Source organism: Drosophila tropicalis, unplaced genomic scaffold (genome assembly GCF_018151085.1).
Source record: "Drosophila tropicalis isolate 14030-0801.00 unplaced genomic scaffold, ASM1815108v1 contig_694, whole genome shotgun sequence".
Lineage (NCBI taxonomy): Eukaryota > Metazoa > Arthropoda > Insecta > Diptera > Drosophilidae > Drosophila > Drosophila tropicalis.
The window spans coordinates 3,251,215-3,312,162 of NW_027173176.1; the positions used below are offsets into that span (position 1 = coordinate 3,251,215).

Sequence of the window (60,948 nt, forward strand, 5' to 3'; positions counted from 1 at the left end):
GACAATCAAATGAGGAATACTTGTATATATTTTAAATTTACCATTAAGCCTTCTTCTTGCCTCGAACTATATAAGATCGCTTATCCTTCAATCCTGACACGCACACAGAGAAAGAAAAAAGAAAGGCAAGGAAATGTCAATGCTTCCCATGGCATTGACTGGCTTGTCCGGTTCTCCTTCACCTAATTTGCATATACCAAAGTGCACTTAGTCAAAGCAGCTTCTACAATTTCCTTTAGTTAGCCCATAAACTCAAATGCCAATTAGTTTCCATTTAGCCAGCCAGCCAGTTACCGGGCCAGCCAGTTATCGAGCAAAGCCAGTTGGCCATTTGGCCATTCAATGCCGTACTGGAAATCGAAGTTACTCATTAACATTGGCAATTTGGGAGGGAGGGGGACGGTAAAGCCAATCGGAGGCTACAATGACGCGTCTAATTAGTCAGGGTTGGAGAACCCAAATCCCAGGCACGATTTGTTTCGCTCCAAAATTGACGCCTTATAAAATATTTCTTGGGTTTGCTGCTTTTCCATCCGTTGCCGCCGACATTAACAACAACAGCAACAACAAACAGGCAAAACCATCGACATCACCACCCACCGCAACGCCCCACGACAATTGAAGCCGAATGGGAATTAAACAAATTTATTTGCAAATCGAACGGGCGACGTGGCGGTAACTTAATTTGGACTGAGTCACAGAGTACAAATTCAACTCCAGCTCTAATAACGAATCCAAGTCCAAGAGAGTCTAGGGCTCTGGTTAAATTTATTAACACTTTTCTCACTGTATTTCTGGTGCTCTATGTGTTCCCCAGACGCGACGGTTGTCTGCGTGATTGTTGCTCTGTTGCTGTGTTGCTTTTGGTGTTGGTCTGCCTCCAGTTTGACCCTTCGCCTATAGACACTAGATAGCAATTCTCTTCCGCACACAAAATCCTTTTGCAAATTTTTAGCATGCGAATTGCGGCACGAAAGTGTTCAGTACTCAGTGTGGGAGAGAGAGGAGGTCAATGGGAGAGGAGGAAATACCTCATACCCCCCAAAACTTTTGCTCTGTTGTCTAGGTTTTTAATTAAAAAGGTCACTCTCGAGTTCAATTTATGCTGATGTTGCAATAGAGGGCAAATTTAAGCTAATTCAGCATTGGCCACAGTTAGCCAGAGACAGGGTGCGGATAAAAACTTTTGGGCCCAACAACAACACCAGCAACACAAGGGAATGTGCATCAAATCTGTACTGCAAATCGTGTTGTTGTTGTTGATGCGAATAAATCTGTTTTCCTTGGATTGCAACTCTGATTTTGATCCTAAATTCAACTTCGACTGAATCTGAGATTAGCTCAGTTGTCACTTAGCTGCTTTTAGGATAAAGGCTGAAAGGAAATAAGGATTGAAAATCAATAAGCTTTTTAGTAACACAAATTATAGTAATCTGTAAAGGTTGGATCCTTAAAAATCTGAAATATCTTCTGATTAGAAACCTTAGATTAAAAAGCATTGAGGACAAAAAACATTCACCACATTTGGTTTACAAAAGGCATAAATGTTCGCTCCATTGCATTAAGTGAATCAAGTAGATGTACGTGTGTGCGTGTGTGATTGTGTTTGCGTTTCCACTCCAATTGTGAAATTCCATGTTCGAGTTTATTTTTGTGACACTTTGACAAATGCTCTTTACACGCCACAAATCGTTAATAACCACATAGGAAATGGCATGCCAATTAAACGCCTGACATGGCCAATGCCTGCACCGTTTCAGCTCCTTTAACCAAAATTCCCTTTGTTTTTGGTGGCATTGCCACATACACACACACACATGGCACACACTAACACATAACCTTTGTCTATCTCTTTTACTCATTGGTTTTGACATGATGATTTTTGGGGTACAAATTTTCTGGTCCGTTGTTGCGGTCAACTTCAGCAACATATAAGCCAGCAGCTACCAGCTACCTATCAACTTCTTCTCCTGCTTCTGCTCCAGTGTTCATGTTTTGTTAACGTAATTGACAACAACAATTGACAATCGCCCCAAAATCCAGGAATGGCCATTTGCATCTCCTTTCAGCATTTACTCCTACTCCAATGTCTGCAGCTACATCTACATCTACATCTACTCTTGCTCCTGCTCCTGTTTCTGCACGCTTTGCACTTGTTCGCTGTCATTATCCTGCAATAGCAGCAGCATCAACCGGTAAAAATTTTTGCCGTGGCTACCTGCGGTGCTAAAACTCTAAACATTTTCATTGTAAGGCCCCCGGCTCCAACCATTTGGATCTCAATTGCTGCTGCTGCTCATCTGCAAATTGTGTTTGGCCTCCATGTTCTTGTTGGTGGTGGTGCTGCTGCTGCTGTTGTTTGTTGTTGTTGTCATTCTCCTGCCTTTACCTCATTGACCATGGCCAATTGTCGACAATCCCAATTGCATTATTTATGCATTTTTCATGCTGTTGACGCTGGTTTAATGGCTTGTAAAACAGTTGAACAACGAAAAGAAAACTAAAGAGAAAAACAACTAAAAGCAAAAAAATATTGAATTCATAAACTCTTTAAATTGTTTCCGAAAATCTATAAATATATATGTGGTATATACATATATATAAAAAAAAAATGCTTTTCTTTTTGTTTGTCGGCCAATAAAGTATACCAAGATTGAAATTCAATATCAAAACAAAGAGGCAGACAAAGAGAAATAAAATCCAAATGCAAGTCAACTATAATAGAATAATGTCCAACTGAGATGCCATTTCCATAGCCCATTCTCCCTTGCCCATTCTCAATCCCATTGCTTCCAATAGACTTGTCTACATTTTTATGTGTGCACAAGACCGAAACTAAAAGAAAAAACACAAAAAGAAAGGGTCAAGGCGTTAAAATCTCAGTGAGAATAAAATTTCAACACTTTACAAAACAAAAAACAAAGCCAAATATACAGGAAAAACTCTTAGGTATGCGAAAAGAAAGTAACAACCATTTAAATACCCTGGAAACCTTTTTAAAAATCTTTCAATTTTACTTTTGAAAAGGCTTTTGAGTTACATCCTGGTTTATTTTTTTAGGCCTTTTGGTTAGAAAAAGACTTTTTAATGCCTTTGGATACCGCCCAATCGAGCCTAATTCACAGCATTTATGAATGCAGGGTATTAAAGAAAAAAATTTAAAATCATAAATTCCAAATGCAAACGGAGTAAAGTGGACAATGGGAAAGAGCACGAGCGCATTTCCAACTGTCAATATCGTTTATCAAAAGATTTTATTGCTGATTTTTCATAAACTCTAACCGAACAACGAACTCGAAGGGTGTAAATGTATGTGTGTGTATGTATATGTGAATGTATAAGGAGAAGAGTATAAATCATCACCAGATCTCGTCATTTCGGTTGTGTTGTTATTGACATTATTTGTTGTGGTTCGTCATGCTGTGACCGTTTTGAAGACCGCCCCAGACCCCAGACCCCAATCCCAAAACCGACCCCATGTGGGTTAAAAAGAATAACTTAATGTGGACCAGAGAGGGGGCACGGACGGGAATTGAGTGGATTGCAGTTGTGTGCCATAAAGCGATGGCGTTGTGGTGTGTCTTGGTATGCATCCAGGAGCAGCAGCAGCAGCAGCATGTGAGTATGCAAAATTCACTGAGAACCGCAGACTAATTAAATTAATTGAGGTGATTTTTGTCGCAGATATGTACGTTATATATCCATCCATCCATCCATCCATCCATATATACATACATACATACATATGTATACACAAAACCCGTTACCCCCCATTTGTAAAAATCTGCATAAAGAGCTTCAAAGTGTAAGCGAGTGGTATAAGGCAAACGGGTGGAGAATTTTTTAAAATATTGTTGAACGTTTCATGTTTTTTAAAGGCCCTCCAATATCATATCGTAAAAATGCTGAATGCCATGTAATCCATCGATATTAATGACTACCCATATAGAGATATGTAAAAATATATGTTGTTTTTCTTTTTTTTTTTTTTTTGTTCGTCTTATTGTTGTTAACCCCTCATTTGTTGCTGTTTGTGCTGGTCGTTGTTTCAGCTTGATTGAATGGTTATTCATATTTTTTGCGGCGAATTTGCTTTTTGTTGTCCTCAAAGTCAGGAAAGATTCTTCCTTCTTATTGGAATTTTTACATGCATATGTATATGATTCTCACAATTGGAATGCATAAGGGATTTGTGCAAATTTTTAATGAACTTAAGCTGAAAAGTATTTTTTAATCATGAATTAAGAGTAAATGTATGTCAAAATGATTAAATATTGGAGGGGGGTCACCTGTTGCACAGAATCCTAAGAGTGCAGAGGGAGAGAAAATGAAAACCATCAAGGGTGCATTAACCCTTTGAAGACTACATTTGCTCTAACCGCAATCATAAAACCGTTAGATAAACCACAAAACTCATGCAGCAACTAAATCACTTTCAATATCCATTTCTATACCCTACCCAAATGTGGGGTATTCCAATTTTAACAAGTACTTGAAGGGAAGATTTTTGATTGGCACTTCTCTATTTATCTCGAGATCTCTTCATTACCTAGAATCTAGGTCCTACATGGATCGTAAACAACTTAATTCACAATTTCACTAAGTTTTGTAACATTCTTTTCCAACTCTGACAGCAGTTTTATTATCGTAGGGATCCATTAGATGAATTCAGAAAAATCCAAAAATCCATTGACGAAAAGATTCTATAAGCAATCCTATAGACTAAATTTAGTTGTGTTGTAAGCCGCTCTACTATCGATATGTAACCAAAAGTCAGCTATCAATATCAACGAACGGCCCTAAGCTTTTCCCCTTTCCACATTTTGCTCTTCTTTTCAGATATTGCATTGCATTCCACTGAATGTCTGTGTGTTTGTGTTTGTGTGTTACTCAATGAAGGCTACTGGCAATGCTAATCAATGAGGAGAAATGGAAACGAATGTGTGGGGACAAGGTGTGAGGGCAACCAACAACAACAACAACAAAACCTCAAAGACCCCGAGGCCCATATTTTTGGTTTCTTTCATAGGCTTCAGATCACATTTCATAACTCACTTTGCCGATAGACTCTCACTTTTTGATTTTCTCACACATTAACATTGAAAAACCATTACGCCCGCTTCGTCGTTTTAGCCCGCAAAAGTGCTTCGAGCCACATAAATGTTAATATAAAATAGAAGAAGCAATGAAAAAAAAAAAGTAAACGGAGATGGATAGAAGAGAAAAGATACAACAACAAAAAACAAGCAAAAAACGCTGAAAGTTGTAATTTATTACAAATTAAAATAAATCAAATATTGAAATCGAATTGCCAAGAGCCAGAAACACACTTTAACACACACATAGGCACACAAACATTCACACACGCACACACACTGCATAGAAAAACGAGAAAACAATTTAATTTATAGATTCACCTGAATTCATAGCAAATGTCTCTATAAGTTATAGAGAATATCATAACATTTGCATTTAAAGTACATAAAAATGATAAACGTTAATTTCTTTTACTATCATGGGACAAACCGGAGAGGAAATTGGATCTGGAAATGATTTGTCAAACTGGAAAAACAAACAAACAAAAACAAAAGCAAACAAAGAAGATAACCTAACAAAGAATAAAATGTCCACCGGAAGAGAAAACAAATTGAAAATTCATTTTCAAAATATATATACAATATATATACATATATATGTACATATCAACCAAGTATAAAGATCAAAAAGCGAATAAAAAACAGAACGCGAGCGACAAGAAAGAGAGATATTTTATGGATGGTAAATTTGTTACTGCTGCTCAATAAATGTCAGATCGGTTATGCCGATTATATTGATTTCTGAAACTGTACTCTTAATGCAGATGCATTTTCCCTATACACCAAATGCTTACTTAATTTCTTTAGATAGGTAGTTAGTCTACATAAGTCTAGTAGTCTAACTAACTACTTTTAGGATATCTAAAATTTGGAAAATATGACCCGATCAAACTTGTGCCCTTTCACTGGCCAACATAATTTGGTAATTAAAAGAACACAAAATTCAAATACGCAATGACAAATTGTGACATACTCATGACCTCAACTATAAATAGTTCAGTAAAGGATTACTGCATTGAGTGTGTCTGTAGTGGAATTGCGATTGCATTTGTTTCTATTTTCTAAAAATCAAATCCAATAAATTCAACTAAATGATTTCCACTACAAACATCCGTTTGTCTATCAAAAATTAGTCAATTTGACTGCCACAAATTGCATTTATCATTGCGATAAACCTACTAGCATTTAAAATGCTTCAAATCAGGACAAAGGCATAAACATAATGTACATATCCATGGGCCTATATCCATTTCCGATTTCCCCCGATGCACTCTTAAAAATTGATTGTTTGTCGATTTATTTCGACAGTTTTGCATCATTAGGAATGCAAATATATATGCATGCATACATTCAAACATGCAGAGGCCAAAACAGTTGAATTTATTGCCCCAAAAAATATCTGTTCAACCCCAACCCTCCCCACCCCCCCTCGTGCCGAAAAACAACTCATCCATTGCGATTTATCTCTAGCTCGGTGGTTTTACCCCAAAAACTGTCAAAATTCATCAAAGCCCATCAAATACAATGTGGTCGAATCCGCCCATAAGAAAAAAAACCAAAATGAGAGGGCCAAAATTGTTGCCCCGCGGATGCGTAAATTATGACCAAAAACTGGCAACACCAACAACAAAAACAGCACCAATACCAAGAGTGAAAGCTAGCGATAAGGTCCAACAACCAAAATTCCACTTCCTCCCGCCTCAACTCTACATATTACTTGTCATGGGTCCCTGCATGTAAATAATTGCCGCTGCAAAAATCATAAAAAAATGGTGTGTGTGTGTGTCTACATAAATATTTCGACTGGATAAAAACAAAAACTAAATTAGTTAATTAATGCAGCCATTCGAAATGAGAATGAGAATATGCCTTGCATTCATGGTGGAGGGCCAAGTGGGCGTAGGGTATGGGGGTCGACATCAATCATGGACCAAGTTGGGTCGGGTCAGAAATTGTTTTCATGCGTGTCAAAGAAAAGTTGATAAAAAAAAAAAATCAAAAATTTTGTTTGGTTTTGGTTTTGGCCTTTCCCTTTCACTCACTCACTCACTCACTCACTCGGTTGACGTTTTAAATTGCCCAGGGAAGAAATATTCACAAATTGCTTGCCCACATACATAGACACACATATGTATATATGTATATTGGTTGTCTTTGCCGCATAGGTAAAGTGATTAAGTGGTCTCGAAACATTCAGAAATTATCTATAAATACCAAAGAAGCCACCACAAACTCGAACGAAAAAAGGTCAAATAAATTATGCAAAGAAACCTTAGCCAACCGAGAAATCACTGGCCACCGACAATGTATCACATTTCGCGCTTTGTGGTTATTGTCTAACGAAAGAAAGAAAAAACACACACACGCCCCTAAGCCAAAAGGTAAACACCAGATTTCCATTAGCCAACAAGGGATAGCCAAAATTGATAAATGCGTATAGAGAGTTTTTTTCGTTTCACCCGTGACAACATTTTAAATACTCTGGCAAAAAATTATATTCTAAAAGTTTTTAAGCTATGCCCATTGACCAGACGAGAGATGAAATGGAGATGCTCACTAATTGAGACACTATTTCATAGCTATTGACATAACTAATCTGATTATCCTTTCTAAATGAACTAGAAACTAAACTATGTGTATACATATATGGCAATTTGTTTGTCAGCTTGATCAAAATATAAATAACAAAAGAATAAGTCTGGCAAATGTTTTCTTTACAATTGGATTTTAAATATGAGAATTCTTTTGAACTTATGAACCTTTATAATATAGCTAATATGCCCATTCGCCTAATTAGTCTAATCAAATATTCTTGATGCTGATTGACATTTTTTCAGTGTGTTTTTATTTTTTTATTTTTGTGTTCTCTGTTTGCTTTTTTTCTGTTTTGTGGTCTAAACGGTTGTTGTCCCTTGCGGCTGGCATTTAACAAAAAAACGAAAGGAACCCCCTTATTATAGTGATTTGGAAGGGGGGGTCATATATAGGGGTGGGGAGAGCGAGTCCTAAGCATATTTGTTCAGGTTGGGGGCGTTCATTTTGCAGGTGTTTGGTTTGGTTTGGACGTTCTGGGTACGCTCTTTATGCGGCTGCTGTTCTCTCTCTCTCTTTCCCTCTCTCTCTCTCTTTATCTCTATCTTTGTAGCTGTCTCTGTTTTGGCTTGGTGTTGGTTTTTGTCATGTGAGAAGCCATTTGAAAATTTGCATAAAAGTCTGCATTTTTAATTAATTAATTAAGGCGAGGAGACGGCGAATAACGAGGCTATCAACGGCAACGTCATCATCCCTAATCAAACCTCATCATGCAAATATTTGTCTATAGCCATCTCATTCCACTGTATATCCCTCCCTCTCTATGGCTATCTCACTTTGACTTGCTGCATAGTTATGCATGAACATAATTTTAATTAATATTTTATTATCTTAATTATGCATCGCACCTTTTGCCTGTGCGCTGGGCCCTTTTGTCCGTTTGTAGTTTTCGACCTTTTGCTTAACAAATTATGGCCATAAATAAAGTAAACGAGTTAAAAGTGGTTTTGCGTGTTATTTTTTGGTGGGTTACCCATTGGCTTCCTTCCTGTTTAGCTGTAGCTTTTGTTGTTTGAGGCCACTTTAGCCGTCGTCTGGTCGTGGTCTAGACTTTGCTCCGGTTTTTGGCTAATGTCATTTTGATATTGGCTGACTGCATTCCTGCCTCAGTTTGGCTGCTTTTTATGCTCTTTGTTGGTTCAAAGGGTTCCATTTTTTTGTTTGACAAATGTGGCAAGTGCAATTCTGCCCAATGGAATAAGCCAGTGAGAAGAATGAAAGGGTAACTAGTTAATGTGGGGGTTGATTTATGGTTTTTATTAGCACCTTCTAATTGGCCTAATGGGTTAATAAAGGGTAGACAGGTGGTATATATGGCTAAGGCGATATTTTCATTTGGGTTAAGTAAATATTGAGTTTACGTAGATCACATCAGATAGTTTGACCAATTACCTTAATTTATTCGGAGATCACAGGAATAGGTTGGGTTAGACAGAATGTCATATTGTATAAAACTGTATACAAGACATTGTCGAAATAATCTCAAAACAATCGTTTAGAGGCACAATTCTGAAAAGATATGTACATATGTATTTAATTAATAATAATATGGATACAGATATTAAAAAATTGAATTGAAATTATGATAAATGGGTTTAGACTAGTAAAACTTTCATTTCATAATTATTAGGTTTAGGAAAATGATTACAAATTGATTTGAAATTAAAAATTTAATAAAGTGATCAAAGGCAACTCAACTATCAGTGAATCGATTCGATAACCAAGCGGTTTTTTAAACATTAAAATGAACTTTAAATAACATTTAATTGTCAGTATTTGGTTCATTTTTAATGAGTTATTGATGATGCTGTTCTCAGTGCTCTTTGAAATCGGCTGCCAATTCAATAAACATAAATTTTATGTCTCTTCACGGAGAGACTAATTGAAATTGCGGTTGCTTCCTCTGGACATGGCCATGGTTGTATGAGTGTGTGTGTGTGTGTGTCTGTGTCTTTGCCAACATTGGTGCAAACACTTGAAACTTGAAACAGTTTAAGCTCAAGGTTAACTGCGGATTAACACAAAGAGCAAGAGCTCGACTATTGAGGCGGGAGGGTTAAAAGTAAGCTTACAATCGCAGCAGCAGCTGCATTTTAAGCACACAAACTGCCTCACTTTTAACCGTTTTATAGTGGCTCTACCCCTTTTTCTTTTTGTTTTGCTCTTCTCCTATCTATATGTACGTATCTGAGAATTCCTGCCACACGCACTCTGTGTGTGTGTGTGTGTGTGTGTCTGTGTGTGCTCAGGGTCCCTCTCTGTCATTTAAGAGCCGCCTGGCCCCAGTCCCAGCAGAGACTGTAAATGATTGCAGCAGCAGCGGCAGCAGCTCCCAGACGACGCTCGTTAAAAATGCTGCCAGAGTACCAGACCAAGTCCAGTCATCATCAGCCTCTGTCTCAGTTCCAGCTCCAACTCCTAGCAGAAGCAGCAGCAGCAGCTCTCAGACACGAGGAGATGCGCGAACATTCAGTTTAATGTACGCAATGTACGACGAACCGGGTAATCCAATTATAATAGAGCAACATATAGCCACCAGACCAGGCAGAAAGGGGGAAAATGAACCAAGTAGAGTCATGAGGAGGATGAGCAAGAGAATGGAGAATGAAGAAGTTGGAGGCGGCGGCGGCGGCAAAGGAGGAGGAGGAGAAGTAGCATCAGAAGAATCAACTTTTGCACCTGCCCGCCCGGGGATTCTAAAATAAAAATTGATTACATGCGTGCGTGTGTGTGTGTGCGAGTGTGTGTGTGTTGTCTCCTTTTTGGCTTGGCAATGAATAAATTTTCGGTTTTTCCTCCCGCTGTTTGTTTGGCGAACGTTTAAAAATTTATGAACTGCAGCCGATGATAAAAGATGGATGGATCCACAAACACACACACACACACACACACAGATAGAATCCAGACTGGAATGGGAATGGAAAAAGGTGGCCGTGCGGGGTGGGGTATGAATGGCTGGTTATATGGGCGGGCAGCTATACCAAATTGGTGCAGTTTGCTTGTCGTCGCGCTTGGCAGTGTCACTTGCTGCATATTAAACAGGCGAACCTCTCCTCTCCTCTTCTCTCCCCAAAACTCCTCACCTCGCCTTTCGTTCTATCCACCCCGTCTGTCCGCCTGTCGGTTCCTCCTTCAATCCGGCGGTACTTCATTTCGCAGTTCTCAAGAGTTGGGCTAAAAAAATTGATTGATCCTTGAAGTGCAACTGAAGTGGGTTTGCTTGCTCTTCTGCTCCTCTTCTGCCTGTTGTTTGCCGGTGTCGGTGTCTGTCGGTGCTTGGCAATGGAACTTGAAACTGGGCAACTTTGACGACATTATTGGGCGGACGGGGTGTGGCACTTGGACTCCCAGTGTTCATTCTTTCTTTCTTCTCCGTCCGTCCGTCCGTCCGTCCAACTGAATGTCTGAGTGTCTTGATGCTCAACGCACGCATTAAAACAATTTAAAATTCCAAAAGGCCAACACTACGTATATAGCCTAGTGGCCTAGGCCAAACAGAGGGACAGTGGAATGCATGGCAAGGAATATGAATTAGTATTGATAATATTAGCATTTGTCTACGACTATGTAAAGGCTAATACTAATTGCCTCTTCCACTTCAATCAATTAAAAGCCTCTGCCAAAAAGCAAGCTTCCCCTGTTGTTTTAACACATTTTTAAGGGTTTTCGATTCGACCCACTGTATTTGAGTTAGTTCTAGTTGTAGGCGTGGCTAGGCAAGAACAAAATGCCATCCACCCAGCAAGTTAGTGGTTACTGGGCCTGTTCTTGTTTAGCTTTAAATGCATTAAATTGTCAAAGCCCGTTGTTGTTGGTCGTGGTATCTATGCTAAAAGTTTGTCGGCCATAAAATTGCATGGCCCGGCCCAGCTCAGCCCAGCCCAGTCCAGTCCAGTCGAGTCCCGTTCAGACAAAAAAGGAGTCGACGAGACTCTCAGTCATCCATCCCATCGCATCCAGTTGGCTTCCACCTCCACCCAATGGTCAGTCAAGTCTAAAACCGAATGAATGATGAATTGCCTGTCACTTGCAATTTTTGCAGCAGACAAAACACAGCTCTTGCAATGTCGTTGCCCGCCTTGTTTAAATTTTTCATGTTTTTCTAAGTCCAGGGAAGGCTTCTTTTTCATCGTCTTCATTGTTTTTTTTGCAGTCTTCTGTTTTGGGGTATTTTTTTTTGTTGCTGTTCTGTTACCAAAACGTTGACATGCTGACTGCTTTCATGGAATTTGCGTTTAAAAAGGCGGCAACCGTTGACATTGTTGTCATCATCGTCATCGTCATTGCCATCCCCGTCATCATCATCATCATCATAATAATCGTTGTCGGCCACTTTTGGCAAAATATTTGTGGTTTTTTTTTAAGTTCAAAATTTAATTGGATGGCAAAGCAAGCAAAAGCAGAAAATTATGAAATATCTTTTGTCTCGCATATCAACAAATTTCTTAAACAAAAATTCAGTTGTTTAATGAAATTCATTAACTTCGAGTGTCCAAAAGTCCATAAGAAATGTTTAGTCATGGTTTGAATTCAAAAACGATTGACAAAATAATTGCCAAGACGTGTTTGAGGCAAAGAAAAATGAACGCAAATCTCAAAACTTAAACTGGGACTATATATAAATAGGATGATACTATATTTCTACATTCTACTAATCTCTTTTGTGTGTTTTTGTTCTAGATATATCTGGAACTAAATCTAAGTTAAAGTCTCTTCAGATAGCAACAATCAGTCTTGCATTTACATTTTTATTTTATCATTCAGTTTTGCCTGCATAAACAACTCAACTAAGTTTATCCATTGCATTTATCATTTACATTTACTAGTTGAAGGTACACTTAAGCAAGTTCTCTCTATACATTTACTTTGCATATTTCAACTTTTCTCCCTTTTGAATTTTACAAAGATTTCTTGTAATAAAAGGTACTATGTAGAAATATTCATCCTAGGGCCGACAAACTGACCTTTGAATACAATAATATGAATTTATAGTAGAAAGAAAGAATCAAATAGAGAGAGAGAGATAGAGATAAAGATAAAGAGAAAAAGGTAATCTCATCTTCCAACACCTTCTCGCTGCTTACAAATCAATTACTTTAATCAATTTTTAACACGTTTACTAACCAAAGGCGCCTTCATTCAAAGCCTTTTTTTTCTCATGGTTACACAAGCTTTTTTTTTTGCTGTTTTTTTGTTAAAATTTTAATTATAAAGATTAAATGCGGGCAGAACGAAAGAAAATGTAGAATACGAAGCAAAAAACTAACCTGCCATAACAAACTCAAAATAATATTAAAGAATTTTTATTGAAATAATAGCAGTAGACAGAGATAGTCAGAGAAAAGCAGAGGGAGAGTGCCATGCAGGTAGAGGAACCAGAGACAGAGACAGAGAACGAGACACTGGGCAGAAGCAGCGCAGAATTCGCGGTTCGTCAGTGTCAGAGGCACATCAAAGGCGGTCTACTAGTCGCTAAAGTCTGCGGTGTGGAGGACCCGCGAGGGCGAGGGCGGTAGACTGCTGCTGGGAGCGACCCTCCGACGACGACGACGGGGCCTGTCGTTTCGTGGTTTCTTTTGACTACTCTAACCCAACCAGGGTATCCGATAAACTGCAAGATCTATTTCTTAATACATATATCAAAAGATGTTATTATCAAAATACTTAGTTTAACTTTGAACTACATATAGAACTTATAAGAATAAGTAATAGAACTTTTGCTTAAGTCTTTAATGAGAACACTCTTTATTGTGGTGTTTACAGAGAAATAAGTTTGACTGTGCAGCTTAGCTAATGATTGCCAGTTTAGCCTCTTCCTAGACACTATCCTATTCAAAAAGCCTTGTCAATAACTACTGAAAGTTATAGGGCATTCAGCTGTCGACTTTTATTGTTCTATGTAAGATGTGAGATTTTTTGTTTCTCTTCCTCCTTTTTTTTTTTTTTGTCTGCTTTTTTCTAATTGAAATGTTCCGCACCATATTTCTCTACGCTTTACCACCTGCTGCTGCTCAGGCTGATGGTGCTTTGGAGATTCCTTTGGCTCCCTTTTTCGCTAAATGGTTCACTCTCTCGGCTCTGGGTCTAGGGTGAATTGCAAGTAAACTGCAGACCACAAAAAAAAAAAAAAACGAGGAAACAATGCACCGCACATTGACCATCCTCAAGGCATTCATCGTGGCTGTTGCTGTTATTGTTGTCGTCATTATCAACGCCGAGTTGAGCTCATGATAAAAAGCAGTTGAGCGACTCAACGCGATTATTTTTCAACACTTTTCACATTCTTTTTCTATTTCAATTTTGCCTTCTTTTCCGCAACTACATGGAAAATATTGTCCATTATATATGTATGTATATTCAAATACCTATCCCTTAGGATAACTGACTGACATGATAACTAAGGGGTAACCAACTAAGGAAGTTGACAAAATCTTGAATGAGTAATTTTCAACTTAATTTTGGGAATATTTTTAATGATTTTTCGTCCCCTAGTCCTAATAGAAACTTTTGTTCCTCATTTAACTAATGTAAAATAAAACGAACCAATTAAATTGAATTCAATTTTGGGATTATAAATAACTTGAATCGAAAAAGAGCCTCAAAAGTGCAGTTCATATTAAGTTCAATGGTTCCATGGTTCCATTTAGACTATTTTTAAAGAGTATTCATTAGTTTATCAAATGAATGCAATTGTGGTTATTGTTATACATATATACGAGTATATAATTTTTCTCAAAGTATTTTTGGCCCCTAAATTGCTCGTTCGTCCATCGTTTGCTTGATTCCAGGAAATAATTTTCTTTTCAACATTTTAATTTTTCGTTTCTTTTTTTTTTTTTTTTTTTTTTTTTTTTTTGCGCCTCAACATTGTCTCGTCTCGTCTAGTTGCATCTTCATAGAGGTTCGAGAACTGAACTGAACTGAAGCGAACTGAACTGGTTGCTAGCTGCTCTCCTTTGGCCGCTGCTTTCCCTGCTCGTTCCTTAGTCGCTGTCAGAGCAGTGTCACACCTGTCACTTTTGTGGCTGATCACAACAACCGCCGACTACAACGACGACGATGACTTCAACTCCAACTCCAGCAAACTTGGGCCTCGCCCAAAAGATAGGGCTTGAGAGAAAGGAAGTGGAGGTGGAGGGGAGGTAAAAACTGCAACAGCCATAGCTATGGCAATAGCAACAAGGTGTGAACGTCAAATAATCACCTTTACACACGGCATGCCGACTCAGACGCAGATACAGTGAATGAGAGAGAGGGATAGAGAGAAAGAGATGTGCTGAATGAGATTGAGAAGAGGGAGGAGGAAAGCAGGGAATAGGATTGAAGTGATTCAAGGCGGAGGGGAGAGTGTGAGAGTAACTCCACCCACTGGCACACGAAACGCTTTTGGTATTTGCTTTTCGTAAGAAAATTTTGCAGACAAGAAATGTGTGAAATTTCTTTGGAAAGATGTCTGCGGTTCAGACTTTTCCTTTTGCTACATGTATGTATATGTACATACGTAGTATAGCATAGTAGTCTATGTGTCTCTATTTCTCTATTTTCTGGTTTACTTTGCCTTTCTTTCATTTCATCTTTTTTCACTCTCTGTCTTGCTTTGTTTGCATAATTATTTTATTGTATGCCAAAGCGAAGAAAACTATATGAATATTAAAACAAAAGACAGCAGGCGGTGAGATTTTGTCGTTTGTTGCCAAAGTGCCCCAAAAGCATTTCCTGCTGACGACAACCTTCAGCGAAAAACTTCATCCTCAAACCCAAAGTCTAGACATTTTATGAAAACTTTTTGTTCTTCTACTGGAGATGAAGCTGTTGCTGCTGTTGTTGTTGTTGGAAAAAAAGAGTTTTTCCCTTTTTCACTGTAGGCATTTCTTCAATTAGCGTTTTTATTATTTTTAATTAACAATTTTGTAACTTAATCCTTGCAAAGGATAAACGGGTATGCTATATTGTTATTATGGCAGCTGGATCCAAAGACTAAGAACTACGGTGGGGATAGAAACGAAGGCCAAGACATAATCGAATCAGGGGCATAAGGAAGCGCACACACAAACTCCTCTCTTAGCTTAACTAAAGTTTGTCTAAAGTATGGAGAAGTTTTCGACTATCCCAGACATGTGCATAATTATATTAGGGCAAAAAGGAGAAACTTTCTCACACACACACACACACACATAAACAACAAGAAAAAGGATACCAAAATACAGGAAAAAGTAAGAAAAGAAAAAAAAAGGGTGGACAACAACATACTAATTGAGCAATGGTTGAAGAGAAAACATTTGCCAGACAAATGACAGACAATGCCTGCCTGAGGGCAGAACTTAAGAGCTACAAGAAATTAAGTTTCGACAGACTGGAAAAAATATGCAATTATAATAGCATAAAGCGAAACAGAATTTCATTTCTTTTTTCTATAGTTATGAATCTCATCACTGCTAGTCTCATCACCGCTGGTATCCCTTCCTCCTCTTCGATCGGCAGTAAATGCCATTATCTGATCACATAATATGCAACGCGACTTCAACTCCAAACAGCAATCTCGGCAATAGGGTAAACCACAATTGGGGCATATCACAAATTTGACATTTTCGAGTAAGTCACAAATCAAACAATTACGTTTCGCACAAGAGAAACGACTCAGACAGCCAAATACTTCGGGAAAACTTAAACGTAAACGCAGACAAATATTGACATTATCCTGGACACGTCGTGAGGCTAAATTCTCTTCGGCATTGAGTCGTAAGATTTCGAAATTTGATTGACGATCGCGTAGCATGCGATTATATAGAAAGAGTATACGTTGCTTTTCCCTTTTATAAAAGAAATAACTGCAAATGACGCGACGCAAACGCAAAAAGGTCGTACTCTGATAGATAAGCAATATGATGGCCAAATAGAGTAGCAATAGCTTGTAATAGAAACTATTGGGCAAAACATGTGCCTTGGGCAGGCAATCCTCATTGCTCAGCGATGTGGAGACTCGTTCATGGATATTGAAATTCTTCATAGTAGTGCGCAGGAGGCGGGCCATCAGCCCAGTGCCATTAATCTAATAAACAAAATGATCATCATCAATATATAAAATAACTGGAGCTTTGTGTAAATGCACTCACATGAAAACGCACTTCATGTTTACCCTCTTGATGATATTCGATTAGCGATCGTTTATTGATAATTCTCAATAGATTTACAACCATGCGATCTATTAGCAGAAACAGACCCACTGTGATCACCTCCAATGAGAGTTGCAATAGATGATAGATCACAGTGCGCGATTCCTCTGCCGTGCGACTGCACACATGATCGACATCCACATAGTTTGGTTTCTCATAGCTCTTCAGGGGTAGAATCGAACGTTTCGATGTGTCTTTGCGTCGCTTATCCACATGCTTGAAATAATCGGTTATATAGAAATTGTCGAATTCCACATTGCGACGATAGCGCAGGAAATACTGTATTGATGCGAATATGACACGCAGAATGAATAAACATAAAAACTTTTCAATGAATAGCATGATGGCATTGAAAATTTTCTTTCGACGATTGAAATCCTCGGTGAAGGCCTCCGAAGTTTGCTGAGCTGAACGCATTGTGCCCTGCACAGCACTCGAGTTTTGTAGCTCATAACTGATCTCAATATTAGTACTATTATCGAAGAGCTCTCGCTCTGTATTCAACATTTTGACATAGGTTTCGCCAAAATTGCGTGGCACCACTTGCGAGGCATCGCATATCTTATCCGGATTGCCAAAGATATTGATTTTGCATATGATATCAACACGATATGGCCAACAAATGGCCGGGGCAATAAAATCGGGAAAATTTGTTTTGCACTTGCGATAACCCTGACGAAAGAGTTGCTGGCACACATGATGGCCACTACGCAATTGATGTTTGCAGCGATTTCGCATGTTGCGTAGAAATTCTTCTTGCACTTCATCAGAACTGGGCAATTTAGGATGACCAGCAGGTGTAGGTGCAGTGGTTGAATTAACTTCTGGTTGCTTTGTGGCATTGCCCTTCACTGCCGCCCGACTATTGCGGTTATAGTGGTTGGTGGTGCCAAATTTATCATCCTCTATATCTGAATGCTCTACACCATATTTAAGATCAGCCAGCACACCTTGGAGTTCTCCGAAAGTCGTTTGTATCTCCACAATGTCTTCTTTCATATGTTGCAGGGTATTTGTGAATGGTTTTGCCATCAAATCGAAACGAGTTTTCGTTAAATTATATGTCAAAACTGTGGTGCAGGCAAACACCCGAGCCACTTCACCCGCATTATTGGCCAGATTATCAATTGGTCCCGATATAACGAAAGCAAATGCAACTGCTCGCAGATAACTACGTCCTGATTTGCCCACCAATGCCACAAAGATCAATAGAGTAACTGCCCTCACATTACGATTGACAACAAAGGCCAGGGTATAGGCCAGCACAAACATCGAGAAGACTGGCACATGCACCGGCGCCTTGTCGAATAGACGATTCAAATTGAAATTTAACGCCACAAGCTGCCACAACAGATAGGCCAACACAAAGCCCAATATCACTCTAAACAAGCAGCGTAATGACTTTGTCCAAGGGCCGCCTTCCTGCCGATGACCATAGACCAGGCAATAGATTGGTTTACCCAAGCGGGCAAGCAATTGTCTAATAGCTTTTGTTAGAAAATGAAACATACTTTTCAAAAAAAAAAAAGTCAGACGAAAATCTTTAAATGATTATTTCTAAATGTCTATGAATGGAGACTCTTAAAATATCTGATTTAAATATTTTTATTAAAAAGAAAGAAAGAAAAAAAGAAGAAAAATCTCTCATTCGAAATATTCTTACTTGAACGAAAGAGAGAGAAAGACAATAGACCGTCCATAAGAAAAATAATGGATTGATGGGTTAAAAGTCTTTTAACTTTTTAGTTAAGGCAGATTCACAAATACATTTTAAAACATTATTAGTTGACCTTTTATTTATATACATATATTAACTTTAACTCGGATGACTTTAGCTTATGGGAATTATAAGAGTTATAAGTTTTTTTTTAGCTTTCCCTTTTTGGAATTAAGAATTTTTGCATTTTTCTCTGATGTTCTCAATTCTAATTGTAAGCGTGTTATGAAACCAATGAAAATTCACTTGTTAATTAGTTAAGAAACAAAAACCGAGATACATATACATATAAAAAAAACAATGTTGTGCATTTTTTTTTTCACTTCAATCATAGAGGGAAAACCGCATGAAAATCTCAGCTTTTGTTTTATTTGTTTGCATGTGATTTTTGCAAGTCAAACATCAAACAGTTGCCGGAAAGCAGCAGACCCAATTTTCACACACACACACACACACTAACAGAGAGGCAAAGCAATTGCAGCACAAATCTTTCACTTTTTTGTTATCCATAGAGCAAAAGAAAAAAGAGTTTTCTATGCGTGCCAGGCAAACCAACAGCTTTTGACTCGCCAAAACCACGCGAAGTTGGGAGTTGGTTGCAAACGCCTTTTCTGGTCTTTCACAGCCAAAGCGCGAAAGAGTTAACACACACATACATAGCACACACAAAATGGGAAAAAGAAAAAACGGCAGCAGCATTTTCACCCTATTATTTCAAGCAATTTGATCAAAAAAGAGAGAAAGAAATGAGGAAAAAGAAAAACAAAAACGTCTAGGTAGACCAGGGCAACATCGTTGGCCGACAGTGCTCCAAATTGTAACCACGAAAGCTCTCCAATTCCATAGTTAACCTCGAAAACCTTTTTGGCTAGAGATGGCCCAAACGGAAATCGGTGAATTTGATGAATTATATAATTCATGCTCCTCTTGGCCAACTCACGTTGCCATCACCAACAAGAGACCGCCTGTTTGCTAACTCTGAGTAAGAATATACAATGGCGGCCAATAAATCAAGCACTTTTGGCCTTTTCTGAAAGATTTTGAAATTTCGGGCCATATTCATGTTGACACACAAAAGTCTATTAACATTACCAGGTTCACCAATGTCCTTCAGAAGGGTAAACAAGAAGGTCCCTTTCAAAGGACTTCCAAAGGACCACATTTTTCAATACAGATCGTCAAAAACTTTCTTGGAATAACGCTCTTTTATCCTGCAGCTAGGATTTACGGAATTTTGAATTTAACGTAAACGACGATTATATATTATAGAATTTTAACAGTTTTCTGCCCAAATATTTAACCAATAAAAATGAAAAATGTTTTCTCTTACAATGACATGAGAGAGTTGAGAAAATCAGAATCAACGTTTCAACTATAGGCGAAACGCCACATCGTATTATTTTCGTGCCTCCCACTGTATATGTACATGTGTATGTGTTTTTGCTTTCAATGGCAGGTTCCTAGTCCATTCTACCAAAACCCCTCGCCTTGGCCACAGCTTCATTTCTCTTCTTTTCATTCATTTCATTCAATAGCCAGGCTCTGTACACTCTCTGTTGTCGACTCTATGTTTTTCCTATTTGGTTTCCACTTTTATGTAGATTGGTATTTATTTTCTGCGCTCTTGCAAAAAACAACAAAAACAACAACACACAAAAAGCAACAAAAACAAAAAAAAAAAAAAACGTTCTCACACTATGGCTATGGTTAGTGGAGCGGCCGTAGTTCCTTAACTATCCTCATTGCTCTTATTATCGCGTCAAGCGGCTGCAAAACGAATAGGAGAAAAAAAAACATAAAAAACAAAAAAGTAAAGTAACGTTGCTGTTGCTGTTGCTGCCTGTGCAACTATTTTGCGGTCTACTGGCTGACAAATGGCAGCCAACGCCATTGGAGCATTTAGCCAAAGTCCGAAGCAAAAGTCCCCAGCAAATCGTCATCGTTATATGTAGTTGTTGTTGTTGTTGTCCGCCACTGACCGCCACTGCCTGTGATGGCCCGCAGGCTCGACATCGCAGAACGTAGGCTCTTCTGTCTTTGAGGCTTACATCACCGTTTTTATTTTTGTTCGGTTTTTCTTTTTCGAAATACACTCACCCAAAGTAGGCAAATAACAAGTCGGTTCTTAGATTTTAAATTTCTCTAATATGAAATTCTTTGAGAACTGCTCTTTCAAATCCAGTTTATATTCCAGTTTCGTTTTTTCAGCTTTAAAGATGGTAAAATGGGAAAACAAATCACTGTTAAAGTCATTTTTCTATTGTGTTCTAAGCTATTCCCAATTGAAAATCAAATAAAATATATGTAGAAAGTATCAAAGTCAAAGGGTATAGCCAATTCATTATATTTTCCCTTACAGAAAGCTTCTTTAGTTTTTTTTTTTTTTTGGTTCGCTTGTTCTTTCGTGCTGAGCAGTTCTTCGTAATTAGATTTAGTTTAGTTAGTTTTTGATACGTTAATTGTAAATTGTGCAAATATATATAATTGTATGTTGCCCGCCTAGAGACAGATATCTTTTTGGTCTCGGGTCTCAGTGCTCGGTTCTCGGTTTTGGTCTTGGATTTGGATATGCCTGGTGGCCTCTCTCTCTCTTTTCAGTTTTGGCATTCTGCTTTAGTTTCACTCAATTAGCAACCTCGTTGCATTTGTGGCGTGAAGAAGACAAATGCCTGGCATTCTTTTCTCAAGCCATTTGGTCATGCCATTGGTAATGTGACCGAGTCGGGCAAAACAAAAAAAAAGATTGTTCTGAAGAGCAGCAGCAGAAGCAAGTAGACTCTGCTTGGTTTCCCACGTCGATTCTAAGCTGGATTCTTGTAAATTAGCATTATTAAAAGCTAATCGGAGAGCAGCATAATTGGCATTCAATTCATTTTTGCCCTGTGTGTTTTGGTATCCATCCTTTAGCCCAATATATGTATGTATAATACAATAATCATAATGATCATCATTATCCATTTTGGTTTTGGTAGCTTTAGCTTCTCTCATTTTGCCCTCTCGTATATTTAATGAAGGCAAATTAAATTAGAGTCGACTGGGGGCCCTTTTTCATGTCTGGAATATATCGTAATACATACAAATATATACGTATGTTTCTGTTGGAGCAAAATGTTGAAATATTTCTCGACAGAAAGGCAAAATCGATGATGAAACATGGTCGAAGCCCAAAATCAAATTGATTTCTCTTGCAATTTTGACATGTACGAGGTGTGATTAAACACTTTATTCCCTTAATGCCCAAACACAAGATAACTTTCAAATACATTTGATTTGTTAAACATAAAACTTAATAAAATTTTTACTTTTTAGCTAAAAAAAGTTAAAATATTTTATATAATAAGCAAGTAAAGCATTTGCTTAAGACTTACTTAGATTTTGTGCTAACATTAGAATATAATTTATTTATTAAATAGAAAGAAAAATAAGGATTTATAATTATCATAAGAATGAAGAGATTTTACGATTTTAAACATTAGTGAACTGATTTTATGGGATGACATATTTTTGAAAACGATTGAAGCTCACCTCGTCTTCGATGACAAATCGATTTAGTCGAACCAGCCACAATCCAATTTGATGAAGATAAAACAAAAGTTGCGCATTTGAAAATCCACTTGATTGTTGCACTTTTTTTTTTGTTTCTCAACGGCTTTTGTGATGCTTTTAATAGGGTCTAAAAGTAAGGTCCAATTTCCAAGAACTTTGCCCAAATTATGCGTTTCACGAATTTATTAAAGTTTCTGGATCAGCAAAATGCAGTAAAAATAAAAAGGAAAGGAAACAACAATTTCAACGGAATACAATCAGAAAATTATCATTGTTGTCTCCTACATCATCCGCTTAATGTGGATCCATCAATCTGTGTAAAATGATGACAGCGGTGGTCAGAGGGAACCGTGGTGGAGGTGGTTGGCGGTGGTGGCTGCTGTTGCTGTCAAACACCGATGTGGACGACGACGACGACGGGAACCTACCATCAATCGCATTAAAACCATAAAAGGATTGCTCATATGTATATAGAGCCAAGCGGGAACCAGGGCCAGCCGCGACGAATGTGAGTTGATCCATTGTTGCTGTTTCTGTATTCTCGGACTTCTCTTTTTTGCATGTTTAGCGCGCGGCAATGGCAGCAGATGAAAAAGAATTTTTAAGTCCATTGTATGGTATCGCTAAAAGTGCCCGAAAAAAAACAACCACACAAACACACACAACCCAAAGTCTTGAGTGGTAAAAAGGACAAAATGTCACAAAAGCGTGACGATGTGTCGTAAAGTACCCCAAAAGGGTTTGACTTTTTACCGAAGAGAGGCGCTGTACATGTGTGTAAAGAGAGAGTAGGGCGGGGGCGATGTGAGATGACGTGGAGGATGATGCGAGGATGTTGGCAGAGTCTTTCGCTTTTTACTACTTTGTGCTTGGTTCGTTTCGTTCTTTTATGATTTTCATGTGCCACAGTCAGTCAACAGCTGTCAGCAGTCAGTCAGTCAGTCAAGTCAAGTCAAAGCCTTAGTCCAAAACCCCAAACCCAAAACTGAGACTCAGACCCGGGCCAAGACCTCTTTGAAGACCTCGTGTTCGCTTCACTGAGGCTTAATCAGTTCAGTTCAGAAAGGTTGGCAGAGAGAAAAGCTTTTGTTGTTCATGTCGTTGTTTCTTTTTTCTTTTCTTTGTAAAATCTTTATCGAGACCAGAGGCATTCATCTGCGACATTCCAAGGTAGAATGTCAGTTTAGTTTTGCGAGAATAACAATGACATTGGAGAGGAATGATCGGGGAATAGTAAAAGGATTTAGATTCTACATAAAATTAGACATATTTGCCATTAATTTCAGATATACCGATGCTCAAGTCAACGAAGCTTGAATGCATCATAAAATTTGTCCCAATGTCTGAAAATAAATAAGAGAGAATGTAATACTCTTAGCTTTAGCAAACTGATGACATCAAAACAATATAATTTCGAAAACCGGACGCTTTGAAATAGTATTTATCTAACAACAATTTATTTGAATCATGCAAAAATGTTATTTCATTACTTTCCTATACAAACGTGATATTGAGCTATTTTCTTTTGAAATTTTCGTCACGCTCTCATCTCTAACTCTTTATAATTCACTTTTATTTCCTTAATTGTATGTTTTTTTTTTTTTTTTTGTTGAGTTTATACTTTACAGCATCATTTCGCATATCTGGTTTAAAGCATTTGTTTTGTTGATATTTCCATCTGTCCAATTAGTCATTTTCATCGGCTTAAAAAACAAGAAATATGTATCTCTTTTATGCGATTTTAACTGCCACTGACTGTGGCCATAAAAAATCATAAATGCCTCCCACTCTATCTCTTTCTCTCTCTATCTCTTACTTTCTTGCTTTTTTACCCATATCACCCCACACTCTGAAAAATAAAAAGGAGAAACAACAACAACAAAATCACAATGGATGGATAATGGTATGGGATAACATTTAATGGATCCAATATACTTGTATAAATAGTTTTTTAATGTCCAAGTTCGAGGGTCTGATTCGAGTCGAGTCGAGTCCTGGTGATGCTCCAGTTTTATGGTAGTGCCGTCTAGACGGGGATTTTGTGCAATGATTTTTTAATTTTTTTAATTGCTTGTTTAGTGTGGCCCAAAAGGTAGCGAATGGATTCGGCCATTGGATTGGGTGGCAATGGCTGATGGTGTCGGTTGAGGATGGAGTCACGTATGGATTTGGAACTTAAACTTTTATGCTATGCATTATGAGAGATACGTTTTAGTGTGTGGGGGATTTTTTCAGTTATGTGTTGCCCAAAACTACTAAAAACCAAATTCATATTTTCAGTGGCTTTTACATCCCGCCACCTTCGTCTTGTGTTTTCTGAAAACTCTTACTTACAGCTTGTTGTGAAATTCACAAGAAAATTAACACAATTAACACTTTAATTGCAAACTTCCGTTTGAGCTACTTTTTTTTTTTTTGCCTCTTTTTATATATATATATTTTTTCTTTGGCAAAAAGTTCCGCCACTGGGACAAAACAGAAGGCGTGGAAAAGGAAGAGATGAAGCCATCGAGTGTCGCCTTCATTCTTCTCATTCTCTGTCAGAGTCTCATTTGTTGGGGTCTGGGCTCTTCGCGGCGGGGATTGCATCCTTTCTTGTCTGCTATATGTGTATATATATGTATGTGTGTGTGAGTGTGTGTGTGTGTGTGCTAAAAACACATGTGAAGCTCCGGGGAGAGCACAAAGTGTGTTCGCCTCAAATGAAAGCAATTAACACTTTAATGACACTTTGAAGTGCTTGTGTGCTGCAAAGTTTTGTACCCAAAGCCTGGACTACTCCATTGAGATGTGAGAATGACGCCTCTTTGCTGCAGTGTGTCATTACTTCGACTCGGCAGCTGGCGGTTTCTGCAATCAAAAAGCAATACATTTTCCATTGGATCTAACGCGATTGCTCAAAGCTGCAATAGAACAAAAACGCAACGTAAACTAAAGCAAAGCAATCAAATAATTATAATTGTGCGTCTTTTTTATATCCTTGCAAAATGGGTATGTTAATTATGGCCAGAAGTATGCAAAAAAGTTGAGGTAATCTAAGGATAAAGGACATGCAATCTTGTGTAAAGCTCCCCTTCTGCCGCATTATTTGGGGATTTTAGAACCAAATCATCTAAAAGGAGTAACTTTTAAATGTAGGCAGGACAACGATGGATCTCGCCAAATCATCCCTTTTTGAATTCTCCAAAATCCCGACTAACTATCTGAATTCAAGAATTTTCCCTTAAAAAATATTGTTGCTCCAATTTGTATTTAAAGAAAAACGGCAAATATCACGGAAATCTATGATCATGGATCAGGACGAAAGTGGTCATTATACTTCAATCATGCAGGACTATCCTTGGCTTCTTAATAGTCTTGCGGAGAGCTCTGATATCGGCTGTCTTCCGTTTTTTGACCTCTTGGATTAATTTAGAACTTGGAGAAAATTGCAAGTCCAACAAAACCAGAAAAGAGCTCATTACTTGGCCTTCCTTTGGCGAGCTTGAAGTCGTGTAATTGGGTTAATTGAAACATTCTAGTCGACTTAGTCAAAAGCTTTTCAATAATCGGTTCGTGTAAGATATTCTTCTTTAGTCATTCAAACTGTGTATGAATTTTGAGGTTACTGTTTGATTTTATACAAAGTTACATGTATTATGCAATGCGTTAATAACATTTGCTCATTTACAAACAACAGGAATCCTGTCCATAAAACAAGGAGAAGTATTTGTCCTGTTCATTGTGAAATTATCTACTAGGTAGTTTAACACTCATTTTTCCTCCTTTCTGAAAATCGAAAATTGGAAAACAGTAAAATGGTTAAGGATTCTGTGCAGATTTTGATTGGGAATATCCTCTGTTCTACCTGCCACACGGCTCAACTCGACTCGAGTTTGTTCTTTTTGGTCTGTAGTTAGCCTGTTTTGCTATTAGGTGGAATAGGGGACAAAACTGAATGCATTGTGTATTCTCCTGTCGAGGAGTTATTATGCGTTTTCCTAATTACAAGTAGAAAAATGTGAAATACTGGACGAGAGAGGGAGAGAACGAGAATAGGCCAGAGCAATGATGAGAGAAGGAAAAGGAAAGCCAATGCAGTAGATGAAAATTCTACAATTTTCTCTTGGGTTCTGTTTTATGTGTGTGTGTGCGCTTGTAGGAAATTGGCAAAAATGGTTTTCTGCTGTGTACATTCTCTGGTCTGGTTTTTATTTTTTCTTTTTTTTTTTTTGATGATAGGTTAGGTTAGGCCTTCTAACTGGTCTACTTTGGTTGATTGCCTTAAAAGTTGACACCTTTACCAGTTTCCTCTACTCTACACTACACCATACTCTATATATGTATGTATGGACTATAGAAATGGGAGAGAGAGGAAATTGACGCCCGAGGTTAATTTAGAGTGTAGCAGGTCTTTGATAATTTTCAAGCTTTTTGCATGGCCAGTTCATTTAAATTAGTTGTGAAAAGTGCAGGAAATGATGGCTAACTGCAAATGCCACAAAGACGTGGCCAGCCATTGGCATAGGAAGAGCTACAGCTACAACCACTGCCATAGCCCGGTGAGAGAGTTTGAGGAATTATGAGTTTAAGAATTGGGTCACAACTTTATATAAATATACCAATGTACGGAAGAAAAACTAGTAAAATTATAAAAAATATTACCATTCCATTTTCTCATTCTGTCCCCTTTTTTTTTTGGTTTTTTGTTTAACCTATTATGGTCGCAATATATCTCAGACCCTTGGTACCTATTGTAAAAGTAATTCAACTGGACCAAACAATAAAAACCAGGGAAAAAGGCTCAATCGGCGTGGCGTAATCACTTTGCCTCAATCCACCTTTCACCACCAGCCAGCCAACCAGCCAACCAGCCAGCCGACCATCCACCGAGCCAAAGAGACCAATGGCAAAAAAAGAAAACTGAAATAAAATAAAAAGAAGGCAAACTCTGACCTAAAACTGTCAAGGAAATAGAAATGGAGTGAGTAAGTAAGTGAGCGAGAACGAGAATGCTGAGAATCCAAAGTGTGCAAAATTGATTTAACCACGAATTGCTAAACGATACGTAAAGGAAACGACAGTTCAAGAAATGGTCTAGGAAATTGCTGCCCAAAATAGCGAAAAAGGGAGTATAAATTTCCGCGTGTATAATTAAGCTGTCAGATTATTTTGACATGCCACACCAAAGCGATACAGAGACACACACACTGAAACACACACACGCATTATGTGGTAAGAAGGGTAAAGTAGGAGAAAAGTAAATTATATTGTCGCATTGCAAGAGCAAGAATAAAGCGACAAAAAGGGTAACCAGAATAAATAGAAATGCGAATAGTCAGCTGCGGATACGAAGGGCGTTACGTCAAAAACGTACGCGCGCAAAAAAAAAAGAGACAAAAGAAACCAAAAGGATATGAGTGTGTATTTCTGTACTTTTTTTGACACCCCATGCATTAATAACTGTAATTTTCTACCGGCTGCGTGTGATACATACAACAAATACATACATAAATATATGGCCTTATAAGAATGTACACTTGAAAAAAACAAGAACTGGCCCTTTAAAGTAGGCAATGCATATTGTGAGCAATCTTTAAAAAGAATCTGTAACATAGCGTTCTTTAAGTAAGGTTTACACCCACTCATGGATTTTTAGATTCTAATAGTGGAGAATCTTATTGTATATCTTGCAATATCTAACAAACTAGGTGCCCCTTTAAGTAGGCTGTGATCATTTCAACAATCTATTTCATCAACTTTCTTTCTCTCCTAGCAATCTATGTAAATACTTATAAATAAAGAATAAATCGTAAGAGTTTAGGCCTAGATCCGACTATTAAAAGCTAGGAAATTAATAATTTTTTTTAAACAAATTATTACTGCCTACTTTAGGGGTAAAGATCCTGCCAAAGTCTAGAAAAATTGCTGCTGAACGACTTTTGGTTTAAGATTCTTGTATTTTTTTCATTTTTACAAGTGTACCATGAGGGGGTACCTTCAACTTCCTGTCGTGTGTTGCACAAAAGGGTTGCAATTTATAGCCGATTAAAATGCTTGGCAACCCCCCACTCCTCTAACTCTAACTTCCTGCTTTGTGCAAAATCAAAAAAAAAAGAAAAAAAAAAAAAAATAGAAATGGAATTTTTCGCGTATTCTTCGCCCCCTTTTTCTTAAATTTGGTCGTTAGTTGGTGGCCCACCCATGGTTATTTCTTCATTGCCAAACTCGTAAATTGTTGAAATGAAAAAATACAAAAACGAAAAAGAGAAACTGCACTCACTCACATTCGTTATTTCATTCATTCATTCATTCTTTCGTTCATTTATTCGTGCGTTCAGTCAAAAGTTAGCAGCTTTACTGCAAAAATTTCATCCGAGTTTTGTCCTGCTGTGCGTTAAATCGAAATATGGTCCTTAGATTTTAATACTTCTCTCCTCGCGTCATAGTGTATTTGTGCGTGTGTGTGTGGGTTGTGTGGGTTTGTGGGTATGTATGGGTTGTCTTGTCTGCTGCGCTGGTATCACTTAAGTGCCGCAAAAATAATTCGCCCGCAGTGCTGGCTGCTGGGTGGGACTTGGACAGATGGAAAGATGGCGACGAAGATGGATAATAAATGTTTTGTTGTACTCTGCTTGGCGAGGCAGCTAGGGGGGAAGGGGGGTCACAAATATTAATAAACATTGACAAGAGCATGTCAAACAGTGACAGGAAGAAGAAGCATTAGCTCAAACAAAATTTGAACAGAATAAACAGAGAAAGAGGCAAAAGAAGAGAAAGAAAATGGGAGAGAGATCTGGTTGACACAAATAAATGAGGTTAGAATTCAATTTGCAGCCAAAAAGCAATTGCGAAATTTGTCAATTTGGATAAATATTGAGAACAAACATTCATTGAGGCCAAACTGTATGGAATATCTATTAAAAACTTTTTGTTTTCATTATTAAACATGGCAAATGGCGAACATTTCTTTGCCCCGTTTATTGACCTTGCAGAAACTTTTGACCGAAACGATTAGTACCTACCAATGTTGACCCTTTTAGACTATAACTGATACGACAGGCAACATCAAAACACACAAAACAATTTATACATTACTGAGATAGCTCATGGATTTATATTTTTTGTTCGAGTGATATTAAGTGCCTTATGGCTCGAATTTTTAGTCAGTAATCTCATGTAAGCAATGATAATAAAACGTTTGAAATTAATTGCTTATAGCTGATAATAAATCTGTGTGAAAATTTGTTGGAGATTGCAGAAGAATTCAGTTTAATTGAAAGTTGCATGGATTCATGCATATCTGATATCCTTATCTGTTGCAAGGTTTTTTCCGAAATGAAATGTAAAGTGTGGTTTATATACATATATTTTTTTACTTTTATTTTTATTCCATTCGACCAGCAAAATTTTCTTTGCCCTTTCGCATAGTTGCATCTCCTTTTCATGCAACTTTTTGCGCCTTTGTTGTGAGAAAGTAAACATCAGGAGCAGCAGCAACTCCAGATGCAGATCCAACTCCAGTGTTTCTTTTCACCATTAAAACTCGGTGCTTTCCTTTCATCTCTTGCTATGTCTCGCTCTCTCTCTCTCTCTCTATCTTTCTCTCTTGTATTTGTATTTCATTTTTTCTTTGCACCCATTTGTTGTGGGCATTTTTGTAAGGCGGTAAAGGCTAAAGGCCTTTGTGGGGATCCTGCTCCTGTCCCAGCAACAACTCTTCAGGCATTTGCTCGCTGGCCTGTCAATGCAATAAAGGAGCAACCAGTAGATGTTGTAAGGAGCACAACTATCCAAGAGCATCCTGGGGTGTCTGCAATTCCAACTCCTTTTCCATGTTTATTGCGATTCGAGTTTTTCCTGTTCAGTTTTGGAGCCGATGCTGAAGCTGGAGCTGTAGCTAGACCTCGAACATACGTATTCCTCACGAAAAGATGCTGTTACCCAAAAAACTGGACAAGCAACCAAAAAAAAAAAAAAAAAAATACGAAAGAAGCCAGCTATAAAGAGCGAAAAAAATAGGAAGAGAAAAAAAATTATACTGCTATCCAGCTGAGTTTCCGACTTTTTTGCATACATTTCTTTTCATATGTTGTTGTTGTGTTGTTGTTATTCACTCGCTATTTTTGTTTTTTTTGGTTTTTTTAGGGTATGGAGGGGATGGGCCACGCCCACTAGACGGCTTGCTGTGCTGTAAGTAATTTGTGGTTTCAGGCAAATACTGAGATGATGTTTTTCTTAAATGTTTTTCGCTCGCTTGCTCCGCTGGCTCGCACGCTCACTCGCTCCTGTTTCGTACTTTCCTTCCTTCCTTCCGTTTTTAACGGTGTTTTCTATACTCTACGCTCCTCGCCTCGCCACGTCCTTCGTTCCACCGTGCGTTGTATCGTTAAAAAATGCCTTTAAGGCATTTAATTTCTTTTGTTCATTGGTCTTCTCTTCTCTCCTTTTGCCTTTTATGGTTTTCTAAAAAACACAAAATGAAATAAAAAAAAAAGGCAAACCACATAGACCCTTAGTAGACCCCACCCAAGCAAACAAATCGCCGCTCTATGTCCTGTCCGTGTCCCTGCCTTGTCTTGCCCTCTCTCCCCCTATTTAGCCGGCTTCTTTTTAACAAAATTTCAATAGAAAATTAAAACGCAGCCGAAAGAAAAATTGTTGTTCTGTCTCTCTGTGTGTGTGTGTGTGTGTGTGAGTTGGCACTTTTCTGTAGGTTTTTTTGATGGTGAATAAGGTGAGGGAAGTGGGGGTGGCCGAGGAAGCAGTTGGGAGGCTATGTAAATAGGCACATTGCCTCGGCCTCGGCCTCGACCGCTGCCGCTGCCTCTGCTACTGGTTTCTTTTCTTTTGTTTGTTGGCCAGAAGGGAGTTTGGGATATATACAAATTGCATAATGTTGTTTGCAATTCAGGGCGCCAACATCTTTTGAAAGAAAAGAAGAAATATTGTGTTTGTAAGCAGCATATTGTTTGCAGTTTGTTGAACTGAGCTACGAATAGTCTGAGTGGTTGTATATTTGGTGGCTAAAGCACTCTCCAGTCCATGGGCACACGGAATAGGCCCAATTACAGATCATTGATTATTTTGTGTTTGTGTGTGTGTGTAAAGGTAAGTCATCTTTTTTTTGTCGGGTAATTCAATTTGATTTTAAATTGGCACAGATCTCCAAGGAGCACATTTTCTTACTTTCGACCATAATTGAAAGATTTCTAGATAACTTTTCAACTAGTTGATAGGGACAAGCTTTTCTATTTGAATTAGTCCTTTGCATCAATCGACAATCAACTCCTGATTCAAATTCTTGAATTTTTATTAGTCAAAGTTGTCGTGATTTTATCTCATCTTTAATGAGTTTGCCAAATTCGGTTAATATTGCTAAAGATTGACAAAGTTTCAGACATTTTCATTTCATTCCTTTAACTTAACCTATTAATTACAAAGCGTTCTTACATAGTTTCCATTTGATATACCTTGTCTAATATCAGCAAAAAAGCAATATATTTTTCTTTGTCACTTTTGAAGCAGTTTTTACTGCAAATTTTATTGCGCCCATTCACTGCAAAAGGTTTTTGGTTTTTTCCCGTTTTGGTCCTGTAATCAATCGAATAGATGACTCATCCGGAATTCAAAATGTTATCAAAGTTGTTGGAAACTTTTTCGGGGGCAAGACTTCAGCACAATGTAAGCTGCATTTTGCGCTGCGCCTGAACTAACCAAAAGAAATGAAATCAAAGTCAATGTAGTCTTAGTGTCCCCTTTGGACACTCCCCCAGAAGCAAGCGCTATCAAAAAATTTGTTCGTCGCAAGCCAATTAAATTGTTTTCCCCATAAAAATGTGCAAAGAACAGGAAGAAGATTCTGAATTCTGAGAAGGGGAGGGAAGGTGGATGGGCAGTGGAGGCAAAAGGATGAGGATAGTAAAACTAAAGCACGATCTGAGCCATGTGATAGTAAAAAGTCTTCAACTAGGATGGCCCGAAGATGGAATAGATGGGTGGGTGGGTGTAGCGAGGAGGGAGGACAGAAAGGCAGCCAGCCAGCCGTCAAGTGAATGAAATTTTATCACACACAGAGAGTGGTACAGGCAGGCAATGGGAAAGCTGTTTTCCATCGCCAACCACCCACCTATTGGGATGATTTTTTTTTTTTTTTTTTTTTGAGTACGAAGGACGCATGACATTGCACGTTTTGAGCATTCGTCTCGATTGCAGTTTAGTGCAATCAAAGAGGATTCATCAGCAGCAGCAGCGGCGAACTCGGCAAATGTCCAGCGAAGCGTTTATAATACCAGACAACGTTGGAGCGACGAATCGAGGAAGAAACCAGCCAGCCAACCAGCCATTCAGAGAAAAAGAGAGAGAGAGAGAGAGCCACGAGTCTTAAACCAAAGAAATTAGTGTAAAACTAAAATCCGATTTGGGAAAACAATGTGATCAAACAGGGTGGTGGTCCTGGTGCTCGTCCTGGTGCTGCTCCTGATATTAGTACCCTGCCTTGGTTCTGGTCTTTGTCTTGTTACTAGCATTGGAGCTGGTGCTGGTTTTGGTGGTTGCTCTGGTTAGTCCTGTGGGAAACTTCAAGCTCATTTAGGGGTATGTTTCATTACCAATAGAAGACCATCGGAATATACACTGACAATCAAAATGTAGCAAAAACTATGCATAGATCACAAGCAAACAAAGTGCTTTTACATTATTTTCTTTCAGTGTTGCGTTCATCTTCTGCCTCTTTGGCTAATCTGCCTCTCATGGGTTTTGTAGTGAATCGTTGGATTCTTTTTTTTTTTATCAATTGTTAAATATCTGATGGCAGCAGCTAAATTTTTATGACTTTCCACTACCGCAGATTTCTATTAAATTACCACGAATAGAGGGGAAATGCTGAAATGGCGCATATGTACTCGAGTCCGAGTCCAAAATAGATGAGAGGATTCTATTCTCTTTTTTTTTTATCTTGCACACACTCAGAAATTAGTTTCTTACGCTTGAATTTGCCTTAACGTGAAGTGCTCATGGGATTTGCAAGTAATTCGATTAGAAGGGGATTATAGATACCAAAAACTCTCTCTCTCTGTTTCAACTCTCAACTCACAAGCCATGTGAATGAATGCGGTGCATGTCCTTTCAAAATTGGGTGATGGTGCCGCCACGCGTTTTGATGAATGATGTATCGAATTTTCAGAGCAAATGCTAACGGAAGGAAGTTCGGGGGGTCGAACACACTCACTCAAAACACACAGATGTGTCCGAGGAAGTGCCGAGAAACAACAGCGTAAAGCTTTTAAATGGCCATATGGGGACTATGTTAGGATTAGATATGCCTCGGAATTATAAAGGACACACTGGGTATGGGGATTTGGGTGTGGGTGTGCTTGGGGTGAAAGTTTTTTTTGAAATCCCCGAGACGATTCCCTGAAATTGCTGACCTGTTAAGTGAATGATAGAGGAATCAAAAAGAAACCATGTCCAACTATTTAGCCTTTCTTTTAAGCTAAATGCTTAAAAAAAAAGTATAAAGAAATGTTGTTAATGTAGCTATAGAATCTAACCATAATTGCAATCGTAAGTCTCTCATTATTAAATAGTTCAAGTCTTTTAAGCTTCATGGCTGGTGATCTCCAAAAATAAAAAAACAAAAAAGCTTATGCGAAATAGTCACTAGCATTTCAGATGAGTCAACTTGAAGTCTCACTTTCCACTCGACCCCACACCCCACCTCCACCTCCAACCCCAACCCTGCTCTCAATTTTCTGAAAATTCCCCCATTTAAGTGGCCCAGCTGTTTTTTTTTTTTTCTTGCCTTCGTTCGTTCGTTGCTTTCTTTTCTTTGCGTCTTCTCCAACAGCAGCATCTTGACTTTGGTGCTCCTCCTTGTCGTTGTCTGCTCCAATGGCACTTAAAATGCCAGAACTTATTTCCATTTGGTTGGGCAATTATAATATTTTGTGTGTCCTCCTCCCGTTCCTGCAGCCACAAGCCATAAGGCTGCCCTCTTCAGATGCAAAAATGCGTTTACCTTTTTACTGCTGATTTGTGTGTTTTACTTCATGAATTTTTCCGTAACGGGTTGACGATGATGGCAACCAAAACCAACGACGTCTTAAACATAATATTGACATTTCTTTTGGCGCACATTTTTTTTTTTTTTTTTTTTTGCTTTCTTCATTTTTCTGCAAACATTTTTTTCCCATCTCATCACGGCAAGGGCTGCTGGCCCATCACTTAGCTCAGGTTGCAGTGGGCGTTTGGTCGTCGGTCTACAAACTTTGACTTACGCAGTGCAAATAATTATAGACGGGGGCAACCAGAAAAAAAAATAAGGATGCAAAAAAAAGGGTTAAGTGCTTGCCCAACCGTGGAGTGGTTTTAACATTTTAATACCCTGTAGCTGAACAAAAAAAAAGGTAAGGAGTTAAGATAGATGCTAAACTCTGGCATAGAAAGGTTTAGCTAACTAATTTTCAATAAATACAAAGAAGCATTTAGAAATACGAGATAGATATGAAGTAAAAGAATATGTCAAAACTTACCTTAATCTTTCTCTAGATTCAGTTAATGACTTCAAAGACCTTGATCCTAAGCAGATCACATAAACGTCCATTTAAATCTCAGCCACAAGGTATCTCAACGTCGTTCAATTAACAAATTGTGCAAATGTTTTGCGGGTGCTGTCGCATAATTTGCTTTGAATTATTTAAGAGCTCTCTCTTTCGGCTTTGTGAAGAAAAGATTTGCAGCCAGGCATGCCTAATTAAAAATGGCAAGCGGCATTTTTCGTTGGTTTTGAGCTGCTTTGCCTTGTTTTTCTTTTTTTTTTTTTTTTTTTGTTAACTCTTTATTTTGACTCATAAAGCAGTTGCAATCAATCAATTAGCAGCTTCTCTTTCTTTTAGTGAGAAAACCGAACATGGAACAGGAATCCATGACTCACTGGCCTGTCAATAAGTCGTCGTCGTCGTCGTCGTCGTCGTCGTCTTCGTCGTCTGTCAAAAGATCCGCTACATTATCTGGCAATTGTTGGCAGTCAGTTTTTGGCCTTTCTCCTCTCGATAAGTGTCTTGAATATAACTCAACACTCACTGGTCCGTTCTTCTTAAGCCCCTTTGGCCCCTTCGTTTGGTTTCATTTCCCTTTGCTTTGTTATAGTTTATTCAATCGATAATTAGCTTTGGAGGCCTCTTCAAAAATTTATGCCTGAAATTCAAAATGATTATATTGTTTCGTTGGAAAACGAAAGAAAAGAAAACGAAGAAGTTGTTGCCGGTTTCTCCGCACGCAACAAGCAAAAACCAAACGAACCATTCAAACCAACACCCAAAGATGTCTCGTAATTTTTGCACTCAGATCTTGAATTATTGTTATGATAATTGCGGTTCGAGTATTGCTTTCAGAGCCAGTCTCAGTCTCAGTCTCTGCCTCTGACTGTGACTCTGACTCTGTGTTAATTTAATAAACACATTCAAGTGGTTTATTTATTTAATATTGTCTTTTTCTGTTTGCAAACGGAAATGCCAGTGACATAGATAAAGTGCCTGGTTGACTCATGGTCTGAGCTTTATTTAGTCAGGTGGCTTAGTAATGGCAATAGATATACATATATGTATGTAGATACTCTGAAATTTAAAGGAAAAGTTTTTAGATAATTATTTTTTTAAGGAAAAAATTAAATGAAAGGGAATGAAAGTTCAAAATTCAAAATGAGAAAAAAAGAAAGGATGTCAGCCATAAGACTCCTAGTTATGTTCAGGTCGATAGACTCAACTTTTGGGGCTACAAATGACAATTTCCTTGCAAAAGAAGTGCCCAAGGTAATAAGCAACGCCTTTTGCCGAGTATACATATATCGCCTTGCCAAGTATCTCAAGTGAATAGTCCAAAAAGACTTTCAAAGTAATGCTTAATGCTTACTTAGTTACTGATCAATAAGCGTTTAGTGAAAGATCTCAACAATTCATCTTATTAGACTATACCTGCCGACAAATGGAATATCCCAGAGGCTTTAGAAATTTCATCATATACCACACCTAAATCTGTGGCTCTCTCTCTATTTCTCTTCTTTAATAAGGATTCGTTTTGGTTTTGCCGACTTACCAATTACAGTGAATGCCCTTGCATTATGGCTTGCCCTATTCTGTATCCCCTTTCCTTTACACACGGTTCTAGCTCGTTCAATGGCAGACAGACCCTGTCTAACGTCTGCGGTACAGACATCATTTATCAACTAACCAAACAAATCAAAACCTAGCCGCGTTCCACAAAACTAAAACCATGGTAAATAGAACTCAGCAGAAAGCAGCAGCAGCAGCAACAACTCGGGCAGGCAAATACAAAAGTGAAAAATGATTTGAAATTTGGGGATTACAAGCTGCTTTCAGCATTCAGGACAAAAATCTATTTACGAAAACTTTGGGTGGTAAATGCAAAAACTGCTGCTGTTGCTGCTACTGCTGTGTGTTGTGTTGTGCTGATGCAGGGACGACATTTTCTGCACAATCACTTAACATCATTAAAATGAAGCGTAAATGAAAATTGCTGCGAAACATACGTACTTTTGGGATCCACCAGAGAGAAAACTCGCTGCTAATGTCGTTGGCATTTTCCAAAAAATTTTCGTGCAAATATGAACGAGAAGAACGAGAGGGCTTGTGGTGGAGGAAGAGAGACTGAGGAGGACATTTGAGCCAGAAATGAAGGCAGGGTGGCAACATCATTCATCAAGGATTTAGTTAAACGATGGCGAGCGTCTGCTCGGCAACCATTCATCATCATTCGTCTGGGATTATGCTTTTTAAACATACGATTGCTGTCAACATTGTCAGTTCCTGTTCCTACTAGTTCCTTCTCATCATCATCCAGTACCCAGCCAGCCAGCCAGTCAGTAGAAGCTATAGCTGGTATTCCAACTCTGGTGACCAAGGCAGCTGCAGAATCTATCTGTCTCGCTCTCTCTTCCTCTCATTCGCTTAGTATGCTCGATTTACCCACCGAAATACTGAACCGAATCTTTTGTCCACATGAGTCGTCGACTGCTTTTCCATTGCATTAGGGCCAAAATCAACTCTAGCATCAACTCCAACTCCAATTGCGTTGCGTTCATTCATAAATCAATCATATTTAGGCAAGTTTTTTGGGGGCTTGCATAATTTATCAAAGAATTTTTACAAATATTTGTAAATAATTTCAGCGTAACACAATATGCTACATGACACCCTAGAAAACAACAACAACAGGAGAAACAGAAGGACACTGGAGAGAAAGTAAGTAGGAAGGAGGGGGGGAAATCAAAATGATGAAGAGTGGTGGAAAGGAAAACAGAGTGCAAGGATTAGCAATAACAAAACAAACAAGACAGAAATGTCTGTTCTGTTCTGTTCTGTTCTGTTGTGTTGTTTTCTGTTGTGTCCCGTTTGTCATGCTGACAATTGGCTTTGCCTTTTGGCCATTGACTGACTCCAGTTGGAGCATTCGACCATTGGACATGCGGCGAATGGGTAGAGAGCTGTACAAATAAGTAACAACAAAGCATCGGCTTGAAGGTCCATGGCAAAAGCGGCTTGTCAAAATCACAGAACCAAAGTCGCAGACGACAAGGATAACAACATAACCCGAACAGAAAAGGATTGGCATGGGTTTTATATGCACCAGGACAGATGGTGACTAGAAATGGTGGGTTCTATTGAGCTGGCCTGCCCGTTTGGTTGGTTAGTTTCTTGGACTCAACCCACAGCCCTTTCTGCCCCATACATAATAGGTATACAAATGGTATGTGCTTTCCACCTCAATACTGATTGTTGGATTCTGGTCTGACATTGAAACTCACTCAATCTAATTGGAACAGAACTGCAAATCCAACAAGAGAAACCATTATAAAAGCAGCCAAAGTACAATTTAAAAAGGACAGATGCACTTGTCTATGTAAGAACTTCGATGAAATATAATATATCTACCTAGATTTTGAAAAATATGTTTATAAAGTTTTTGTAATCTTTTCTTTATCTAGTTTTTGAAATCTTTCTTCGAATACTTACAAATATCATTTGAGTTTTAAGAAGAAATTATAAGGAGAAGGAGAAATATTTAGTTGGACTACCTTATCCTAGAAAATTTAAATCAATGTATTTTAAATGTGTGTAGTTCCATAATATAGAAATATTCCAAAACAATCTAAATCGTAATGAAAACATTAAATTGTCTGAGCAGCTAATAAACTTAGTGAAAGATTTTTCTTGTTCGAACTTGGCCTTTCATTTGACTTATTTAAGAAATCTAAAATGTATGGGGTGATAAGACATAATGGCCTTTTGGGAAACGAGTCTATAATTCATTTTACTGCTATCCCTTGAAAAGTTCTTGTAATATTTTGTATGCCCAAGGAACTCAATAAATATTTCAATTTCCTGCCTTTATTTGCTTGACTTGGCACCATTTGCCTGACGCTGCCAACCATGCCCTGCCCCGCCCCGCCCCGCCCCGCTTTGCCCTGCTCTGTCCAGTTATCAAGTTAATGTGATTTTCGGTTTTAATGAATTTGCTAAAATTAATTTGTGAACCTTTCGTTTTTGGTGATCGCATCGTTGTGATTAGAGACAACCAGTTTTATGGTGTGGGCATTGGGTATTGGGCGCGGGTGTCGCTATCATTATATGGGAGTGTGTCTGGTAGCAATCGCTGGGAACATGCGCCGATAAAAGTAATATCCTGTAAACCAGACACGTGCCCGAATTTAGTCATGCGCATTGCACAGGCTCACCCACGGTCTCTCTCTCTCTCTCTCTCTCTATCTGACTTTTTCGTTTCTATGTTGGCAAAAAGATCCTGACTGCATGCGAGTCCTGGGTAGTAGTGTAACTTTGCACTAAACTGCAAGTTGCCCCTGCTCTGTTTATGCTTGTTTGCCATTACAGCGTTGTTAATGTTCTCACTTCAATAAGCAACAAATATACAAAAAAAAAAAAAAAACGGTCCCTTCTCATTGCAAAATGCAATTGCATTTCGTCCACGGTCCTCGCATCTGCGTCCCTTGTCCTTTATCCTTAAGCCTGTCGGTGTGCACCACAACTCGGCTTGGTGGCTTGCTCTTTTCTTTGTCCAAGGGTGGTTAAGCAAATTGAGTGCAGCTACGTGAATTTATGAAGCATGGCAAAAAGTGCAATGGTCGATAGATCGTCCGGTTTTTGTCATGTCCTCCAACAACTTTCCTCCCTTTGGCCATTTATTTTTGTTGGGGTGGTTCAACCGATTGCAATTGAGAATTTTTCTCCTCCTGCTTTCTCGTTCACTTCCTTCTTTTTTTTTTTGTTTTTCCTCTTTGTCGCTTTGGTTTTCCACTTGTCATTGTGTCCTATGTTTGCTCTATTGTCGCTAATTGTTTGATATATGGCTTGTATCTGTCGCTGTTATTGTTGTTGTTGTTGTTATTCTAGTCCTTGTTATTGCTGTTGCCGTTGGTTGTTATGGTGAGTAATTTGTTATAAATCATTAACGACAAAGACAGGGTTGCAATTGCTACCCCAAAAACGCTTGTAATTTAGCTAGCTAATGAGCCACACCGAACAGGTGAAAGTGAACCTGCTATGCATATACAATTCGTATTGTGGCTGGAGAATCACTTTATCAAATGCAAGATAACATATTTATTTTTAGTCCTGACAAGGATATGAAACAATAATAGTGAAGAATTACTAAAAAGCGACAGGTCAGAAAAATGTATAAATAATTTCAAGTCAGGCAAACAAAATTAAATTTAATCCAAGTAAAATGTTCATCAAAAGTAAACAAAACCACAAAATCTTCTAGAAATAAGGATTTCCAAGCAATTGTCTTTTCAAAATTGAATATTTTTATTATACTTAAGTCAGCTGCTTATTAATAATTATTAGTCGGTTGCTAAAACTTTAATTTAAAACAAGTTTTTGGTATTGAGTTTCTAACATTGCGTATACGCCCCCTAACCTAGGACAGATTTTCAAGTTGATCTCTAAAATCATAAGAACCAAGTTAACTAAATTTATTCTAGATTAAGTAATATTGTTTCAATTAATGATAGCAAATTCAACCATTGTTGCTATTTCTCTTAGTGTACATATATTATTATTGTCCTTAGACTCCCTTTTTTTTTTTTTTTTTTGACTAATTTACATGCATCAAATTTAGAGTTAGTTATTGCTTAGGAACTACCTCCATCACATAGTTTTCTAAACATTATCACAAAACTTAACTCCCAAGCGATTAGGGGCAGAACTAAACTAAACTTTACCTGGTTTTGCTTCTTCCTTCTGCAAACTCTCTTTCCCTTTCTTACTTGGCCAATCAAATTAACTACTTATAAAGTAAATTTTATAGAAGTTTTAGACTATGTGTGTGTGTGTGTGTATGGGAGAGTGTGTACTTTCTTGGCTCATGAAAAATTCTATTAACTGCCTTCTCCTACTCCACCTCCACCTTCTTCTGCACTTTACTTTAACTTGGTTCTTATACGACTTGCTCTTGTTTGAGCCCCCCAAAAGCTGCCTTCAAGCTATCCATTTGGTTTTATAGATGTACATATGTGTATGAGCTCTATATATACATATATATGTATATATATAAGGATATATATATATGTATATGCATTTTTAAGCCAATCAAGTCATGGCGGTGTTTACTCAAAATCTACACCCTCTTCCCAGCTCCAGCCTCGTGCCGTCCTGCCTGCCTACCTGGACTGGTCTGGCTTGGCTTGGCCTATTCATTCTAGTACTGGCTTTCCTGTTAGGTTTACATTTGACACACCTGCTTTCATTTGAAACTTGCCACGGGGCAATAATTGCAACAACATTGGACTTTCCTTTACACCCGCAACAACAATAAACAAATGAACGAGCGGCAACAGCAGCAGCGACGGCAGCAGCGGCGGCAAGTTTGAAAACTTTTTGAGTGGCAACCATTGCAGTTCATTGTGCAAAAGTTGAGGCCAAAGAAAAAGCCGTCGGAAATGTTATTGCTGCATATAGCCATAGCTATACCCACCTATATAGTGTCGAAGGAAGTGTTTGTTAGATAGGAGTGAGAGAATGGTGGTGCTGATGGTGGTGGCAGCTCCGGTGGTGGGGGGTATATAGCTAGTGCTGCGCTTGATTGAACGACACGACATCATAGTAGATGCGGGGAGACTGGTTGTGAGGTAGATGGTTGGCAAAATGTGCCTCAGGAACTGCGGTGGATTGGATGGATGAAGAGCGTGCGCCTTAAATAAACAATTCACATTTAATTACGTCTAAATTTGGTTTTGAGAACAAACACCGACGACAGCCGCGAGTGAGGGATACGTACGTACATATACACGTACGTACGTACATTAATACATACATACGTATAGTAACAATATGCAGAACGAACGATGGGAGACGGAGGGAGGCAGATCGAACGGACCGGACTTTGGAACGCGCACGGACGCTTCGTCAATGAATGTCGACAAATTGGCAACACACGCGATTGGGCGTAGGGCGTTGGGCGTACAAGAATTGAATTGGCGAATTGACGTCCAGGAATAATAAGCATGCGATACACTTGGCCAAAAAATGTGGACATTTTTCAAGATACTGATAAACAACAAGGTATAAGAACAAAAATAGTGGAAGAAAACTAAAGTGACTAAGTTAAACTTCAATTTTCGAAAAGGAAGAAGAATGACTAATTTAAAACACTGTCTCAATAATTCCAAATTACCTTGCTTATTCTTACGAATTTTGTTTTTATTTTTGCAAGTGTAAACGGCTTAGAATTATGGGCTGCTTTAAATTACTTTATGCCGAAAAGCATCACAAACAGAATTGGACTCAAGCCAGTTGCTTGATTGCATGCAATTGAATGCGAAAGTTCTTTCTTTCTTTCATTTGGTTACTTCCTTTTGATTCCTCTTGTTGTTGCTGTTGTTGTTGTTTTTTTTTTTCTTCTCACATTCCTGGGTGGTCCCTGCGATAGTTTTGGATTGGTAATGCACCCTCAAATCGATAGTAATGGCGGTCTGCTGCTGCTGCTGCTGTTTGGGGAGTTCTTCTCGTGCCAAAGCACTAAATAATTGCCCATATGTGGCCCCAGGAGCAACCACCCAACCCAACTCAATTCATCCCAGTACAAGCAAACTGAAGCTCACCATCCAACCACCCACCCTGTTTAGTTCCCCTTTGGGTTGTTTCATCGATATTTCTTTTTTCAATTTATGCTCATTTATTCTATCAATTTAACGAAACACACAGACCAAACCAAACCAAACTCAGACCAGACCATACCAGAGTGAAAATCTCTTTTGGGAAGGCAAATGGTGGACGGGAATCAAAGACACAAAATGAGAGTGAGTGAGAGATACAACAAAAAAATTAAGGAAAGAGAAGAGATTGCAACTCGTGCGTAAAGTTTTAGGTGAAAGGGAAGGAGGGGTTGGTGGGATGGGTGGGTTGGTTGGGTGGGAGAGGGTTTTCTTCGGGGTCTTGAAGGTTTGATTCCGTTGTGTTTTGAAAGCAAATATTTTCTGACAAGTGGAAGTCAGATGTCATATACGAGTCCAACACACACCCAGCAAAAAAAATGCCGTTCGTCTCAATTGCTACTTGACATGCACACAGACACACACTCGCACCCACACACACACACACCGCCAAGAGGGTCGTCAGAGTGAAGTTGTCAAAAATAAAATAAAAATATATATATGTACATATACACAAATATATTGTATGGTAGGGAAAAAACAGGAAATGTAAGGCAAAAAAAAAAAGGAAAAACATGCAAAAACAGCCAAAGTAAGGGCAAGAAAGAGAGAGACAAGAAAAGTTTGACATTAGAGCGTGAATACAACTGACAATTATTGTTTGACAGCTGACAATGTTTATGCGTGGGCGGAGATTTTGCGAATTTAATGATGGGTACATAAAAATTGGGGTTCCCCCTCGCTCCCTCTCTCTCTCTCTCTCTATCAAACACAGAGCACGGACCTACAAAACAATTCCAAAAATATCTTTTCATGTTTCCTTAAAGAAAACTATAGCCTACTTATTTGGGAATAATACTGAAAAGTAATTTCATTTAAGGATAAATCAATTTGTGAATTTGTGTGAATATTTGTAGTCTTTTTAATTGAACTAAAATTAAGCAATTCATTAATCAAAATTTATAAGACATAGCTGTCAACTACTGATATTGTCTTCATTAGTGTTAATGAACATTGAATTGAATATTAATTATAAAAAATTATTTGCTTTAAACTTTTGCCGAACAAATGCCAGCACACATTAATCAGCAAAAGGAGAAATGCTTTCTTTTACTAGAAACTCTCTCTTAATATTCTCTCTGGCATAAACCTTTAAGGAAAAAAACAAAACAAAATGCAAAGCTTCATTAGGAATGACAAAATATCCCACGTGGAATGTCGTCACCAAGCTCCAAGTCAAGACAGTCGACTTATTATATGATATTTAATAATTTATGTATTTCCGATTTATGTCCGCGCATTTTTTCATATATACACACACACATACCTTCTCAGCTTCCGTAACAATTTTGCTCTGCCATCTTCCCCACACTCCCTTTCTGTATCTCAAACCAATATTAAAGTGGAAATCTTGCTGGCGAGTCTTGTTCTCTCAGTCTCAGTCTTAGTCTCATTTGTATGCGTGCAGTGTTGCGCAGCGCACTTATTGCGACTTGGGGGACACTTGGGTATTAAAAAATGCCAGAGTACAACCAACCCACCAACCAACCAACCCCGCCGTCAAGAAACCCTCCATCTCCTTGTCCTTCTCCTTCTACTGTTCTAATTCCCATCCTAAGTAAGTATTTTCAACCAGTCAACGAAGCATTACTACTTTGACTCTCAGTCAGTCAAAAATTGTATTATGCACAAGTTGTTTTTTTTTTTCGGTTCACAGTATGTTTACTACCCGAAAAAGAAAGGCCATGGAGTGGTATATGGGATGGTACGGGGGGCATTTTATTAAGAAATCATCGTTGATTGTGTGGAAGGAAATAATGTTGATTTTACATTTTAGAACTGAACTGAATTGTAAGGGGGTTGGTCTTGTTGCGGTGGCAAGTTTATTATAATAATAGGCTATAGGGCTGACGGGTAGCACCTTGGGGAGTTTGGGGCCTTCCAAAAAAAGCTGATGGGATATGAAGAAGGGGAATGTTGCAAGAGTCGTAGGGCGGGAGTCTATTAAATTTATGAGTAATACATGTGTTCCTCTCTTGTCTTTCTCCATTATTTCAAGAGGTTTAATGGATCTTGTTGGCATTACATTTTACATTGCGTTACGATTCAATCTATGCAATATTTATGAGGACTTGTCATCAATATTAGCATCTATAATGAGGACTCAAAAACCTTACATAAGGGTAGAAAACACGATTGTCAGGTAAGTCAAATTAAATATTCTTTACTATTGACTATTCACTTAGAGAGAATTCTAGAATTGTTTCTTGCAAATAGAAAAACCTTTTATTTTCTAAATGTTAGAAAATAGAATTTATAGCAATTAATTTTCCAAAAATAACTGTGAATTTTTTGTTTGAGTGGCACCGTGAGGTAGCGTGGCCGAGCGGTCTAAGGCGCTGGTTTAAGGCACCAGTCTCCTCGGAGGCGTGGGTTCGAATCCCACCGCTGCCAAGTGGTTTAATATTTTCTATTTTGTTACAAAATTCTATTCAGTAAACGAAAATGTTTAAAGTTAGTTTCTTTCTTTAATGAAAGTGGCTGGCTTAATTGTAAAGTTCATGGACTTTAAGTCAATTCTTCATAGTCATTTGGGCCCAAACTCTTCGAGGCATGCAGAAAGCTCATTATTATTATTCCGAAAGTACATATATGTACATATGTATGTACATTCTTAAGTCTCTGTATATACATATGTATGTATGTATGTATAAGAAAGGACCTAAAGTCGTCTAGCCCGGCTACAAAAGGGTCACTAAACTTGAAGACCATGCATAAGTCTATGAGCGATGACTCGTTACAAAAATCTATAAATCTTGTCCAGACATATGTATAGCCTACTCCCCGTTTCGCCTAGGACTCTTTGCTGAAATTAACGCAAAAATTTTCACATCTAATCACGTGTGTGTGTGTGCCTGAGTGTGTGTGGATTGGTGGGGTGAAAGTTTTTCCCCCCCAAACCAGTCCCAGGGTATTTTAGTTCTAATGTTTTTCGGGTGTTGTGCATAATCGTTAATGAATTATGCCATACCCAAAAACCCTGCCTCCCCCATCCCACGCACTATCGCCGGTCTGGTTGTAATATGCGTGTAGCACATGTTGTGACCATATGACTCTGGCCTAGTTTTTCTAACTAACTCCCGCAACCCCCACCCACACACTCTACCTAAGCAAAAAAAGTTGGCTTTAATGAAATTTTCATGGTGCCTTTTGTTTTAATGCATTCCACACACCATTCCCCGTCTCCCGCTTAACCTCTCTCCTTCTCCCCCTCTTTCTCCACTGTTTCTGCATTAAGTTTTTGTCGTTTTCCCCCATTTCCACCCTCTCGACTTTTGCTTCTTGGTAGTAGTCCTTTTCGCTTCTATCCATTAGTCACGCGCTTTATCAAGGTGCTGGCATCGTGAATTTTTGACCATTGACCGACCACACCCCTTCCCCGAAACACTTTCCACCACCATACATTCATACTTACATATCCTTAATTGCCTTTTTCATAACAATATATATATTTACATATATACTATTTGGTTATATATTCTTTAACTCTATTTTCTTCCTTTTTTTCTTTTTTATAATAAATTTCTCAATGGCATGTTAAACTGAGCATCGAGTGGCCATTCCCCTTGGTCCCTTTTAAGCCTTTTTCCGTTTTTGTGTGTTTGTTTGTTGTATTTTGTTTGAAGCGCATCATTCACACTTTGTTTGCTACTTCCAGTTGCCTTTTCTCCCCACCGCACCTTCCCATGGCTTCGACATGCATAAAACATTTTTTCATTCATTTGAATTGAAAAGCTTTTCGCAGCGATTTGTTATGCAAGCTTAGAAAACAAACGCAAAATAACAAAAAAACGCAAAAAAAAAAAAATGGAACGGGGAGGAAAAAAAGGAAACCTGACGCTGAAAATTTGCTGACTGCCTTGCATACAACTCGTCCTCCATTTGCTGCTCCTCCATCTCCATTTTGTCTTTTTTTTTTTTTTTTACGTTTGTTATCAACTTTGTTGCTGTAAAATGTAATTGCATATGCAGCCACGCTTCAAAGCGCACATTGAAGTTAGAAGAGCCCATTCCCTCTCTCGTTACCAACCTGACTACCCTACCACACCCTGTGAAAAGGACCAAAAGGGGGGAGGGGCCTTGGTGGGGAGTTGTTAGGCAAAAGAGACGGCTGGCAAACATTTTTTTGCACACACTATTTGTTGGTATGTGTGTGTGCCCAGTGAGGTTATTAGTATTTTTCGTTTGAATGCAACAAACGTTAGAAAGCAGCAATTTGTTTTGTGAAGCAAAAGAATCGACTTAATAATACTCTTTATTAAAGAGCTTTTAGCTTTTTAGACTTTCAATACTTGATGTGTTGTTAAATTTCTAAGGTAAGGATTTACAGATGTCTTAACTTTATCATTACCTTCGACCTTTTAATTCTATTAACCTCAAAATTACCAAAAAAAAACAAAGGCTATGAAACTTAATTATGTGCCAACTATATAGACCCTCTTACTAATGGGTATACAATATGCGTTCGCTGCTCATGCACACAGCACAGCAAATCAGCAAATGCCCAAAGAACATTCCACACACAAACACACACACACTCACACACAATGAAGAATTTAGATAACAGATCAAAATGCATTCGAATCCTTTTGGTATGTTGATGAAATGTGCTAAAAGTGCTTCAGTCAACTAGAAAATACTTGAAATAAGTGCCAAGTATCTTAAAAGCACTTAAACTGTCCATATTTGAATCTATTTTTAAAAGAATTACCAATTGAACTAAAGTGATATTTGCATATATCGTAGTTTTCGCTTTCACAATTTTTTTTTTTAACGACAAAAATTTGACCCGAAAGGTCTGCATTTGATGTTTGAGCTAAGCTTTGCATAATTTATATGGTTTTTAATCTGTTTAACGAAAAATTTCAACCATCATGTGTAAATATTTTTACTTTCATATCAACAAGTTACGCCCCCCGTACCGCCCTTCTCTTTGCGCACAAAATCCCTTTAAAAAAAAATCACCAATTTGTTTGTTTATTGTCATTTGTTATTGCCTTTCCAGCAGGAGTTATTTTGTTGTTGTTTTTGGTTTATTGGTTTTTTGTGTGTTTGTCTGCCCTTTTTTTTTTTGTAGTTGAGCCAAAACTATTTTTCCCTGCGAAATGTTTTTAAGCGTTATTCGTATCCAAAAAGTATTTAATCCTTTGAATGTTTTATTGCTTAGGATAGACGGCCATAGTTATATGAGTGTTGGTGCATGTGTCTGTGTGTGTGTGTGTGTGTGTGTGTGTACATAGTTTGGCTAGTATGCAGCGTAGGGGGAAGGATATCAGTGGCAAGTTTTATACCCTAGTGCATAGTTTCAACAGTTAGAACAACACAAAAAATAAACCGAAATGAAATCTCTAAATAATAAATTCTCTTACGTACACAAAACAAATTTTCAATGGATGCCATTTAAAAACTTGTTCATTGTCTTGTTTCATTGCGATTGTTTGTGTTTTTTTTTTTTGGCATTTTATTCATACTGCCCACGCGACTATCGTCTTTAGTGGCATCAAAATGTTGAATAAAAGAATAATGTCTTTCAATCTGAACTAAAATCTGAAGAACTATATATTTATCTAATTTCCATTTGATTTAATTGGTTTCAAATAATGATAATGTCTGAATGACAATAATCCCAATGTAAGACTCCATTCTCCCCACCTCGTTCCCTGCAGCTGCAATAACAACATCTTATCTGTTTGCATACATACATAGATCGTGTGGGGGTGAGGTGAGCCAGGGGGCTGGTGTTGGGTAGGCGGGGAGGGGGAACACAGCAACTGTTTTGTACATAAATTTCCGAGCGTTAGCTGTCTCCACTCTTGCGGGCACTTCAGTTGCATTACATGATGTTATCCCGCACGATGTGTTCGCTGTCGATAATTAAGCTTAAAATATACTTGTCTATGGATTATGTTTTTAATATTTTATGATTTTTAATGGCACACTTGTTCGACCATTTGATTGTTGTTGTTGTTGCTTTTGGTGTGCATATATTTAAAAATAAACCAACTTTTTGTTTCACTGTTCGGTTGTTGTTGGTTGTTATTTTTATATTTTGTTGATTTATTTTTATGCTCTTTTGGTCGTGGTATTGAAATTGATATTGGGATTGGTGGGGACTGGGGAACTCGTTGCGTTTGGTACGTGTCAAAATATGAAAATTAAAATATCGTGAAACATTTTTAAATGGATTTCATTTATGCATTGCCTGGCATTTCATTCAAGGCATTCAAAAATGGCCAGCTTAAGGTGTGAACCGACTGTTTGGCCATTTAAGCCTTTACGTTTTTATACATGTACATACATACATACATATGTATACGCATATATGCATATGCATATGAGATTCTCGACTTTTTTTATGTTTGTTTTATGAATCTCTTTGATATGTGTAAATGATCATGGAATTTTGTTATAGTTAATATCTATGGTCTCAATAATCCTGATTGAAATGACTACGAACTTTTAATATAACTCCATTAATTGTAATCGATCTAGTTACATGTCCATACATGTAATCTACTTAAGTTGGACAACGAAAGTTCTTTATTTCCTTCTTCATTTGCTTGATCAAAATATTTTACTCATTTATTTCGGATTGGTAATTGTTTAAATTGATGATAACCTTATTGATTTAGACTTATTCTTTGATCGGGTGACAGATGAAAAGTACCATAAACTACAAATATTAAGTATAGTTTAGTACGAATATGTAATTTCAACCGATTTGACCTGAGACTAAATAAAGACTTTGTTATTCAATGTATAGGATCAGTATCTAATAAGTGTCTTCGTATTCCCCCTTTCTCTACCTCACGCAATTTGACAAATTTAACATTAAGGCTTTAAACCCATTCGAATTTCTGATTAACTTAGGCAATCTCTTTCATCATCAAGGTCTGTTGTCTCCTCCCCTCTCAGCACATTGACAGTTTCCAGTAAATACCGCGACAAAAAAAAAATGCAAAACACAAAAAAAAAAAAGAGAGAAAAACCAAAACGACATCATCATGGTTGCCTACCCAACTCATCCGATCAAATTCTAATTAAATTCCTTGTCTAACCATGTCCCACTTTGAAGATAAGGTCACACAGGATGATGGAATATGACATACAATCTGAGGAAAAACAAGGGCAAGCCAAAATCAAAAAAAGAAGAATATCAAAAATAAATGAACAAGTATAAAAATATTTGAAAAATGTATTTTTAATTGCACAAAGTCAAGACGTCGACGACGCGTCGTCGAAAGAAAAGTTGTTGTAAGCCTTTTTTGAATAAATTAGCGTAGATGAGCGGTAGATGGCGGGGTTCGTGGGGGAGGGGGAAATGCCAATAAAGATGGTAAAGATGAGGGGCTTCTGCAATGCTTTTGCTACTTCCTGTTATTGCTACTGTTTCTGACAGGCAGCAACCTCCTTGCCACTTGCTACTTGCGGTGTTGCATATTCAGGAGGTTTTGCTCCTTCAAAAATACATAATTACACAAAGTAAGAAGCAAACAAGGACTTGCTTCTAGCCCTCTCTCTCTCTCTCTTTCTCATTGTTGATGTTGTTGTTCCTTTTTTTTTTTTTGGTGTTTGATGACCCTGTTTATGAATACGTTAGCATTAATTAAGTTTGATTTAATTAAACGTAGACTCGCCCAGCCACCAGCAACCGAGAGAAGGAAGAAGGCTAGCACTTCATCATCAGTTAGCAGGCAAGCAGCCACGGTCACTTTTAGCCACCATCGTGATTTTGACTTGACTTGGCTTCCTTCTTAATCTTTTAACCCGTCACTGGCGGGCTCGCTTTGCTCCTTTTTGCGGTTTGGCGCCAACAAAATTCGCACCCAAGGCAGTCAAGTGGAAGTGCCCTCGCCTCGCCCCACCAAACCCAGTCCAAATTTCACCTCTAACTGGTGAAGCTTCAGTTCTTCTTCTTTGTGCTCTTTTCTTTTCTTCAGGTTTTTTTTTCTGTTCCTTAGCTTGGCACTCTTCAAGTGGAAAATCCTTTTTGCCTATTTACGTGGCCTTAACAAGTCAACACACACACAGACACATAGAGAGCGGGAGAGGCATAGAAAGGACTCATCATGTTGTGCCCATCTTTATCTTTGGGCTTGTCTCTAATGAGGGAAAACTTCAGGTTTTACACAGAAACTTAATGGATTTAGATGAAAATTAGTATTCATTCTTTGAAAATGTTTCGCTTAAAATTTCAATTCATTTACAGTTTATGTACTTCGACTAGACTAAACTCAAAGATTCAAGCGCGCCTGCCAGTCTTTTCTACTACTCCTCAATTTACTTTGCGGTAAGCCACTCAACTTCATTTCCTATGCCCTTTGATTGTGCTTTCTTTCATATTCCTTCGTACATTTGTTTATTTGCTTTAATAAATTAATTAATTGGCCTGCGGCAGTGGCAGCAAAAACAAACGGCACAAACAAAATACAACACAAAAACAAAAACAAAAAAAAAAATAACCAAACCAAAAACAGCAAATAATAAGCAAAATATTTGCTTTAATTTACAAGTAAAAGCAAAATGAGACTCTTCTCACTCTCTCTTCTAGTTGCTACCCTACTCCTTTTTTTTTTGGTTTTGGCCATACCCTTGAACTTCTAAGAGTAAGGTATTTGCATGTCCTTAAAGTATGTGGAATCGCATGCTATATCCTTGAATATATTTTAATTGTTTGAGTTGATTTAAATTAATTCCCTTATGAGATTTATTCTTGAACAATTTGATCTTGGCTAAGATGAAGACTAGAATATTTGCCTTTCATTCTAAATATATGTTACTTACAGTTATCTTGTAAACCTAGTTAACATCAGATCCTTAGAATCTATTTAGTTAAAATTCGTTCTTATGGCTATTAAGACAAGTCTAGATATCATGGGAGTTAGTATCCCGTTAAAGTCATACATTATACATATACATATATAAAGGGTAATTCAGTGTCGGTGACAAAACTCAATGGAATATCTTCTTTTTTTTTATTGTGGTCTTCCATTTACAAATTGCATTAGATTAAAGCGCGATAAACTTGGGGCGCGTTCACTTGGCATGATTTCGACTTATTTGCACTTACAAAAAGGCCAAGCACCATGGTAATATTTTCCACGCCTTGCACATTTTATAAAAAACACACACACAGAGGTCTAAAGAGACTAGGGGAGAGAGTGAGTAAAGAAACAGCGAAAAACAAAGAGAAAAAGGCACCTAGATATGTAGAACGAGAGAGAGAGAGAGAGAGAGAAAGAGAGATAGCAAGAGGGAATCACTGGGAACTGGAGGCCATGTAGAACATGGTTAATTAGCAATTAATGAAGCGATAATGAAGGCAAGATAAACGACAAACGCAGACAACGACAACGTTGAGGAGAAGAAGGATGATGACGACGACGATGATGATGATGATGCTGACGATGACAACAACAACAACAACAACCTGGATGTGGGACAGCAGCAGCAGCAATAGCAGAGGGAGATCTACATACAGAATGTATACACCATACTGGGTTGTCCCTGTACCGTGGGGTAATGTGTGTCTGTGTGTGTGGAGAACTTGTCGAAGACTTTGTCAGGTTGGTTGTAGGCCTTCACTTTGCCGCTATGTGTGTGTTTTTGTTTGTTGTGTGCGGTTTGAACGGCCTTGACGAGGATGAGGATGAGGATTTAGAAGACTGTAGGATGCGAAAAAGTGAAATCTGACGGCTTAGCTTTACCTTAGAGATGGGACCAACGGACCTACCTACTTCCTACTTTCGTGTCCATTTCTGGGATTGAAGCACTCCTTTCCTCTTCAAAATTAAAACACTTAATTATCGGTAATCTAATCGAAACGGGCTTGCATTAAATTGGAATGACAAAACCTCAGCTACTTTAAATTCTTGGGAGAATTTCAAATAATTTTCCATGTTTTCTACATTATTTTTTTAAAGAAAACCTTTTTTTTTCAAAGCAGAGCATAATATTTTTTTCTTTCCGGGACAATTTCCCATCTCTAGCTTAACATTTTTCTTCTTCATTTTTTGTCATCCAGGCTTGTTGTTGTTATTGTTTCTGTTTCGGACTTGTTTGTGTGTGTGAGTTTTTTTTTTTTTTTTTTTTGTTTTGTAGACTGGCTTAAATTAAAAAATTTTGTTTTTTATAGTTGTTTGTGTGTATTTGTTTTCTTTTTTTGGCCTCTTTACGCTGTATCTCGTCCTCAGATTGTCGAGCGCGCGAAATTGTATCATTTCCTTGGAAAAAAACATATTTTTTCCTGTTTTTTTGTTTTTTTTTTTTTGGTTTGCTTCTTTTAAGGCTAATTAGTTTGCCGGGACCCGAAAGTTTCCTGTCACTTGCAGTGGCAAAAGGCGTTGCCAATTAGGTGTATGTTTGTGTGTGTATGTGTGTGTGTGGTAGAAACTGGACAGGCATTTAACCTTGAGTTAGGCAATTGTGGCGGGGAATGGTCCCAAATGAGATAGAAATTAAAAGTGTGAGTGCCTGAATAGGTCAGTGAAGGAAAGAGCGGAACTTGGCGTGCTATTTAAAATGTTTAAACTTCAACTAATTGGATAAGTTAAGCGCTATATCGAATACACTACCATCAGATAAGTTGGGCTTATACCCAACAAGACCCAAAAAATAGGTTAATGGATAGCTAGGTCTGTCAGACAGAAGTTCCAACATGAATAGATCAAAGGATGCAACTAAGCAATTTGATAAACCTTGTGAATTAAATATCCTTTCTTAACTTTAAACTCTCCTCGCACTATTTCACCAGGCGACCTTAAAGCTTAAAAACAAATCATAAAAAACGAAAGGACATGATGAAAACAAAATATGGCCAAAGATAGAAAGTAAATGTTTTTTATGTGGCAATTTTCAAGTCAATCATAGGGATTGAAAACTATAACATTCTTTTGTCATCAACTGTACCCACATAGAAATAAAAAAAGAGAAACACACACACCCGCACATACATCATTTAGAAAAAGCCCTGGAAAATCCAACACATTACGCAGCAACACGTTGAGCTACAAAATGAGCCCCTACACACCGACTAACACACACTCGCACACACACACACAAACACACATACATATCATCAAAATTTATAAAGCCAAAAAAAAAAAAAAAGCTTAACGCACATAATACCCCCAAAAAGTCGAGTGGCAAAACGGTAAATATATGAATTGGATTTTGAGCTGGCATGGGATTAGAAAGAAAGCATAGGAGTAAGGGCAACAGAGAGAGTGGCGGGGGGGCAGAGCAAGAGGCGCCGAGTGAGTAAACGAACAAACGAATGTACGTACATACATACATATGTATGTAAGTGTGTGTCTGGGATGTAAGGCAGAAGAGGGAAAAGGAAGCTAACCGCTTGCCAAATGGCTTTATGTGCGTCAGTAAATTTACACCTCGTAATCGAGATGAGTGGACACACAGGACGGGACAACAAAACGAGCAAACGACCGAGAGAGAGCAGCTGTTGCCAAAGATTAGCCTTGGTCCAGGCATTTCGTTTTCTTTTTGTCGCACAAATTTTCATTTTTATGAGCCAAACGTTAACAAAAAAAAAAAACCAATTGGAGGACAGAGAGAGAGTGAGAGACCCTTAAAGCTCAAGTATTATCAAAAGGACCTCGTTGTTGGTTGTCAGTTGCTGGTTGTTCTTGTTGGCGCCGCGAGCCTTTTTAGGTCTAGCCAATTATATAATAACACAGTGGGTTAAGTCAACCGAATGGCCAGTGTGTAGAATGTGCAAAAGTAAACACGTACATCATCAACTCAAAAGAATGAATGTTGCCTGCATTCTGAGCACATTGCAACAACAGCTCTTTAAATAGTTCGACTTCGAATTACCCAGGACTAACTTTGCGTTTTGCCAGTTGAAAATATATATATATATATATATATATATTTTTTTTTTTTTTTTTGGTAAAATTAAAATAATGTAATCAAAAATAGTTCCACAATTAAACATTTGGATCTATCCAATAAGATATTGTAGCTATCGTGATGTTATGGATACCCGAAATTACCTAGTAATTTTGGTGTAAGCAACATTAACTGATTTGCATTTCAATCTTGGCGGCATGTGTTTAGTTTTGGCATAAGAAAAGAAGAAACCTGTTCCACACAGACCGCAAAATGAAGCATAAGATGGGTATACAGGAAAGGCTGGCGGGGAAGGAAGTCAAGATGCAATAGCAACAGCAGCAGCTGCCACTGCAACGGGCAATGGACAACAGCAGCAGCAACAACAAACACTTGCCAAGTGAGATCTCGACCCTCGACTTTTCTTATGCTTTGCTTTGTTGCTTTTTGCACCGTGACTTAAAATGCAAATGAAAATGCAATCATTGTTTAATCTCGTACACAGCGCCAAGGAGCAGACTGAAGTTGGCTGCTGTTGTTGCTATTGCTGTAGCTGTTGTTACGATCGCCAGTCAAGCATCTCTTTCTCTCTGTCTCTCTTTCACTGGGTTAACAACTATGAGCATGTTTGCTATGAGATTCAGGAAGCTTCCACAGCCTTAAGATACACAATTTTTGATAATATTTCTAACCATCCAGGCGATGGGGCAAAGTGTCGGGTGCAGGGCACCAAGAAAAAGAAGAAGACAACGAAAAGATGAGGAACAGCAACAACTTCCCAACTTGTAACCCAGAGAGACAGAGGCACAACAGATTTGCTTCGGGGGAGTCCCACCAAAAAAGCATAAACTGATTTCTGATGCAATTTAGCAATGTTGTTGTTGTTGCTGCTGCTGTTGCTGTTGCTGCTGCTGTTTGATAAATTCTTTGAGAGAAGACACCAACAAGAGTTTTCTATCAAACAACATGAAAATTAGATCGCGGTTTTTTCCTCCTCCCCATGTTGTGTTTGTTGCATCATGTCATAAGCCAAAAGGAAATAGATTTTCACTTTAGACAGACTTTTTCATGGATACTTTTATCATCTTTATGCATATTTGGTTTATTCGGTTAAGTACAGTTAGGCTAACGGCTGGCCAGATATGTATATCAGCTAAATCTTTTAACAGAGACAGATATATCATATTATTTAGTTTTGGCTAAGGCATTTTAAAGGTAACTAACAAAGCGACTAAAATAAGATAACTTAAGAAAGTCAAATAGAAGAAAAATTCCATTGAAAGTTAACAAAAGTTTATAAAAATGATTGCCATTGAAATTCGTCGAAAAAACTATCTTAAGATGAGTCAATGCCAGCTAAATTATTAAAATGTTGTTTATTTGTTTAACATCTCAGTGCCAACAGGCTAAAAACCTACAAGTTAATGTGACAGTCACGATTTCTTAAACTAAATTAGCCTTTAAATATGAAATATAATAAGAAAACTTACAATTGTTGAAATAAACGGCATAAAGCTCGTTTCATATTCTAAATGATTTTGTATTTTCTCACAATGCATTCCAGTTCGAAAACTTCTTTCTAAAGCCGCCAAAGTTGCAAAGTCTTCTTAAATAAACATGCAGCAGCATCTGCAACAACAACAATGTATCAAAGCAAACACAATCTATAAAGTACAATCACTTTTTGGGGCCAGCCATCAAGAGTAAGCCCCCATACCAATGCATAGTCAGGACGGATGGACTGTGTCTGCCTCTGCCTCTGCCCTTTTAAATCATGTTAAAATCATCTTCTGGCCAAGGCAAACATACTTATAAACATACAAACATACAAAAAAACGTGCTGCCTAGAGATCTAGGCTCTTCTTCTCTTGCAATTTTTGTTGCTATGCTTTACTATATGTACACATACAAATATATAATATATATGTGTGTATATGTTGCATCGCCTAATTATGGGTTCGAAAAATCTACGCTTGATGATCGACATTGTGTGGCTTGGCTGGCGGAAAATGCATACATATCTGTATACATACACACATGCATATATGTATATATGTATATGAACAACAAAGGAAAAAAGGCACAAACCTGATGAAAGGGCACTTTAGTTTAGTCGTGTGCAATCCGAAAGGATTGCATATGAAGTGGTCGTGCATTAATTTTAGCACAATATTTCTTAACGTTCTCTTTTTTTAACTCTTTTTCTTTTGGTTACGCCCACTAAAGTGGCATGCCGCCGCCTGGGTTATGTAAACAGCCAGAAGAAGTGGAAGAAGGTGAATTGATAAAGGCCAAGCTGGCAGTCGAGAAGGCATTCAGGCAGGCGTTGATGATGATGACGACGACGATGAAGATGAAGATGAACGTCGTAGATGGAGTTGCTTGTTGTGTGTGCCAATGTGTGTGGTGGCTAGAGGGCAAAGGTTGTGACGAGCAGACAAACGGACGAGATGGGATGGCTTGGGTTGGGTTTGGAGCGCAGCAGACATTATGTGTGTAGTAAGTGTTAATGTTGCAATCAGTTTAAGTTGAAAGTGATGTGGAGTTAGTTTTGAGGTGGCTTAGGCCTCTAGACTAGCAATCTAATGAAAGTAAAATGCCTTCATATTTAACAACAAAATAATTGAAAATACATGATAAAGCGTTTCTATATGCCAGTTAATAAATGTGCTATAGATAGCAAGCTATTGTACATTTCTTTGGATAACTTCTTGGAGAGCAATTTCAGCAACAATTAGGAAATGTTTTTCAAACGATCTACTCAAAGGATTTTAAAAAACGAATCGCAGAAGAAGACACTCATAATCTTATACAAGTAAATTTTCAAAAAAGTTTGTCTCACATGAATATCTTTCTCTCTCTCTCTCTCCACCTCAATTGAAATGGATTAATTAATAAGTATAAAATACTTATTGATCAGTTTGCTCAGCTTCATTTGCTCAAGGAATGTTATCAAAATATTTCAACATACACCCATGATGAATATAATAGGTACACCCTTTAAAATTTAATTTAAATTAGCACAACTTTTTTTCTATTACCTTAATCACCAAAATTTAAATGCACATTTGTTTATTGAACATTTGTGTATTGTTTACCATAATTTGGAAAAGAAAAATTATTTTATTCAAAAGTTACAACAAAAATATGAAATTTCAGAATTTCGTGCTTGATGAAAATAATAGGTACACTTTAATTGACTAAGTTTTATTTTTTTTTTTTTTGGTTTTGAAATCACTGAAAATCTATTTTTGTTTCATTATCTGATTAATATGGAATGTATCCACCTTAATTTTACCGTTACTTTTCTCATCCGACTGGGAATACTCTTAATCAAAGCTTGGCAGGACTCTATCGAAGTCTTCTTCGACGCACTCCCACAATTGTCGGTTGTTGCCACTTTTTTCTGTTCGAGACTGATCCTATAGCTCACCCCACAAGTTATCGATGAGATTCAGATCCGGAGACTAAGTGGGCTAGGTAAGAGCGACCACTATATTGACCTCTAACCAAGTTTTTAAAATTTTGGAGGTGTGTTTTACGTCGTTATCCTGTTGATAAACCCACCACAGGGACTTTTTTTCCTCTAAATATGCTAGCATAATATTTTCCAGGACATCCCTATAGTCAGCTGCTCCCATCATGTCAGATATTAGGAATATTGGATAGTGTTCTGACCAAGACAAACAACCCCACACTATAATATTTTTAACACCATGCACCACTGTAGCGGTGATCAAAGTTTTTGGTTATAGGGCGCCTTAAATGTTAGGAACAGTCATTTCCGAAAAGATAAATTTTAGTTTCGTTGCTAAGAAGGATATTAGGCCGGTTTTTTTGAACTTCAGATGCTGCCCATGTGAAGTAGTCGTTAAGAAATCTTTGCTATATGATCAAATCTTTGGTTCGCATCAAAGGAACCCTACTTGCGATACGAACTGATAGATTAGCCATTTGTAGTCATATCCTAATTGGAAAAACATTAATATCATTGTCCATTTTGGATCCAATGGCTCTCAAGGACTCGAAAGTGTCCGAATTTCTTAGGTTAGGAGTGGTTTTCTCTTGACCCAGTTAGTCTCCGGATCTGAATCTCATCGATAACTTGTGGGGTGAGCTATAGGATCAGTCTCGAACAGAAAAAAGTGGCAACAACCGACAATTGTGGGAGTGCGTCGAAGAAGACTTCGATAGAGTCCTGCCAAGCTTTGATTAAGAGTATTCCCAGTCGGATGAGAAAAGTAACGGTAAAATTAAGGTGGATACATTCCATATTAATCAGATAATGAAACAAAAATAGATTTTCAGTGATTTCAAAACCAAAAAAAAAAAAATAAAACTTAGTCAATTAAAGTGTACCTATTATTTTCATCAAGCACGAAATTCTGAAATTTCATATTTTTTGTTGTAACTTTTGAATAAAATAATTTTTCTTTTCCAAATTATGGTAAACAATACACAAATGTTCAATAAACAAATGTGCATTTAAATTTTGGTGATTAAGGTAAAAGAAAAAAGTTGTGCTAATTTAAAGTCAAAAAAATTAATTTTAAGGGGTGTACCTATTATATTCATCATGGGTGTATAATCCTCGATTAAGAATGCTTTCAACACATTTCCCTTGACAATTTTCCCATTCTGGGCTTGCCGTTTAACCCCATAACTAAGTTCGTTCATACATATATTTATATATGTATGAACATAATTACTTAAACATTATTACGCCTCATCAGAGTCAGAAGAACTCTAGAGAATCCCCCCAAGAGGCCTTGGAACCATTAACAATGCCAAAGACGACCCTGTCACCTCCAGGAATGGGAAGAAAGAGTATGCCAGCTACCCTTACTATGTGCCATTTATACCATTCAACGTTCAGATAATGCGCAATTTAAATGAATAATAGAATTTTCTCTGTCCAAAGGCACAAAATCCTTCCCCCAAAAATGAAGACCAAAATTACGCACTATTGAAGAAAGTAAAGTTCTTCTTGTCCAAAAAAAAGCTAATGAATTCAAATGAGCCACCAACTTGAACTGTTTGGCGCAAAGCTTCATCTCTTTTGAGTATTTTTTTGTTTTGTTTTTTGATTAGGATAGAGTGGGTACAATATTAATTACAAGAACACTTACAAACCGCCGGTTAAAGGCTAAAGGAAAATCCTCATCATCATCATCATCCACGTCGACCCCATCATGGAAAAATCCTAACAGCTGTGATGTAACAAATGGATAACAACGGGGTGGTTCCAACCACTTGAAATTTTCACTCCAGAAATTAAGACATAAAACATTTTTTGTCGCCGCTGCGGGTTTTTGGGTTGAATTCAACCCTCGAAATACTTGTATGTAGAATAGCCGATTGGTAAGAGAATTGAGGAATGGGCAAACAGTAGTGCATGGCCTTAATGAAGCTATAAACTCACGTAACTTCGGTGAACAAGTTTCTTTCAAGTGCAAGTAAAAAAGCAAAGATGGAATGGAGTGGTGGGCCGACTGACTTGACTGACCATATAAGGTTAACTAGTTGAGCTTTTGATGTTGCCTTTAAGTATTCAAACAAATATTTGCCAAACTTGAAAGAAAAAGGTACTAAACAAATATGAAAGAGGGAAAAGGACACGACGACAATGTTGATGATGATGATGATGATGATAATGATGATGGCATGCTGGGTAGGAATTCAAAAATTATTGTATGCGGGTTAACCTCCCCTAATTTTTTTTTTTTTTTTACCCATAAGAAACATTGCAAAAAAACCGAGGAAAAAAAGACCAATGCATACACCACAAACAATAATGTTAACGAGCCGCGGTCCCTGAGATTACAATCAAGTGACATAAGGCAAAGGATGTATATACATTTCTGGGGTCGAATTTTATTTCTCTTTCCTTTTTTTTTTTTGCCAGATATAATCGCGCACTGCAAAGTGGCAAATGGACAACGAGAAGGCATTATGTCCGGGGCAGGTTCGGTTCACTGTACTGTCCCGCAGATTTATCGTTAGCCCAACATATGGCCCTTTCCCCTATCGAAAATCAATGCAATTTACTTGAGGATATGCCATATGGTTAGTTGGTTTGTTGGTTGGTTGGGTCAAGTGCAAGCTACATTCAAACTGGGGCCATGGAAATGAAAACCTTAGCCTTTCTATTAACTAATTGATAACACAGACAAACACACGCACACATACATTCAAACAGTTTATGTCTGAAAATTATATATGCATTTCGATCGATGTTGATGTTGGGGCCCGGGCCCACCATTATCATTATCAGCATAAATTATTCGTGTTTGAAATCAAATGGAGTAAAAAACTTAAATGTGGCAATGCTCCATTCAACTGGCTCGTTGGTCTAGGGGTATGATTTCCGCTTAGGGTGCGGGAGGTCCCGGGTTCAAATCCCGGACGAGCCCAAGTTGTGATTTCTTTTTTTTTATGGTTTATATTTTTAAAATCTAAATTTATCCAATTCAGATTTTGTTTTTGTCTATGCATATATTATAATACTATTTGTTGCTATTTATACACACGTTTTTGAATAGATATTGCGAAAAGGTTTCTCACGACAGAGTTTGCTTAGGAAAAGTCTATTAGAATATTTTAAATTTTTCCTCTGAATAGTTATTTGTGAAAATTTGAAATATCGAATCTAAAATACAATAAAAGAATAATAATAAAATAAAGTAAAATCCATATATGGATGTATTTTTAGTATAAGTCACACTTGATATTTATAATACGCTTCAT

At 37.9% G+C, this 60,948-nt stretch overlaps 2 non-coding genes across 2 annotated transcripts; both read left to right on the forward strand.

The window, feature by feature from the left end:
* Window positions 1-44,663: 44,663 nt before the first annotated feature.
* TRNAL-AAG (transfer RNA leucine (anticodon AAG)) lies at window positions 44,664-44,745 on the forward strand. Its single transcript has one exon. It is a non-coding gene; the product is annotated as a tRNA-Leu (tRNA).
* A 15,797-nt stretch (window positions 44,746-60,542) lies between these two features.
* On the forward strand, window positions 60,543-60,614 carry TRNAP-AGG (transfer RNA proline (anticodon AGG)). The gene has a single exon. It is a non-coding gene; the product is annotated as a tRNA-Pro (tRNA).
* The last annotated feature ends 334 nt before the right edge of the window (window positions 60,615-60,948 follow it).